General features: G+C 44.9%; 1 protein-coding gene across 1 annotated transcript; it reads left to right on the top strand.

Moving 5' to 3' along the window:
* The first annotated feature begins 23409 nt into the window (after nucleotides 1–23409).
* On the top strand, nucleotides 23410–45164 carry GNA11 (G protein subunit alpha 11). The gene is made up of 7 exons (XM_063290898.1): nucleotides 23410–23912; nucleotides 32583–32767; nucleotides 33249–33403; nucleotides 35361–35489; nucleotides 38645–38774; nucleotides 40571–40724; nucleotides 41256–45164. The coding sequence occupies exons 1-7, from the start codon at nucleotides 23777–23779 to the stop codon at nucleotides 41444–41446; spliced, it is 1080 nt and encodes a 359-aa protein (XP_063146968.1). The 5' UTR covers nucleotides 23410–23776; the 3' UTR covers nucleotides 41447–45164.
* Nucleotides 45165–60948: the final 15784 nt, after the last annotated feature.

Consider the following 60948-nt stretch of genomic DNA (forward strand, 5'->3'; position numbering starts at 1 on the left):
GAACAATGTATATATTATAAATACTGTGTATCTCTAACTACCTTAGATCCTTGGGAAAGCTCCAACAGTCAAAAGTAGCCAATCCAGGCAGACAGAACTACAGTATCTGGTAGACCAGGGTTTCTCAGCGTTGGCCATTTTAAGTTGTGTGGTCTTCAACTCCCAGAATGCCCCAGCCAGCCATGCATTGTGCATTGGTGGAAATACCCCAAAGGAGACTTTTTCTCAAGGACAAGGTATTTGTCTCCTCTGCAGCTTTTGTTGCCAATGAAATGATTGGCAAGATGCTCACATGCCTGGTGGATCACCAAGATGTCTTTGGTTGGCTGAGGTCATCAGGCTGATGAAAGGCACACTGCTGCACCTCACCCCCCAAAAATCACCAAATCCTGTTACTGTCTTTTATATTTTATTTTATTATTTTATTTTAATATGCCCTTCCTGCTTATTTAAAGCAGTATAGTACAGGTGGTCCTCGTTTAACCACCACTCATTCAGCAACAATTCAAACTTACGACGGCATCGAAGGAGTGGTAGTTACAACCAGTCCTCATACTTAAGCCTGTCACAGCATCCCGTGGTCATGTGATCGCCATTTGCGACCTTCCCTGCCAGCTTCTTACAAACAAAGTCAATGGGGAAGCTGGCAGGAAGTTGCAAGTCGCAGTTACATGTGGTCCTCACTTAACAACGGCAACCAGGACTTCTGGAAGTGCCATTGCTAAGCGGTGCAGTCCCATGGTTTTTCAACTTACGATCGCGTTGCTTAATTATGGAGTTTCTGGTCGCAATTAGCATTGTTAAGCAAGGACTTCCTGCAAATCCTTGGTTTATTTGACCTCAGTTCAGTGGATTTCACATGCAATGGACATGTTTTTTGTTCAAACCATATTCCCATTTAACGAGCTAATGTTCATTAAATTGAGAGCTTACTGCAGATGATGCTATGTATGTCAACTGGGTAATTACGCAAATGGCATAAATAGATGCAAATCAGGTAAATTGATGCAAATTACAGACATTTGGATTTAACAGACATTTGGATTTAATGGACATCCTCTCTCCCTGAATGATCTATTAATGGAAGTTTTGCTGTATTTCCAGTCCAGAGATGCTTTTGGAAAAGTCATAAGAGGGCCCCCACCTTCCCCACTTGTCTGTCCTCCAGCCCCTGGTGTTCACAGGTAGACTGCTTTGAAACATGGAGGCTGCCTTTAACTACTGGCTTATGGTCCATGAATACATCTTTTAACCCCCTTTGCAGCTCGACCTATGAACAACTTTCCTGTTGGGATGGTGGCTTGACGCTTAATTGTTAGAAAACTGTGAGAAGGGATGTGTGAAAAGAAACTTAAGCTTAAGCTGAGGATGCAGAATTCTGCATTTGGCCCCCAAGCCCACCTGCTGTAAGAAAAACTAACCTCAAAATACTTTGTGCCACACAGCAAACTCAAATGCTTTTTTTAAACAATGGACTGAAAATTTATTCTACGTTTGTTTCAAACTCATTCAATTTGCTGGGAAAAAAAAAGTTTCTTCCTTTTTATCCAGCAGAATGATGGAAATAAATTATGTACTGTAAAGGGGCTTGGGACTCGTCTGTCCATGTGTCCGTCAGCAGGGCATCTCTCTGAAAAATGAAGGGGAGAAAATTTGAAGTTGGGGGAGAAGACGGAGCTTGGGAACGGTCAGGATCCATCCAGGGGCTGCAGGGAAAGGGAGAAAATCCAGAAAATATTCCGGGTGGGAGGGGCAGTGGCTCAGAGTGTTGGCGACTGCTCCGTTCTAAGCCCCCTCCCTCCTGCCTCCTGGTCATGTGACCCAGAGTGGTGCATATGAAGCCCGTCCCATGCTTCCCAGTGCATACTTGTGCACAACCACACCCACAGATGCAAGTCAAAGGGACTGCAGAAACTCAGAGGTATCACACAACCTTCCTAAGGCCACTGCTGGTAAAGGGGCTGGAAAGACCTTGAGAAGGCGTTCCCTGCCTCGCTCTTCACCCAGAGACTTGGTTACCCAGAGACGTGTTAAGGCTGTGGCTGTGTGGGTCAGTGCCCGTGTGGGTGTGAATGCCCTGCTGTCATTTCTGCATCTTCTCTCCAGCAGCTTCCAGTCCCACGTTCCCAGAGGAAGATGGCAGGGAGGAGGTCCTCCTGTGGGGCAGGAAGGGGCTGTAGCCAAGGAGAGATGCGTGGCAACCAGGCAGAGCCCTTGCCACTTCTTTGCATGGGGAAAGCACACGCCCAAACGGAAGTGCAGGGAACAGGGGAAAAAAAACTCCTGCAGGAAGTTGGGCGATGTGCTGGAACACTGTGGAGGAGATTTCCCTTTGCAGCAGAGCAAAGCCAGACTAGATTTAGGTTCAAATCTAGATCAGGTCGAAATGGGTTTGGCTGGTCTGAAGTTCCATGGGCTGTGTGAATCTGGCCATTGTCTGAACAGGTGGACCAAACCCAGGCTGCCTCGCAAAGCTGAGTGTGGCTTAATGCACCGGGCATCGCCACAGATTCCCGCAGCGATTATGTTTCATTAACCCAGATTCAGTGGATTGTATGAACCTGACCTGGTAATCATTAGCATGCTTAATAATCCTAGAGAGACACACAAATGCACAGAGAGTCTGTGCGTGTGACAGGCTCACCACTCCCCTGTGCAACAAAAACAGGAGGGTGTGGTTTCCTTGGAAGGTGGCCACTGCAGGCTTAGAGCAGGCCACTTGTTATAAACCCGGTTTATAAAGAGGTTGAAGGCCTAAAATGAATGCGTGGTTTTAGCAGCCCAGCAGACTTTTAAATGCCTCTGCTATCTAATTTTCTGCCCAGCTCAGATGGGCAGAAGCTGTTTGCTTTGCAGCCAGGAAGCACATTCCCGAGAGAAGGGCCGGGCCCAGAAAATGAGGAAGGGGACATCGTTTTAGGAACAAGCTGCTTGGGCAAACACAAGAGGTATCTGTCTGGCTAAACCTGTTGAACCAGTTTGGGCCTCTTACAGAGTTCAAACCTTCCATTGGTTTGGCTTCCTTTTAACGCTCAGCAAACGGCAAGAGAAGAGGCAGAATGTCTTCCCCTATTGGGACTCTGGTATACTGCCCTGGTGCATGGAGGTTTCCCTGGGCACGCCATTCCTTTTGGCCAATGAGCCCTGGGATGGTATATCCGATCCATATATCCAGAAACAAATGCTGTTGCTGCACTAATATTAATTAGTTAATTAATTATATTAATAATTTGCCCAGAGCTTTGTGGAGTTTAAGAGGATGGTGCTCAGCTCAACATTTATGATCTGAAAATTTGAGGGAGGAAAGAACTGGAGAAAGAATGAGTTGACAACAACGACAACAACGACAACTTCCCTTTCAATCTTGTGTGTCAAAAAGGGGCAAACAAGAATTTTATTTATTTATTTATTTATATTAAATTTATACACCGCCCATCTCACTATAAAAGTGATAGTGGCTTAGAAACAAATGTGATAAAACCATTATAAAAAGAGAAGAAGATAAAGGAGAATAACATCAAAGTTAAAAAGGGGTAAATGGGATGTTCATTATCTGTTCAGCGGATATAATTTACTCTGAGTTTGTAGCTGAACAATGGTGGGTTAAAATTCCTTCCTCACCAGGCCACATTGAAAGGAATTCTCCTAGCAGATCCACTTTTTTGCTTGGAATTAATTCATTTCTCTTGGTGCTGCTCCAATCCAGAGCCTTAAAACTTCAGTGATTTTGCATGCAATTAAAGTTACAGCTCACATTTAACCCTGATGGCCTTGAATCTTTCTTCCATCCTCTGCCTCATGAATAAGAATAACTGCAGTATCCCAGTCATAAGCAAAAAAAAAAACCCCACTCTGTAGTGGCTCAGAAGTCCTCTTGTCTCCTCATAACAACAAATAAATAAAATAGTCTCCTCATATTTTGTGGGAAGCAGGAATGAAAAACAGTCTCTCCAACTATTATTGGTTGTTGCTGTTTTACACAGCAATGTGTCTGACCTCAATTCTAGGGTTTTTCAAGAAAAGGAGGAAGAAGAGGAAGGAGATGATCAAGGTCTTTTGGCCCGAGTCCCTGGATTCTGCCTCCGGTGGTCAAAGGCTGCAATTTTTAAGACGAGGAGGGGGGAATTTTAAATACATGGGGACAATGTAGAAGGAGAGCCATCTATGGTAGTAAAAAGTGAGGAGGAGTCTGGTAGTGCCTTTTCTGGCTAACAAATTTCATTCACTTAATAAAATTTGGTAATTGAAAAAGGTGCCACCATTCAGCAGCCATGAAGGCCTTGAAAAAGGTATTCAAATGCCGTGATGTGTCTGTTCCTATAAAGATCAGAATCATGCAAGCCATGGTCTTCCCAGTGACCCTCTATGGAAGCGAAAGTTGGACTCTGAAGAAGCAGAATAGGAAGAGTATTGATGCTCTTGAACTTCAATGATGGAGAAGACTCCTGAGGATACCATGGATGGCCAAGAAGACAACCAATGGATCATTGAACAAATCAGCCCGGAGTTCTCACTCGAGGCACAAATGACCAGGCTCAAATTATCCTACTTCGGACATATGATGTGAAGACTCAGCTGCCTTGAGAAGCCCATAATGCTGGGAAAGGGGGAAGGAAAGAGAAGACCAGCAGCGAGGGGGAGGGACTCAGTTACAGCAGTGATGGGTGCGCCATTGAAAGACTTGAAAGAACAGGTTAGGGAGAGATTGTCATGGAGAAAATCTATCTAGATGGTCGCTGAGAGTCGACGGCAACTTGATGGCACGTAATCAATCAATCAACCAATCAACCAATCAATCAGTGGGATCCAGTGCATTTCATTAATGTAACTGGGCTGCAAAAATCTGAGAAGGTCTAGACCAGTGTGGCTCAACCCTGGGAACTTGAAGAGGTGTGGACTTCAACTCCCAGAATTCCCCTCTTCAAGTTCCCAAGGTTGAGAAACACAATCTAGGTGGTGACAGCAAATTAGTGTATTCTATATCCCTGTTGCCATTTTATGATCATGAGGATATTTCCAGCCTGGATTTGATTTCCCAAAATGCAATCAACTCTCACTTTATCCTACCCACTATGGGAAGCCCTGTGCCTCTCTCTTCAGCACCCTAAAGGCCCTTTCTGGGTTAATGAGGGCAAGGCGGGTGAACCAGAGCAGAGAACCCCCCTCCTGTCCTTGAATTTAAGAGATTGAAGCCCATCCGGGAAAAGGGTTTAATGCCCAGGCACTCCTAATGAAGCCCCTTTAGAGGGCTCGGCTCTTTCTCGCTACAGGAAAAATCCGAGGAAGCTGCCAGAAATATAGCCATTTTAATGAAGAGCCTTAGTAAATTATTCAGAGTTTTCTCCCTCTCCTTTAATACCGACTGCTGGTTGGGGAGGCAGGCTGGGGGCGTGGGGGGGAAAGAGCTTGGCTTTGCATAAAAGTGGAAAATCATTCTTTCTGGGCCCACAGGGGAAGATAATAAAGCTTGTTGGGGGGGTCTCCTGTCTTTGCCCTTTAGAGATTCCCTGCCATGGGGTCTGGGAAGAAAAATGGCCTGTAAATTGAATGCTGCAGCAGGAAAACTTTGCCTCTAGGAAATTCCAGGGTGCTGTCCAGGCTGGGAATTGAAAAGAAAAAAAAAATTCCACAGTGAAACACGTTAGTGCTGCATAAAACAGCGTCCACATATCCAGGGTCAGAGTGAATTAGATAGAGACCTGGTGGTGTCCTCGGAGAGGGCAGGGTGGAGATTTTTACCCTAATTTCCACCCTTCCTCAGATTTCCATTCCTCCTCCACCTTTCGAGGTGCACTAAGTATACTACACAACAGCGGTGTGCAGAGAAAAACAACCAAAGCTTCAATCACAATGTCATAGATGCCATCTTGACTTTTTTGACCACACCCTGCCCAGAGGATTTCCAGATAATTTCTGGTTAGCCCAAGCCAAGCAGACTGGGCCTGCAGAATGGATCCAGAATGCAACAGGGGGCATGTTTGGGAAATGCACTTGAATACTTTGCAAAATGGTGTGGGATGCTTCAACGTTTAGTTGCGGGTCTCAAATGCCCCATTCTGTATTTTATTTTAAGAATGGATAAATCATAACAAAGATGGATGACAGACAAGTTTGCATGCGTGTTGTGTGTATGTACACAGGTAGGTACAGAGACACATAGATACAGGCAGTCCTTGTTTAGTGACTGCCTCCTTTAGCAACCATTCGCAATTACAACAGTGATGAAAAAGTAACTTTACAACCAATCCTCACATTATGACCTTCACAGGTCTGTAAAGCAAAGGAAAGCTGAAGCAAGATTGTAAGCATGGTGCAGTTTCACTTAGCGACTGCTTTGCTTAATGGCCGAGTTGCCAGTCCCAATTGTGGTCAATAAACGAGGACTACTGTACCTGTGTGTAGACATACACGCACACATATACATCTTTTCCCTTCCATCATCAAAATGGCATCCTTGGTACAGAAGAGTTTGAGAAAATTGTAGGGTTTGGTTTGCATAATTTTGAAAAATCTTTAGGAAGAACAGAAAAAACCCATGGGGGAAGCATAATTAGGAGAATAAGGATATTCAATATATGGGATATTCATTTTATATGTACAAAAAATACATTGTTTTAAATGTCTGCTGCCCCCTGGTGGATGGTGACCACAAAAATCCCAGAAATAGCCAATACAGTACAGTAACAACCATCTATAAACAGTAACAGCCAAAAACAACCCCCCCACAAGGATAGCCATATTGACTATGAAAAAAAATCCAAAATACAGATTCCCGTAGATTTATACCAGTTCTGAATAATCATAATGCTACTAAAAGTTCCCATTTTTAAAGAGAGAGCAGCAAAGGCCAGAAGTATTTTTGATCACTTCTCTCCATCTTTAATTAATTACTAATTGCTGGGAATATATTCTGGGATAGCCTTCATTCTAATAAAACCAGGTAGCATTTATTATTGCAGATGACTAAAGGAATAAGACCCTTATTTAGCTGCCTTTATTCAGAAGGGGTTTATTTAAGATTTTTTTTTTTAATGGAAAGAATCCATCTGGATCCTTATCTTAACATTGCCTATTTGGGGCCTTTTTCCCACTGTTGAGCTGAAGCACCCTCCCATCATCCTCAGCTTAGCCATACACAATACCTACAAACACCTCCATCAGGTTCTTTCCCTTTTCCAAAGCATTGAAAAAGAGTAAGAAGTACTAGGGCAAAGAAATTAAAGGAATGAGACAAGGGAAAGAACAAGAATTGTACAGGTAGTCCTCAGTTAACAACCATTTGTTTAGTGGCAGTTCAGTCTTACAAAGGTGCTGAAAAAAACAACAACTTGTGACCGGTCCTCACACTTATGGCTGTTGCAGTGTTCCTGTGGTCACGTGATTGCGATTGGGGCGCTTGGCAAGCAGTTCGCATTTATGTCCATTGCAGTGTCCCATGGTCATGTGATCGCCATTTTTGAACTTCCCGGCTGGCTTCTGGCAAGCAAAATCAATGGGGAACCGTGTGATTCACTTAACGACCATGTGGTTCGCTTAACGACCACAGTGATTCACTTAATGACCACCACAAAAAGGTCGTAAAATCGGGTTTGTTTTGCTTAATGACTGCTTTGCTTAGCAACTGAAATTCCGGTCTCAGTTGTGGTTGTTAAGCAAGGACTACCCTGTAGCTAAATCTGGTTCATGTCAGCACCATTTACAACAGCTCTCCGTACACTGCTTCCTAAATTACTCCCCCCGGCCTTATATTTCTCACCTCTCTTTTTCAAGATCTCAGCAATTCCATCCAATCCCAAGTTTCTTGGTCTTCCTTTCTTCCCCACCCGTTTGCTCTTCTTTTATATACATCTACATTTTACAATTGTCTCTCTGTGTGATCCAACCACACCCACAGATCGCTTCCTGCTGCCCGTTCCCACGGCATTCAATCTACCTCTATGCATCTTCTGAAGGATCTAATTCTCACTCCTGTGTAACAAAGTGGGCAGAATTGTGCTCTTGTGCAGGGCCAGTTGGCTTCCTCCGAAAGTCATTCCTCTCAACAGACCACATCCCACCCTCCCACTTTTCTGCCAGAATTTGCATATCTTGAAATTTGTTCATCATCTCCCCGCCTTTAGCAATCTTTGTGCCTGGGTACCCAGTTCATCAACTTACTCTAATTTTTCTCCATGCTTGCATAACTTGCATTCATTCCGTTTCACCTCCTGTTTTGTCCACAACAACAACCCTGTGAGGAGGGCTGGGCTGGGCTGGGCTGGGCTGAGACAGAGTGATTGGCTCAGGTGACCCAGCTGGTTTCCATGCTTAAGAGAGGACTAGAACTCACAGTCTTCTGTGTTGCTAGTCCAGAACTCCAACCCACCACAGCAAAATCTCTCATTTACTAATCTAACCTTCCAAGCCACAACGTCCACATGCCATGGTCGTCATGGGCTGGGCCTCCCCCACCCATCAAAGCTTTCGTCAGACGAGGATTTCATATGATGCTTTTTAATGATTTTTTAAAAAAAAGTAGACTAGGTCACCAGCCTTAATTTCATCTGCACCACACCTTGTTTTATCTGCTAAGGATCAGGAAAGTACTAGTTAGTTTGGGCACAGTTTTTCCCCACACATACTCCCACTCTTCTATGAAAGCCAGGAGGCTGCTTTGCAAGCCAACATCCTGCTGTCTACACCCCCCTCAAACCCAGAACTGCATATCAGGCACACATAAAAAGCAGGGAGAGCTTTGATCATGCCTGGGGGGGGCATCATCTTGACTTTTTTGACCATACTCTGCCAACATGCCTGTTCTGTGGTTAGGTGCAAAAGAAGATGCATGCTGGTCTTGGCCTACAGGTAGTCCTCGCTTAATAACCATTCATTTAGTGATGGTTCAGACTTATGGCGGTACTGAAAAAACTGACTTACAACCGGTCCTCACACTTGTGACCATCACAGCATCCCCGCAGTCATGTGATCACAATTTGGGCACTTGGCAACCGGTTCGCATTTATGACTGTCACAGCATCCCATGGTCACATGATCTCCATTTTTGACCTTCCTGGCCAGCTTTTGGCAAGCAAAATCAGTGGGGAACCCCAGGCTTCGCTTAACTACCACGTGGTTTGCTTAACGGTCATTCACTTAACAACCACCACAGAAAAGGTTGTAAGATCGGGTCGGATTCACTTAATGACTGCTTCATTTAGCACTGAAACGCTGGTCCCAATTGTGGTCGTTAAGCGAGGACTTCCTGTATTTGGTTTCAGAACATGAACCTGGGCAAAAAAAGAAAGAAAGAGAAAGAGGAAAAAAAAAAGATATTTTGGTTAAGAGGCTAAGAGAGGAGTTGGGAGAGAGAAGCAGAGCACCGAGGATGGAACATCACCACAAATCATTTCTGCCAAACCCCCCCCCCGCCCCGTTTCCGGCTTTATCAGTGACTCAAACTAATTAAACCCCATAAGTCTTGCGTGGCGGGAATTGCCCCCCCGCCCCTTCCATTTTTCTCGGCTGTTTCACCTCCTCCACAGTATTTGCATTACAGGCTGATTAAGCTGTAATTATCACCGTTTACCGCCTGAGATGCGAGAAACATCTCTCATTCCTCTCAGCAAGGACTGGGAGGCCTCCATCTCCCCTGGTGGTTCCCACTATTTCCTCTCTTACGGACAAGAGTTAATCCGGATCCTGAGACGGGATTTTTTTCGCCACCGTGGCGAAAAGCTGGAAAAAGGCCAGAAGCTCACCGCCTAGGGAGCGGATCCCAGTTCCTGAAGGCCCCTGAGCGGGGTGCGCATTGCATGTGCATTTGATTCATACGGCAGCCCAATGCCACTTGGGGTGGCTAACTTCAGGTTAAAAGCAACAAGCAAAAAAACCATGTTGCGCCCCAGGCAATTCTCTAAGGAAGAAACCCCATAAAGATGGGTCCTGGACAGCGACCAGGCAGAAAAACAGGTCCTTAGCATCTTGTGAAAGGCTGGCAGGATTGCGGCCATCCATAACTCGGGAAGGGAGATGTTGCTCCACCAGGCAGGTGCCAGGAGAGACAAGGCAGGTCTCCTGTGTCCTATCAGATGGCACGGTTTAAGGGAAGGGACGTGGAGCAGGACCACCTGGTTGGATTTCAGGGGCTGGGTGGAAGTAAGCAGAGACAGGCGGTCCCACACAGAATCAGGAAGGGGCATTGTGGGGGACAGCCAGCACTTTATTTATTTATTTATTTATTATTCAGATTTCTATTACTGCCCCCCATCTCCCCCCAAAAAGGGGGACTCTCGCCCAGAGCACTTTGAACTGGATCCAGAAGCCTCCTGGGTCCCAGCACAGGTTGCAAAGCAGGGGTGTTACGTGGCTCCTGCTTGAAGAACAGGTGACCCCTGACACACACATCCCAGCTTGAAGGGCCTTGGCACAGCTCCACCTTGGGTGCAATGGCATCTGTCCTGGACTGGGAAGACCTTCTATTGCTTCTTGGTCACCTCCCTGGCTTCTGAAACCTGTAGCAAAAGAGAACTGAACGGTGCTGAAACTTCTCCTTCAAGTTTTGTTTAATCATGGGGTGTGTGTGTGTGTTTATACTTACTTTGGCAGCAAGGAGGCCCCAGGATGGGTCTGGTCTTTGATTTCACCCTCGCCAGCTTCCTGCAGTCTCCCCCCGCCCCCGCTTCCATTCAATCCCAAATGGAGATCTGTGTTGCCTGGCAAAGGGGCAGTTTCCCTAGTGGTGCATCCATCACCCCAAAGAAGGAAAGGAATTGATAATTGATAAATTATTGGAAGTCCCTTTCTCCTCAAGACATTTGGAGAAAACTCCCACCTGTCTTCTCTGCCTGCAGACTGAGTGGGGGGGGAGGTTTTGAAAGGGCACTGGTGGGCAGCTCTCACCTGGGGCACCACGTTGAAGAAGAAGATATATCCAGGGGGAGGAGATAAAACCCATCAGAGGGTTTTAAAACCCATTGCCTAGAAAGCAAGAACATTTCCAGGCGGAGGTTTGGCACCGCTCCCAGGTTGGAGCCGCGTCCCTGTGATTATACATCTCCTGATTCCTGGGGTCTTCTCTCCCCTGCCTGCCGGCATTTTGAAAGCTTTGGATGGATGGAGCCGGAGGGGAGCTATAGTGCTGTGAGATGGGTGGCCGTATCAATCCCTTAAATAAAATAAAATAAAATAAAAATAAGTGGTGGCTTGTCAGCCTGCCAAGAGCAACCAGGAGGATTTTGTACACCTCATCCAAGAAAGAAAAACGGCATGAAATAGGTCACGGAGCCGGCTAGGTGCCGTGGTTTGCTCCTGCCAATCAGCCCTCTGTGGGCTGTGAAGATAAATGCCGGATTGGCTCCATGCCACTTTCTGGGACTTGAGAACTGAAAAGTGGGGGAGTCGAAGCGCCCTGAGTTCTAGGAGAAAAGGGTGAAAAAAGGAGCGTGACTGCCCTGGAGGTCAAAGGAGGGCCATCTTCAAATACGCGAACGGCGGTTGGATGATCGAGCAGCCGGACGGGAACTCACAGGTTGGAATGGCGATAAAGGGGGTTTTAGGAAGCATTTCCTAACAATGCAAATTGGAGGAGAGCCGGGTTGGTCCACGGTGCCAAGAAATCAGAAGAACCCTGCTGATTCATGGAAAGGACCATGCGTGGAATTTACAATCAGCTGCAGTTCAGGCCTGGATCCCAACCACCTCACTGCCTCCCTTGCAGGGCTGTTGTGATCAGGGTTAATTCCCAGTTAGGAGGCACCCTTGTGCTGCCGTGAATGTCTCACGGTCTTACAGATTGCGAGTAAGATGGCAAAGGTCTTACTTACAGGCTGCGCATCTGATGAAGTGAGCTGCCGCCACCCCCTGCCCACCGCCCACCACCCCAGAGCTTCTGCCTTCAAATAAAATGGGTTAATCGGAAACGGTGCCACCAGGCTCCTTCAGATCATACCACCGGACCAACTGCGGGGAAGTCTGTCATGGAAGATGTGGGGGGAAAAGCCCTCGTTAAAAGTTAATGAGGAGTTGGGAAGTGGTAGCAGCTGATTTTTGGCCGCTGTGCAGGTTTGGACAAAAAATTTAACTCCAGCTTCCACTCCTGCCAAGACAACTCAGGCGCAGAGCAAGGAAATGATTGCAATGCCACTTACCATTAATGTGCCCCCCCCCCTCACTCGTTTCTCCCAGCAATGGGAATCAGTCTCACCAGTCCCAGATTTCCTACAGTGCCTCAGAGCAACCCAGTACCAGGGCATTATGGGAATATCTCAATGGCTGTCCCAGACCTCCCAGAGCACTGTCACTGCCTCCCTCTTCAGCCACAGATGGAATAAGGCGTTCATGGCTGCTCAAGGGTGCCTTCTAACTGAGAATTAACCCTGATCACAACAGCCCTGCAAGGGAGGCTGTGAAGCAGTTGGGATCCATGCATGGTCATCTCCACGAAGCGTTCAAGAACAGCTGCTTGTCTTTTGCCTTTTTCCTCCTCAAGCAGAGCAGAAATACAAACAAGGGGGCCTCTGTTGGCTGCAGATCACTGGGACCCCCCTTGAAACCAGCTTCTTTTTTTCTCTGGGTTGCCAGCAAGGCTCGATCGTGGACCAGAAGGAAGAAAAAAATGGCCCCCCTTTGAAATATTCCTCGCGCCACGTGCTTCCCTTCTGCCACCAAAGAGAAGAAACCCCGCAGCGGCACTCCAAAGAGACTGGCGTGCGTTCAACCCCTTCCCTGCTTCATCCTCGGCTTTTTAAAGATGCAAATCCGGCAGCAGCATGAGAATTGTATCTTATCAAAAAAGAACCTTTCCTCTGCTTCTTGGCCCCAAAGCTCGGCAGTGGAGAGGACAAGAGAGTGGCACTTCCCCAAGGGATTCACTTGAACGCTTTTCTGTGCTTGTTCATCCCCAGGAGGTGGGCTGGCTACACTGTGATGGAACAACTGTGACTACCAGCATGTCTGAATGGGGCGTCTCTTGCTCCTGCATGCTCACTCTGTGTGTTTTTGCACCTCCTTGGCGTCCAGTCGGTCCCAAGCAAAGATCTCAGGAGGAAGCGTCTGGCAGGGAGCATTTCTGGCTTTGAAACGGGGGCAGCGAAGGAGGCTCTGGAGCAGCCTTTCTCCACCTTTTGACCCTGGAGGGACCCTTGAAATATTTTCCAGGCCTCGGGGAACCCCTGCACATTCAGGCTCAAATACAGGCCAGGAGTTACAAAATTATTCTATTCGTTTCATGGGTAGGCCTGTACATATGCATGAACAGCGTTCTGAAACTGAAAATAAAGAATGGAACTTACCTCTTTAATGTGAAGTTGCCCGGATTGGAAATAATTTTTAAAATAAATCCTGATCTCCCAGGGAACCCCTAGTGACCTCTTGCAGAACCCGAGGGTGCCACAGAACCCTGGTTGAGAAACCCTCATCTTGAGGGAATGGGAAGAGGTGCCATACAAGCTAACATGGGCAGCCTTTTGCCACCCACAGTCATCATGTCAGCTCAAAAACCCTGCCACGCTCTTTATTTATTTATTGTGGTTACATGCTGCTGGACTTAAAAAAACATTCTGGGCAATTTTCTGTATAACACATAAAAACAGAGTAAAAACACCGAAACCAGTACAAAACCAAACTACCATAACACAATAAGGTAAAATAATCACCTTTCACTCCCCAAATACAAGTAGTCATTGACTTACAACCATTCATTTAGTGACCGTTCAAAGTTATGGCGGTGCTAAAAAACATGCGACCGGTCCTTGCACTTACGACCGTCACAGCATCCCTGTGGTCACATGATCAAAATTCAGGCTCTTGGCAACCAGCTCACACATACAACAGTTGCAGAGTTCCAGTCACCTGATTGCTATTTGCAACCTTCCCAGCCGGCTTCTGACAAGCAAAGTCAATGGTTAAGTGGTTCACTTAATGACAGTGGCAAAAAAGATCATAAAATCAGGTGTGACTCACTTAACAACTGCCTTGCTTAGCAACAGAAGTTCCAGTCCCACTTGTGGTCGTAAGTCGAGGACTACTGAATAAATTCTCAAGCACCCAGAGAATGAGTTAAACAAGCAATGTGCGAAAGTGGAAGAAGACAATAGAATAGGAAGGACAAGAGACCTCTTCCAGAAAATTAGAAACATCGGAGGTAAATTCCAGGCCAAAATGGGTATGATCAAAAACAAAGATGGCAAGGGCCTAACAGAAGAAGAGATCAAGAAAAGGTGGCAAGAATATACAGAAGACCTGTATAGGAAGGATAACAATATCGGGGATAGCTTTGACAGTGTGGTCAGTGAGCTAGAGCCAGACATCCTGAAGAGTGAGGTTGAATGGGCCTTAAGAAGCATCGCTAATAACAAGGCAGCAGGAGACGATGGCATCTCAGCTGAACTGTTCAAAATCTTGCAAGATGATGCGGTCAAGGTAATGCATGCTATATGCCAGCAAATTTGGATAACACAAGAATGGCCATCAGATTGGAAAAAATCAACTTATATCCCCATACCAAAAAAGGGGAACACTAAAGAATGTTCAAACTATCGAACAGTGGCACTCATTCCACACGCCAGTAAGGTAATGCTCAAGATCCTGCAAGGTAGACTTCAGCAACTCATGGAGCGAGAATTGCCAGATGTACAAGCTGGGCTTAGAAAAGGCAGAGGAACTAGGGACCAAATTGCCAATATCCGCTGGATAATGGAAAAAGCCAGGGAGTTTCAGAAAAACATCTATTTCTGTTTTCTTGACTATTCTAAAGCCTTTGACTGTGTGGACCATAACGAATTGTGGCAAGTTCTTAGCGGTATGGGGATACCAAGTCATCTTGTATGCCTCCTGAAGAATCTGTATAACAACCAAGTAGCAACAGTAAGAACAGACCACGGAACAACGGACTGGTTTAAGATTGGGAAAGGAGTACGGCAGGGCTGTATACTCTCACCCTACCTATTCAACTTGTATGCAGAACACATCATGCGACAAGCTGGGCTTGAGGAATCCAAGGCTGGAGTTAAAATCTCTGGAAGAAACATTAACAATCTCAGATATGCAGATGATACCACTTTGATGGCTGAAAGCGAAGAGGAACTGAGGAGCCTTATGATGGTGAAAGAAGAAAGTGCAAAAGCTGGCTTGCAGCTAAACCTCAAAAAAAACAAGATTATGGCAACCAGCTTGATTGATAACTGGCAAATAGAGGGAGAAAATGTAGAGGCAGTGAAAGACTTTGTATTTTTAGGTGCGAAGATTACTGCAGATGCTGACTGCAGTCAGGAAATCAGAAGACGCTTAATCCTTGGGAGAAGAGCAATGACAAATCTTGATAAAATAGTTAAGAGCAGAGACATCACACTGACAACAAAGGCCCGCATAGTTAAAGCAATGGTGTTCCCCGTAGTAACATATGGCTGCGAGAGCTGGACCATAAGGAAGGCTGAGCGAAGGAAGATCGATGCTTTGGAACTGTGGTGCTGGAGGAAAATTCTGAGAGTGCCCCGGACTGCCAGAAGATCAAACCAGTCCATCCTCCAGGAAATTAAGCCAGACTGCTCCCTTGAGGGAATTATACTAAAGGCAAAACTGAAATACTTTGGCCACCTAATGAGAAGACAGGACACCCTGAGAAGATGCTGATGCTGGGGAGAGTGGAGGGCAAGGAAGAGGGGCCGACCAAGGGCAAGGTGGATGGGTGATATTCTAGAGGTGACGGACTTGTCCCTGGAGGAGCTGGGGGTGGTGACGACCGACAGGAAGCTCTGGCGTGGGCTGGTCCATGAGGTCACGAAGAGTTGGAAGCGACTGAACAAATAAACAACAAACTGCGGTTTTAACTGCTGGTTCAGTTAAGAATTTCTCTTTTTCTCCTCCTTCTGAGAATGGGATTGTATTTTCCTGTGTGGTTCAGTAGGGAAGGGGCTGGACTAGGAGGGGGGAGACCCAGCTTCCAGTTCCTCCCCTCCAGCCATGGCAGCTCCCTGTGGGGACTTTGACCCAGTCCCTCCCTCTCAGCCCAAGAACCAGCCTTGTTGTGGGGATAAAACTGGAGGCTGGCGTGGTACATAGGCTGCCTTTTCCTCCTGGGGGAAAAATACTTTAGGATATATACAGCAAATGACAAAATAAATTAAAATTAAAAATGCTTTCCTGCCACAGGTATTTTAAATAAATTTATTTTATTTATTAAACAAATTTATCTGGCCACCCAACTCACACACGGTGACTAAATAAATAAATAACATAGGCCTAGGTTCTGAAGGGTCATGACTGGATTCTGAAAGCTGCCATGGGGTGGGGGAAATTAGAAGATGGGGGGAAGTGTTGGGTGGATACTTTGATGGAGCTAAATTGCAGGAGGGGGGCAGTCTTCCCCAGGTATCTGTGGGGGACTTTGGGCCATTGCCTTTCTCTTAGCCTAACCTACCTTACAGGACTGTTGTGGTGGTGGGGAAAAAGAAGAGGATGGAGCATCAGGTGTGCTCAACACCTTGAGTTCCTGAATGAAAAGTGGGAGGCAATTGGACAAATCAATCCATCCATCCCACTAAGCCTGCTTGGCTGGGAATTATGGGGGTGAAGTCCAACATACCTAATCCTTCGGTCCCCAGTGAACACAGAAAGCTGTGTGATAAAAATGACTGAAAATTGTAGAGCAGTCTTTTTCCAACTTGGCAACTTTAAGACGCGTGGACTTTACCTCCCAGAATTCCCCAGCCAGTCGTGCTGGCTGGGGAATTCTAGGAGGTGAAGTCCACGCGTCTTAAAGTTGCCAAGTTGGAAAAACACTGTTGTGGAGTTTCAGCTGAAGAGGATAAAGTCTGCAGCCGCTACTCTTTTTAAACCATGGTTTCTTTGAACCAACCACTAACCTGGTCTTCACATAATACTGGGCCATTAACCACATTAATGTATTATGCATGTTTCACAACAATATAATAAAACGCATTATTAAAAAAAACAACCCACCGTTTATAAATTACAATGCCTGTGCTCACCTTCCTAAGCCAAAGCCAGACAAATTAAATTAGGGCTTAGCCCTTCTCCCCCATGGAATCACAGGGTTGGAAGGGACCTTGGAGGTCTTCTAGTCCAACCCCCAATAATTTTCACGATCCCTGCGATTTGGTCCTGCCAACGTTTGGCACCAAACAGACAACATTGGGTGGCGCAAGTTTCTGGCTTGGGCCTGAGAAACATCGCCATTAGAATCAGCGCATCAGACCTCCAGTAGATTTATGGTACCTATTTTACTCCCACAGGTGCAAAAAAACAGGGAAGAAAAGTCAAGTTCATGCACCTTCTTGAGACAGGGTGGCACAAATGCCCCACACCTTGGGCCTGTGGAAAAAGGGCACCAGGAAAACGTGCAGAGCCTGGCTTCTGGAATCCTTTCCCATTCCTTCTCAGCAGCTTTGCGTTGCGTCTCTTGATTGGGAGGGAAGCCACTGAGAATGGAGCAGTCACCAATGCCCTGTGCCGCTGCCCCATGGCCTCTCCCATCAGGAAGCCTTGGGAAGTGGTTTTCTCTGCAGCCCCTGGCAGGATTTGGCCCATCTGCAAATTCCATCTTTTTTTCAACCTCTTTCTCCTCCCACACCAGATGTGTCCTCTTCAGAACAGACAGACGGATTTAAAACCAATACCAAACGTTACTAGTGTGTACTTAACAGTACGTGCACAACCATTTCTATTTATTTTATTTTTATTTATTTTTATTATATTCATTTTTATTATGTATTACATGATTTTATAGTTTTATATTCCTCTTATTTACGTTTCATTGTAAACTGCCCAAAGGCCCTTTTGTGGGAGATGGGCAGGGATAAATCTGATTGATAAATAAATAAAATAAATAATAAATCACTTGTCCGGGCAGTCTCCGAGAATCTGACACAACTGAGTGAACGGATTAAAAAAAAACAACATGCACATAAGCCCTGTTGAAAAACTTCTAAAATGGTGTTGAGGGGAGGGATGCGGTACCGATGAGAAGCAATTGGGAGAGAGATAAAGTGGGAGGATCCACACGCATGGAGCAGAGTCATCCCAAATTTCTCCCAACTCTCTGATTGGGAAGAAGAATGAAGGGGTAGCTCCAGACTTATTTCCATCTCCCACCCCTCAGCTTGGAGACCATCTATGAACCAAGCAATAGCCATTTGGATCCGTGACATGAGTTAATCTGAACCCATGTCTCAACCAGCCAACTTTGGCAACTGTTGAGCTGGCTGGGGCCAGACAAGAAACAAACCTATTGACTTCTATTAAATCAAGAACTTTTTACTAGTCACCTTTTTGGAATTCATTACTTATTAAGAAGACTGGTTTTTTTGTACCATTTTACTGTTTTATTGTATTTTAATTGATGTTTTACTCCTGTTTTATGTAACCTGCCCAGAGTCGCTGAGTGAGATGGGTGGGGAATAAATATGATAGATAGATAGATAGATAGATAGATTGATAGATAGATAGATAGATAGATAACCCCCCAAATCAGATTAATCCAGTGTTTCTCAACCTTGGCAACTTTTAAGATGGGTGGACTTCAACTTCCAGAATTCTCCAGCCAGCCTTGCTGGCTGGGGAATTCTGAGAGTTGAAGTCCACCCATCTTAAAAGTTGCCAAGGTTGAGAAACACTGGATTAATTAAATGATTGCTGTGCTCACATCACATGCTGTGCCCCAACAAAAACAACAAACCATGGATGGCTTAACATGAGGGCCCCAGTTCACCCAACATGCAAAGACATGCTGAACACATCAATCCTACCTTAGCTTGTTTGGGGTGTTCGCCTGTGACAATCAATAGCTTTGGCTTAGAGAATGGTGCAAGTACATCCAATTGTGGCTTGTTCAAGCCATCATGGTTGAGAACAGCATGTTTTAGTGCAGCATGTGAACTGGGAGGACATCTTATGGTAGCAAGTTCTCAGTGTTACCATTCGTGGACAGCAGAGTCAGGTTGAAGATTGGGAAATCTTCTAACACAGCGTTTCTCAAGCTTGGCCCCTTTAAGATGTGTGGACTTCAACTTCCAGAATTCCCCAGCCAGCAGTCCACACATCTTAAAGAGTGAGGATGGTCTCCCTTCTTCTGGTGTGTTCAAGCAGAGGCTGGACAACCACTTGAATTTGAATTCTTGCAGGAAAACTCTGCCCCAGAACAGAACACAAGGGAAATGCAAGGACCAAATGAGATCACAGCCATCTGGACTTTATTTATATTTAGTAGCTATGTGTAATTGTTTTCTATTGCACTTTTATACTGGAATTATATATTTATTGTTTATTTTGTTGTAAACCACCCAGAGTCCCTCCGGTGGGAGGAGATGGGTGGTGACAAACCTGATAAATAAATAAATAAAATAAATAAAATGGTCCAATGGGCAACTCTGTTCCTTGACCTTCTGTGGAAAAGCTTAAACAGACCCTGGTCTGTTGCTTTGCAGAAGAGCCACAGCGACCTCTGCTGAGCAGGAAAGACCGTCCTGGAAAAGGTGAGGAGATGGGAGGCTGCTGATGGTGGGTGGGATGGTTGAAGAAATGGATCCCTCCAAGGTGGGGGGGTTGTTGGAAAGGCTACCCCTTGGCCTTACTCCACTTGTGTTATGCAAACTACAGGGGGCTGTTTGCAACCTCATGAGAACCTGATGGCAACAGGAAGGGGAAAAAAAGCAATGTGGTCTTAAGGGAAAAAAAATGTTTTTGGAGCCAATTGACGCCAACCATGTTGATCTGTTAAGGCATAAATGCCCAGAATGCCAGGAGTAGCATCACTTCTCTTGCCAGGCCGTAGTCCTGGAATGATAGAATAGCAGCTGTACGACTGCTGGGCCTGGAATCGCTTTACCGGTGCTGAGACACCCAGCTTGCCGAGAGCTCGGACATTGTATGTTGGGATGGGCGCCCCCCGGGCCATTTAATTCCATGTTTGGGGCACACAGAACTCCCTAAGACTGTTCTGCTGAAGTTGGGCCGCAAAATGATTTCTTTACTCCCTGCACATCCATTGGATTTTGGGTTTTGTCCAGTGGCCTTAAACCAAGATTATGGCAACCAGCTTGATTGATAACTGGCAAATAGAGGGAGAAAACGTAGAGGCAGTGAAAGACTTTGTATTTCTAGGTGCGAAGATTACTGCAGATACTGACTGCAGTCAGGAAATCAGAAGACGCTTAATCCTTGGGAGAAGAGCAATGACAAATCTCGATAAAATAGTCAAGAGCAGAGACATCATGCTGACAACAAAGGTCTGCATAGTTAAAGCAATGGTATTCCCAGTAGTAACATATGGCTGCGAGAGCTGGACCATAAGGAAGGCTGGGAGAAGAAAGATAGATGCTTTGGAACTGTGGTGTTGGAGGAAAATTCTGAGAGTGCCTTGGACTGCCAGAAGATCAAACCAGCCCATCCTCCAGGAAATTAAGCCAGACTGCTCCCTTGAGGGAATGATATTAAAGGCCAAACTGAAATACTTTGGCCACATAATGAGAAGACAGGACACCCTGGAGAAGATGCTGATGCTAGGGAGAGCGGAGGGCAAAAGGAAGAGGGGCCGACCAAGGGCAAGGTGGACGGATGACATTCTAGAGGGGACGGACTCGTCCCTGGGGGAGCTGGGGGTGTTGACGACCGACAGGAAGCTCTGGCATGGGCTGGTCCATGAAGTCACGAAGAGTCGGAAGTGACTGGACGAATAAACAACAACAACCAGTGGCCTTGGGTGCTGAAAAAGTTTTTAGCAGCCTTCAGTGTCTTCAGTAAATTGGTCTTCCATTCTGAGAATTTGGGGTGCATTAGAAGTATGAAGAAAATGATAAATAAAAACCATTGTTTTTTTTTCTTTAAAGAGACAGCCAACTTAAGTCCCAAAGTGGGTGCATTACATTTCAGGGAGATTTGCACAAATTTGAGATAAGAAATTTGACACATCCAAGATAAGAAAATGCTAAAAGTAAATTGCAGCCTTTCACTGTATATAATGCCATATACAGTATCAACGGTCAGTCTGTTTTACCAAATAATGATTGCATTGGAGGTACATTGGCCAGAAACCTTATTTGAAGGGTATAAAATTATACTAAGCAAAACAAAGGTTGGGTTTACACATCACACTAAGCCATGGTTAGCTCTGTGTGAATCCAACAATTTGGATCTCATTCATTAAAGAATGGTTAAGCAAACCATAGCAAGTGTGATGTGCAAAGCCAGTTTAAGCTATAAATGGTGGCTCATGAATCATATGATAGTTTAGCACAATGCTTGAACACAGGATTGATTGACTGTTGGTGGTGATTCTTAGTGACAGAGACTCCTCCATGATGATCTGTTCCCATCCTGGTCTTCCAAAGATTCAACCATTGCTGTTATAACTCACTCCATCCCCCTTGCTGCTGGTCCTCCTCTTCTTCTCTTTCCTTCCACCTTTCCCAGCATCAGAGCCTTCTCCAGAGAGCTGGGTCTTCGCAACATGTGTCTGAAGTAGGATAATTTGAGCCTGGTCATTTGTGCCTCGAGTGAGAACTCTGGGCTGATTTGTTCAATGAGCCACCAATTTGTTTTCTTGGCTGTCCATGGTATTCTCAGGAATATTCTCCAAAACCACAATCCAAAAGCATATTCCTTGCAAATGCTATAATGCTTTCTTGGCAAAGTTGATGGACCTATTATTCTTAATGGTTAATTAGTCAATGCTTATTAACCTATTGATAGGTTATTATTATTAACCTATTAATGATTATATGCCACCAAATCGGTGTCAACAATTAAGGACCACGTAGATGGATTTTCTCCAGGATGACCTGGCTCCAGCCCGGTCCTTCAGGTCTTCCCATCACCACTGTAACTGAGTCCATCCCCCTTGATGCTGGTCATCCTTTTCTTCTCCTTCCTTCCATCTTTCCAATCATTATGGACTTCTTCAGAGAGCTAGATTTTCATGTTGATTGACTGATTGTGTACCATCACGTCAGTGTCAACTATTAGCAACCACATAGGTTGATTTTCTGCAGGATAATCTGTCTCCAGCCTGATCCTTTAGGTCTTCCAATGGTGCACCCATCGCAGCTGTAAATGAGTCCATCCACCTTGCTGCTGGTTGTCCTCTTCTTGTGTTTTCTTCCACCTTTCCCACAATCAGAGCCTCCTCCAGAGAGCTGGGCCTTTGTGTAATGTGTCCAAAGTAGGATAATATGAGCCTGGTCATCGGTGCCTTGAGTGAGAATTCTGGGCTGATTTGTTTGATGATCATCAGTTTGTTTCTTGGCTGTCCATCGGATCCTCAGGAGTCCTCTCCAACCCAAAGTTCATTTAAAATATCTTCCCTTGTGTTGCACAAATCCAGCCCATGGGGGTGGTTTATTCTTCAGGGTGTTGGGCAGACCCTGAGCTGAGTAACCAGGACTCAACACAAATACCTCTGTGGTGCGAACCCGGCTTTGCTACTTCTGCCTCCACTTTGGCAGGGAAATGAGGATGAATTCATTGGGGGGTTCATGCAATGCAGCTATGGGATTTACAGAACATCCTCACACAGGTCCAGCCCAGTCCTTGAAGTTGCATTCACACAACATGTAAGGTTTCTCAGAGGCAACCCGGGTTAGCTTTGTAGCCTGTTGTTTCCAGTTCAATGTCTTCTGAAACCCCAGAAAATGGCTTAAATCAAGGAGCCAGCCAAGGATGTGCCCTTGAATGGTACACTCACCAACTAGGCTGGGTTTGCACAACACCCTTAGGCACAAAAAAAGCAACCCAAGGTTAACTGCGATCCAAGTCAGGCCCTTGTGCAAAGGTGTCTGCTAAGTCTTGTGGTGATTCTATTTAAATCTAGAGTTATTTTTTTTTCCATTTGCATCTGCGTACATAAACACGCTGGCAAATAGGACCGTGAAGAGTCAAAGAAGAGAGGGAACGTCACTCCGCACATGCACAGAGGCACTATTAAAAAAAAAAGTAGTAACAAAATGCTCGGGCCCCTCTAGCCCTTTCCCCTCGTTCCTCCAAGTCCTCCACCGGCCCATAATGCTGCGCGGCCACACTCGCCCCGCGCATGCGCACTCGTGCTCTAGCCAATTGCCCAGACCGTATATTCCCCTCCATCTCTTATCTAACAACCAACCTTGCTTTAAAAAAAAAGGGCGGGTCTCACATAATAATTAAAAAACCCTCTCTCCCTCCTCACACGCCAGCAAAACCTCTCGGAGTTCTTCCCACCCCTCCTCCCCTCCCGGATTGGTCGGCGTGCGTCCGGCGGGACCAATCCATCTCCGGCTCAGCGGCGGCGCCCCGCTGCCCCCGCCTCCCGCCTGAGGGGATTCGCTTGCCCATTGGCCAGGCCCCGTCGCGTGGCTCTCCCGCGCGGCCAATCCGGCCTGCCCGGTGTTTTCTGTCAGTCACTGTGTGGTGGTTGGAGAGAGAGGTGGGGGAGCCGTTACGCACCCGCCCGCGCGCGCGCCCGCCTTCCTATTGGGCGCGGCCGCCGTCCGTCCCGCTGGAGCTCGCAGGGAGGTTCGGTTGAGCGCGTGTTGTGAGGCGAGCTGGGAAGTTGGGTTGGCGTCGCGGGGCTGGGTCGCCGTCGCTGAGGGGCGGCGGAGCAGCAGCAGCAGCCGGAGCCGCCGCCGCGGCCGGGCGGCCGGGAGCGCGAAGCCCGCCGCCGCCCGAGCAGGCCGAGCCGCGGGAGGCCGCCTTCCCTTCCCGTCCCGTCCCGTCCCTTCCTCGTCCGCCTCCACCTCGTCCGCCGCCGCCTTCTGTGGCGGCGGCTGCGGCGGCTCCGCCCGTGCCGGTGGCAGCAGCGGCGGCGGCAGCAGCCATGACGCTGGAGTCCATGATGGCCTGTTGCCTCAGCGACGAGGTGAAGGAGTCGAAGCGCATCAACGCCGAGATCGAGAAGCAGCTGCGGAGGGACAAGCGCGACGCCCGCCGGGAGCTCAAACTGCTGCTGCTCGGTCAGTCCGGCGGGAAGCGGGCGGGCGGGCGGGCGGGCCGGCGCTCCCGGGGAGGAAGCGCGGAGGCGACGCTGCCTCGCCGCCTCGGCTGGGGCGGGAAGGCCCCATCCCTGCCACCCCCCCGCTCGCTCGCTCGCTCGCTCGCGGCGCCCGGAAAGGCCGGCTCCCCCCGCGGATCCTCGGCCGGGCTTATTTCTGCTGCGCATTTCCCCGCCTCGAGCGACGCCTGGCCGGAGGGTCCTCCTTCCCGCTTGCCTCCGGAGGGCCTGCAGTCCCCGCTCCCCCTCCTCCGTGGCATCGGGCGGCTTTCCGCTTTCCTGGGGGGAGGAGGACACCCCTCGGGTGGGTCCCTCGAGGGGTACGCGTCTGTACCTCCGCGTTCATAGACACGTGTGTCTGTATACACGTCTGGGTGATTTAAATGCATCTCTATGTGAGATGTGTGTGTGTATGTAATCATATCTGTATCTGTGATATACCGATATACACACGCACACAATTATGTGTATATGTTAGATATGTATGCAGTTGTGTGTGTGTGTGTGTGTATATACGTGTGTGTCTGAGAGAGAGGTGTGTGCAATTATATGTATATATGAGATACATGCAGCTATTTATATCTGTGTGTACGTGTGTGGTACATATGCAATATTATATATGTATATTTATATATAGTGTGTGTGTGTGTGTATAATGTTGATACACACACACACACCTGCTGTTGTGCGTATGCATCCCTGGGCACCCGCTTTCTTTCTTTATTCCATTACCTGCTACTTCCTTTCCGGTAGGTGTTTGTCTTCCTCACTTTCTCTGGGTCCGGCTTGCTTCAGGTGCCCTTTCCGCTGTTCTTCCTTAGCAGTGTTTATGAGACGCTTTTCTCTCCAGGGTGGATGCCCTGCCTGCCTGCCTGCCGCTCTGCTTCCATCTCCCCCGCCCGGCCACCTCCCTGCTCAGGCTGAGCATCTCAAGGGAGCACCAGGGCCTCTTCCGCTCTCCTCCTCTCTCCGTTTTTCATCCTCAGGAGGAGGAGGAGAGGTAGGACAGGCCCCAGATGGGGTTCAGGGCTTCTTTGCTGTCCAGGAGGACAATTCAGGTGGTCCTTTCCTTAAAGGGAACTTTTACTCTCCCATATAGGGAATGTTCCTTTCGGCAACATCCTCCGTTCTCTCCGTGTGTCTTAAATCCTCACAGCAGCCCTGTGAGGTAGGCCAAGGAAGACAGGGAGAGTGTTGTTTGCTCCCCAGAAATTTCTTGAAATGGAAATCTGCGCAAGGGCCATTTTCTCTTCTTCCTGCATTTGTCGTTCCTCCGTCCCCTGAATCCCAGGCGAAGTTAGGGTGGGTTTCATTTGGCTTCCATTTCCACCTCGCCCTCATTTCCTGACGGATCAACTCAACACTCCGAGCACATCATTGCTGGCCCTGTTCGATCATTGATTGAGTGACACGCAGCGCCTGATGTTTTACTGAAGTAGTCATAATTAGCATTAGGAACAGTTTTCTAGGATTTGTGTGCACTTCCTGGTTGGTTTTTCCATCCTCATTTCTGGCTTTACTTTCTATCTTGACTCTGTAACTTTCATTCACTGCCATCCAGTTTCTTTTGACATTATTTGTAGGACTTTGCATCCTATTCCAACCACTCATTGTTTATTTAAAAGCTAAACAAGATCCTTATTTCTGTCACTTTCCCAAATGCTTTCCCTGCTCCAATTCTGTAATGTTCAGCTTTTTTTAAAAATAATGTTCATTGTGGTCAGTTCGTTTCTATGTTTTGCATGTTGCTTTACCTGGTCCCTGTTGGGTATAGATACATAGCAGTATCTCAAATGCTGGAATCTTGAGTTTGTTTAGAAAAGAAGAATGAGTAGGGGAGAATAGGTTACACTGATTTCCATCAGACCCCTTACAGCTCTGATATATGTAGAGGAAGCTCTGCTTGGTTCATTTGCACTCTGAGCAGGAGTTTTATCTTGGAGAGTGAGGAACTGCAATCAGATTTGTCAAATATTCTGCTGGAGTTTGGTCATGACACATGTATTTCTGGGATTAATATTCCACTATCCGTGCACATCTTAGGAACACTACTTCATGTCTGAGCTTAAAATTTTCTGCCCTTGTGGGTTATTCTATCTCTTCTTCCTTGAGAAGGAACGGTAAGAAGTGCAAAGTGCATGGTTTGAGAAGGCACGGAGGTGCATGGTTGATGGGCTTCATGCAGGTTGAGGATGGCATTTCTCAAGCAGAACCAGTCTGATTAAGAAACGAGAAGAGCTGTGGTAGCAACCACTATTGGATGTGTGGTTTAAAGTGATTGGCTAACCCTGGTGGGAGAGGGCCAAGGATCAGGACGAGCAGGCACAGTTGGAATCTTGCTGGAGTGGGCTGTGATGCCACGGAGCCACCTTGTACAGCGTAGCGGCTCTGGGATCTACCTTCCCTCGCCGGTGAGCCTCTGGTTAGGGACTCTTCCTGACTACCAGCCATCTCTTTTTATATATTTCTTGCATTCTTGGAAAAAAACAACAACCCTCTCCTTCCGCAGACATAGGATATAAGATACCAGTCCTGCCCATCCTCCGTTGCAGTTTTGCTTGCAGCCCTTTAGATTCCTTCCGTGTTGTTTTTCTATAATGTATATCCTGCTTCCTAGCTAAACGGATCTTACAGCGTTTTTTCCTCTCCCCCTCCCCCCGTTCCAAAGTCACCCCCTTCATAATTGCCTCCATCTGCCTGTGTGGAATGTTTGCCTTCCTCTCAAAAGCGTGAAGTACGGAGCATCTCCTCCCCACCCTTTCTGGTGACTTTTCCTTTTGATATCTGCCAGTGTGGTTTAGATACAGGACTTCCTCATACCTAGCAACCTTACTTTCAGTCTTCCATGCTTTCGGAGGAATTTGCTCTCCTTTCTTCTGGTGAGCTATTCCTTCTCCTGTCTGTCATTTTTGACAGCTTCATCACTGATACTTGCAGTGATGTGAGTCCTCCTATACAGCTTTGGTGAAGTCTTTCTTTTGCTTCTCTTCTGCCTGCCTGCCTTGTGTTTCAAATGAAACATACTCAGGTGAGGAAAAACATTTATGAACCTTAAGCCTTAGCAACATTTTTTAAGGAGGTGGTTTTAAACTTTAGCTGTCAGTCCTGAATAAGGCTGAAAATAGGTCTGACCGGAATTATGTTCTTGTATGTAGGTGCTTCTGCCTCGGATGTTTGGTTTTTAAGTAAGCCTTTTAAGCTCTGTGTTGGATGAAAAGTGACTTGCTTAATTTGTAGTCATCTAGCCTTGCATTCTAGGTTCATGGAATGGAGAACTTCTTGAAATTATTTTCTTTGGGGAAAATAAACCTCTGTCACTCCTGATCTTATAGGACCAGCTGAGAGGGGTTGGTGTTAGTAGATCATCTAAAAAAAAGTGCAGAACTGATTTGTAAATCTCAGTTGCAGCTAAGTGTCTTGGATTCAAGTTTAATTCAGACTAATTTCCTCTTTTGAATTAGGGATGCAGTCCATCAGTCCTGGAATTCCAGGAATTAATTTTCAATTAAATTAGTGTTCTCTTTATGTAGCCCAGAGCTAAGGGGAAAAAAACCTATCACTGGATATACATTTAAGTATTTTATACTTTTTCAAAATCTCATGAACAATTTTCCATTGTAATTTTTTTTATGAAAAGAGAGATTTTGAAATGTGGGTCTTGATTGCATTATGAATGCTTATTATAGTTGTAGAACAGGAAATCTCCAGATATAGTTCACATCTTTTATATCATTATCAATCAGTCTTCCCCACCAACTAAACTCTTGACTTATTTCTTTGGTTCCACACTGTGTTTCTTGCCGGACTTCAGCCCTCATCCAAATGGTTGTCGTGTTTCTTCTACCTCTAGCAATAATCATTAAAGAAAATCTTTTGCAATTAGTTACTGCTGTGTAGTATGATGTAGCATTCCTATTACTGTGTATTTTATATGGACAGATTGAGACGAAATGTTCAGTTAAAAAAAAGGAATACCAATAATGACATTACTTTTGAAATATACTTACTTGGATAAGTATCTGATTCTGTGTATGTACTATAAGTTGTAGACATAGTTATTGGTATGCTGACTTCAGCCCTGGGTTTTATGGCAAACAGTACAGTGGAGTATGAAATACCAGGCAGTGAATACTCTCCGTCACCTGGGAGATATAAGAATTTCTTACAGCCTCCATGGCAAGGACACTTTATTAAAAAATTGGTCCCATATAATCAAGGCAGCCAGCTACAAAACAATTTTGCAGAGCAGTATTTTTTGGAGTAGCTTGTTAGATTATGGAGGAAGGCTAATAGGAAACAAGCTGGCAAAAGGTTAATTGAATACACTGTTGTCTTAAATACTCCATAACGTAGATTTTTTTGTGTGTTTGTTTGCATTTCTTAAGATTACATAAACACACTGATAGGTGGATACTGTTAGGTATTTCCCTAAAACCTTGAAAGTAAGCCTAAATCCCTGTACTACTACTACTTTGTTGCTATTGCTAGCCAGAATGATCCATGGAATCCCCTTGTCTTCTGATTGTACACAATTTCTTGCTCCTGTATTATGTTAGATTATTCTGTGGTTTCTGAGACTCTTCCCCCCCCCCCGCCCTTATCCCTATGATTGCATTTAGTTGATAGTTTCTTTTCCACCTAAGGGTTTCTATCTTTGCTCAGTTGGGATAGAAAACATGGTTCTGTTTTGTCAGGAAATAATGTGCATTTTTTACAAATGCATTCTTTTTTTCATAAAGCTAATAATATTCTGATCTGGCAGTTGGAATGGATATATGATTCAATCCTTGTAAATAAGTCCACAACGATTGCTGGCCTTAAGAACTGTTTACCTGAATGCTCAGAGATAGTGACATGGAAAGGCTGCTGGATTCTTAGCAAGTGAGCTAAAAAAGGCTTCCAACTATCCAGATGGGAGATAGAATGCTGTGGTCCCCATTTGTTAGGCTGCTATACATGGAATTTCTGGGTTGGCTGAGTGAAGCGTTTCTTGTAGGATGGTGTTTCTTGTCAAGTTTAATTAAAAAAAAACTTTTATTTAGATGACCTTCAGAAAAAATGTATTATCCTGGACAAGTTCTTAAGATATGCAAAATCTGTTTTCAAACATTTTCAGTGTTTTAAGTTCTAAATAAAAGATGATTAGGCAATGTAACACTTGCAACACCCCCAGGAGACATCCGCAAATTACTCTTAAAAGTGGCTGAAGAGTTGCACAGTTTTGGTTTTCTTGTCTGAAATCTCAAACTTCAGGCAAGAACTCTGAAATGTTGTGAAATCTTGGGAGTGAAATTGCTAAAATCTTGGCAAGATTTGGGCAATTTTCTTTTTTAATTTTTGGGCATCTTTGTATTGATGATTGAGTTGGTAGATATTCCACTAGAAATAATTTCCAATTTTTTAAAAAAATGATTTGTTGTATATAGCACTTAAGCCATATTTATAAAACCTGCTTTATTTCTAATGATTTAAAACATAATTACATTTAACTATTGATAATTGTTAATAAACTATACTATACTATCTTGCTTTTGTTTACTGAACGTAAGAAGTCAGATATTAGCCTCATCATGGTTATGAAGAATATTCAAAACTCCACATTGTTGGTCACATTTTTATGCTTATGAGTAAAGCTCTCAGTGATGCCACTCTGTCACTGTCGGAGCAGGAGCAGCATCTGGAGGAAGTAATGATGTGCATGGATTCCCTCCCAGCTACAGTCTTCTGGGGAATCCTTAAAATGTCATCATTTTTTAAAAGAAGTCTTTCCCCCAAGTCCTGACTTGTCAGTGTTGAATGTGTGTGCGTGAGAAGGAAATGAATAGGCCTTTCTAATTGGGCTGTCTTCAGTTTGCCAAAGCAAAAATTTGCTCATTATTCTGTGAGCAATTTTTTTTAATGAAGTGTATGCTTCTAATTCTTACCGCTCACTCTTGCCCTGCCAAAAAAACTCTTGAGTACTCCTATAAAGTAGTGTTGGTATGTTTCCTTTAGAAGCGTTATCTTCTATTTGCATAGGAAGAAAATTGGTGAAGTCATGTAAACATATCCCAAAGTTGTTGGCTCTATTTTCTAAAGAGGAAACAGGTTGGCAGAGGCAACCTGGTTGTGGATCTTGTCCAGTCCAGGATCCCTGCAATCAGTTGCTGGCTGGTGTTGGGTGAGGCAGGAAGAATTGCTCTATTAATCACACTGGGATTACAAGCTAGGTTCCTAGAATTTATACCAGATCTAGATAGTCCAGAAACCTCATATTTCCTGCCAGTCAGAGGCCAATGCAGCTCAGAGATTATTCACTGCCTGCTATTTCATGTTCCACTGTTGTGGCTCCTCTTGTACCTGAGAAAAACTCAAAAGACTGTGCATCCACAGGGCTTGTTTGGTACCCTTTACTTTGGCCATATTTGTCCTGTCACAGTGTAATGACTGAAATTAGTGGCAGGAGTTCTAGGTATCTTGCCAATTTAATACTGCCCTGGAGAGAACAGCCTTCATAAGGTTTGGTGCTGGCATCTAGTGGTTATTCAAAATTACTCAATCTTATACAAGAATGTATAGTTGTGAGGAAAGAGATGGAAAAGAAGATACTGCCTCCTAAAATTTTAATACTGGATCATGGGATTTGAAAATATTTTCCAGCCCCGTGTGTGTGTGTGTGTAGATATAGATATAGATAGAGAATTTACTGGCCCATTCAAGGCCTTGCCATTCTAGTAAAGTTTGTGAACGTATTTATTAGTCAACCCAGGAGCTTCTGCCTGAGATGGAATAGAAATATCTTTATACAAGAAAGGACACAGCTGTTTTCAAAGGGTTTCAGTTCAAGTAACACAGAAACACAGAACCTTTCTATCATTCTCTCAGTCTGCCTCACTGTTAAAAAAGAGGTGCGTTTTGAGTAAGCCATGATAATTAACTCATGTTTGCTGCCAAACCTTCCTTTTTTGAGCATGGGATTGGAGGCTATCCAGACCTTGTGTAGCATAGTAAAGTTGGAAGAGTAGAAGTTTTGATCAGGAAAGAAGAAGAAAATTCTGAAAGACAGGCCAGCAATGCCGAGCTTAATTTATAACGTCAGGGAGTGTAAGCTGGATGTGCAAGAAATGCTTTAAGTATTCAGAGTATTATCAAGAGGCAAAATATAAATACCTAAAATAAAACGAGGGCATACCAGCTTCATTTAAACTACTTACATTAGCACCTGAGAAATAAGTGTGCACGTTCCTCACACAGTTCTTGTAATGCTAAACTATGGCTTAGAGTTTCATCCAAAACACCCACTTTCCGAATGCGAAGAAAAATCACAGCGTTGAAAGTGCTTGAGTAAATAATTAGATACATGAATCAGTAGAATGTTGCAGCCCCTCCTTTCTTACCACAAGCACAATACGAAGGCTGGCCCAAGGGAGGCTGATTTTCAGGCCCTTATAGGGAGGCATGTCACCTGACTGAATCTGGGAGTAAGGTGTGGCCAGGAGGAAGCCAAAACATGCCAGAGTGAAAAGAAGGTACCAGGTGATGCTGGGTCTTTTGTAAAGAGTTAGAGAAAAATAAAATATTCCGAAGGAGGGGATTCTAGGTAGGAGCTGCTTGTTTTTCTAGATGACTAATCTCTGAGGTGTACAATGGCTATGCCTTTCTGGATAAAACTTTGAGATGAAATTAAAATTGAGGATTGCACTGTTAGCCAGTATGTCAAAACAGCTTCTGCACACTTATTTAAGCTGGCCTTTCTTTTTAACAGCAATTAACAACCTTGGATCATGCCAGAAGTTACAAAAAGCGTGCTTCTTAAAAGCTTCCATTTCGAAGAAAAAAAAAGTCACATAGCATGTTTCAGATGTTCCACAGTGCTGTTATCTCAATTAAAACATGGTTTCCATCTTTGAGAGGTGTTAGCCAGGAAGAGCTGATTTTTGAGAGGTAATCAGTCAGGTGATTTGGAAGGAAGTTGTTTTAAGTATATTTTGAACTGAGCAACTGGGAAGAGTGATCAAATGATTCAATTACTTATCATTTATCATATTAATTATGTGTGAGAGCCTGTAATTTGCCCAAGTTTTATAATGCATCCAGGAACCAAGCCAGTTAAACATCAGTTCTAGGCCCCAGAACTAGTTTCAGTGGCAGCACGCAATCCCAGGATTCCATTGTGCCTCGGTGCATGTGCAAAAGGCCTCTCTTCTATCACAGAAGTAATATAAAAACGGATCATGTCTCTGTGATAGCTTAGGTATGTTGTTTTGCTTCTTCATTCTCACTCCCTTCTCTCAGTGAAAGCAGTGCATAACAGCAGCTTTTCACTACAGGGTGGGGCAATTTGAAGGGTGGCTGAAGCTTTCAGTCCTTCCACTGAAGGGCTGACGTGAGGGTCTTTTACTGTTAGAAATGTAGAATTAACCTTTCTCCTGTTTGGAAAAGAAGTGCCAGCTTCCATTATAAGCGTATCATTTTATTTACAAGGTTTTTGTAGGCTGCTTTACAACTGTGTTCTCTAGCTGGCTCTTAAAACAAATTGCAACATAAGAATTCATGCCAGAAAATAAAGGAAGAGAAAATAAAACATCCAGTTAAATATTTTTTTAAAAGAAAAACCTATTTTGTCCTGTCCTGTCCCACATTTCTTTTTCAGGCACAGGAGAGAGTGGGAAAAGCACGTTCATTAAACAGATGCGGATAATCCATGGCTCGGGCTACTCTGAAGAGGATAAGAAGGGTTTCACCAAACTGGTGTACCAGAATATCTTCACTGCCATGCAGTCAATGATCAGGGCTATGGAGACCTTAAAGATCCTGTACAAGTATGAGCAGAATAAGGTGAGGCCTCTCCCTACAGGGCATTCTGCATTTCCCTTTCCTGTTTGCAGAGGTGTGCTGCTCAGGTTCCACAGTTCAGAGACCTAAGGGGCAGAGTTGTATCGTGCAGCCTGGATTCAGAAGGTGGCTTTTGTTTTGTGGGAACCAAAATGTATCTGTCCCTAGATAGTGAGGCAGAAACTTTATTTCATCTCTCTTATCCCAGCCTGTTGGGTGCCAGTATAGTACATTGTGTACAGTGGAGAGTGCCCGATGGGTCTAGGGGAAAGGGTGTTTTTTGGGGGCAGAAATGCCCTGTGAAGCACTTGCTGATTGACAGCCAGTTGAATTTTGCTCTGGTTCCTCCTCTTCCTCTTCCTCTGTTGCTGTTGTTCGAATGTAGCTCCAGCTGTAGGACGGGAAAAGGCAATTCCTGCTGAGGGGGCAGGGAGTAAGATCTTGGTAAGCCCTTGACACCAAATTTCTTTTACCCTGAATGAAGGCCAATGCACTACTGATCCGGGAAGTGGATGTAGAAAAGGTTTCATCCTTTGAACAACCCTACATAAGTGCAATTAAAACATTGTGGAATGACCCAGGAATCCAAGAATGTTATGACCGGCGGCGAGAATACCAGCTCTCCGACTCCGCTAAATAGTAAGACAATCTACCTTCGCTTTTTTATATCCTTTTTGCTTGGTAGGCTTCCCTTTCTGAAAACTTAAAGGGAAGGAGGGCTTCTGGGAAAAGAGTGTGGCTTGGATTGTCACTCAGGTGTTGATTCTTGCCATTTTAATTGAGTCAGTCGATATGGTCTGAGTGAAGTTAATACTTTCATATTTGTCTTCCCTGAACTTACAGAATGGCTGTACTATAGGATGAAATTTTAAGTTCACAGAGTAACAAGTGCAGTGTCTGGTTTTTCCCCTCAGGAATACTAACACGGCAAAGAAAGATCAGGGTTAGAGAACCTGATCGCAACTCCTCTTGTTCCTGAATGTGGGCTGTGTGCTCTGGAGTTCATGGGAGTTGAAATTCAGAAGCAACGGAAGGGTCTTAGTGTCATACAATCAAAGTTGGAACGGGTGTTAGAGGCCACCTAGTCCAACCCATGCTCAGTGCAGGATCATCCTGACTCCATTTGAAGATTTCTCGTGAAGGAGAACTCAGTACTTCATGAAGCATCCTGTTCCACTGGCTGGCAGCTTATACAGTCAGGAAGTTCCTCTCGCTGTCTAGCCTGAACCCACTTTTATGTAGTTTTAATACATTGGTTTTGGTTCTGCCCTCTGGGACTACAGAGACCATTCCTCCTATGTTACAAGCCCTAGTTACCTGCAGATTGCTGTTGTATCTGCCCTCAGTTGTGCCTTCTGCAGGCTAAGCATATGTGGATGCCTTACTCGTTCTGTAGAGGGCTTGTTTCCAGTCCCCTCACTATCTTGATAGCCCTCCTCTGAATTTGCTCCAGTTTGTCCCTGCCCTTTTTGAACGGTGGTGCTCAGAACTGGACACAGGACTCCAAATGGGTCGGAATAGAGTGGACTGTTACTTCCCATGGTCTGGACATAGTCCTAAGAATGTACTCCAAGATAATACTTGCCTTTTGAGCCCCTTGGTCTTACGTTGGAGAAAAGTGGTGAGGAAAAGTTGGTGATGAGGCAGCTTGAGTAGTGTTGGTGGGATGGGAGAACGTATTTGGGAAATGTTGCCGTCTTAATCTGCCTGATACCGATAGTCCTGTTGAGGGAGCTATGAAGTAGCCCATACACCTCTGCTGTCCTGGTCTTCCCTCTTGATCTCATGTTGTGGTCCAGGTGAGGCCACAGTTTGGCTGTCTGTATCAACCAGGATTTCTTCTGAAGTCTGACGAGCCTCAGGATCTCATTTCATGTTTCCCTTTGGTGTTTTCATGTTGTGCCTCTGAGTAGTATCCATGTGAGATTCCTTGGTCCGTGCGTTAAGTGGTGTTAGGTGGGGTGCCCAGCTGTGTGCAGTTCCTTTTAGCCCTGGAGCAGAGACATTTGGCTGGTGAAAAAGATGAAAACTACTACCCTCCCTTTCCTGCACACCAACAGAATAGGCCACTGGAAGAGGAAAGCCTTCTCACTCACACGCTGTGTAGAATTGAACTCTGTCCTTTTCTTCGAGCCCCACCAATTCAGTGAACAGTTGTCCAGATTAATAATAGGGATAGGGGTGTTAAATCTCTTCTGTGTCTCTTCCGAAGGAAGTGGCTGATGCTGTAATTCACAGCTACATCCTTTGCCTCGTGTCTTCTCTTTGGTGAATTGTAACTGTGAACTGTGTGTCTTTGCAGGCAATAGGAAGCTGGATAAAAGGGGTAGGGGGACAAAATAGGGATGAAGACGACAAACAGCTCTCTTGGAGGATGGGAGCATTTGTGCCTTGCTGCAAGCAGAGAATATAAATTCCATATTCGTGGATCTGTGCTACTGATGAAAACCAGTCTTGAAAGTCTGAGCACTGTGCAGTATTTCTGCGACAGAGCACTTTATCTTTCCCCATCATAAAGGTTCTCTCTTCAAAGGCATTTAATGTGGCAGGCAAGCGCAAGCCACTTTAATCTTTCCCTCACACGTACTTTTTGCAGCTACCTTACTGATGTGGATCGTATTGCCACCCCAGGGTACCTTCCAACCCAACAAGACGTCCTGCGGGTCAGAGTTCCAACAACTGGGATCATAGAATACCCCTTTGACCTCGAGAACATTATATTCAGGTAATATTCACAGATTTCTTTTATGGACATCTGATATTTACGGGATGCTTTTAAAAACCAACTTATATAAAAGTATAATAATATAACAGTCTGTGGAGTTTGGGCTTTGGCCGGTGGGCAAACAAATGCCTTTTCCTAGCATGTTTCTCTGTGCTTTGTTGATAAATGGAGGCTTCCCAAGAGACTACCACTTTAATGTGGTGGAAGAGCTTGCTAGTTTTCATGACCCTGACCACAGTGTCAGCAGGAGCCCCTGATAACATCATCTCTGTCAGTTAAGGTCAAAAGGAGAGAGATGAAGCAAAGAATAACCCCCAAAATGCTGGCAGGTTGGGCTCTGGAGGTGCAAGGGAAGCCAACCCACCTAAGAAAAGTAACCCAAAATGAGATCCAGAAGAAGGCAAGGGCCCGTGCTTCTGTCTTGTTGCTAGGAAGGTGGAATGCAGGCTGTAACTTTTAGATGAATCTGGTGCCAGATGATGAGAGCTCCCATCCCACCTCCATCCCTTCAGAAGGCACTCCTCTAGTTATTTTCTGCTGGGGAGCTCCGAAGGTGGTGACGCGCAGACCCGTAGAATGAAGGAGTCTGGTCCCTGTTAGGGTCTGTAGTGAAAGAGGAATTCCTCCATTTGCAAGGAGGTAGGAGTTGATACTTGGCACGTGAGAACTTAAAATTGTGAAATCAGAAATGATACATCCTGATTTGGGTGTTCTAGGAGTAGGTGAATGTAGGTGGTCTTGAATGGCCAGTGTTGATTCAGATAATGACACGATAGGCTGTTCAGGCTGTGTGACAGTATGAAGGAATGGAGTGGCAATGATACTCAAAAAGGACATTACTAAGTATGAGTTTGGGTGTAACTCAATAGATAGTAGCATCATATCTATTACAATTACTGGTTATCCAGTGAACGCCTGTTATACAAGCGCATGTCTTCGTCACAGGCTCAGTGGTGGAAAGCCTTGAGGAATTTTGTGGCAAAGAACAAGTGGTGCTCAATGCAACATTTAAAAAGCATATAGTTTTGTTCCATATATAGACTAAAACATCTAAAATGCACATGTTTTGATTTGCGCATATGCCTTCTGAAATCAGCTGTTTCGTATACAAGACGTTGTGCACATCTCCACAGAGGATGTAGGCCCTGAGCAGCTAGAATTGTATATGGCTGACCACTGACTTTAAATGTGAAAAGGACAAGAAAAGCAATATAAAATAAGAGAAATCAGGTAAATGTGCAGCTAAGATAAAAAGCCTCAAGAATAATCAGGGAGGGGATCTAATGCAAGCAAATTAGGTTAAAGGAAAATGGAGAAACTATACAGAAACCTTTAATGGGAAACAGGATTATAGAATAAAAGAAATGTTTGCAGAGAAACTAAATTTGACCTCACTAGAAAGTGAGGTATGACAGGCAATAGAATAAGAAAATACAGGTGCAGCCGTAACGCCCATTTAAATGCTAGGAGAAGAGTTCAAGTGGGAACAAAAAATATGTTGTCAAGTGCTGTCCAACAAATATGGAACAAGATGGTGCGGCCAGAGAGTTTGGAAAGGTTCGATATGTGTATATCTGTATTGAAGAAGGGAGAGGAAAGAGAAAGTGCATATTTCTGAACCACTGCTTGTGTGAGGAATTAGTCTTAAGATCTTACAAGAAGAATAGAGTCATACAAGGAGGGAGAAATGTCAGATTAACAGCCAAGATGAGCTAGTTAACAAAAGATAGACAATATAGGATGGTTTACTTTCGTTTATTGATTATACGATGGCATAGTTTATGCCAGAATGTGGAACGTGTGAAGACTGCTTGTGAATCAGAACACTTGGTTATTGAAGAACCCATTAGGGCAAGTAGAAGCTGCTGGATTTGGAGCAATAGAGTAGCTCAGAACAGGAGAGGGAGTGAGGCAGAGATTCGTATGATTGCCATATCTGTTTATCTTACGCAGTGAATATATTATAAGAATAGCAGGATTGGAAGAGAGAGTTGGAATCAAAATGGATCGTTGCAAGTGTTGTTTAAGATGTGCAAGTTACACTTGTAGAAAGTAAAGCAGAGCTAGAAAACCTAATTATAAACAACAATATGGAGTGACTAATTTGAGTTCCTATTAAATATTAAAAAGATAAAACTAATGTAAATTTGCTGTTGACAATGAAGAAAGGAAGGTGTTTGATGTATTTGTTTTCTTGGGCTCAGGAACAGATAAAAATGGTAGAGTGTGCTGGAGAAATAAAGAGAAGATCAATCTTAGGAAGGAAAGCAATGACAAACTTAGATAAGATTATGAAGGATTTCTATGACAACAAAAATCATAACCATAAAGCAGCCGTTTTCCCAATGGTGATACACGGCTATTAAAGCTGGAGCTTTAAAAAGAGCGAGAGAAAGCAAAAAGATGCCTTTGAATTACAGATTTTGAGACGGTTACTGGCTGTGTAGGAGTGCTCCATTTTGAATAGCAAGAACTGGTCAGTCTGTCTCTCTCTCTTGTGTTTCTTAACCACCTCAGTCATAAAATCCTGGGCAGTGTACTACAGGGTAACCACAAACCAAAGATTTGCAACTAATAAAACAATAAACACACAAACTGAACATCCTCAGTTCCTTCAGCCTCTCTTCATAGAGCAGGTCCTCAGTCCCCCATATCACCTTCGTTGCTCTCCTGTGGACCTGTTCCAGCTTGTTAATAGCTTCTGGAAATGTACTCAGAGTCATATACAGTACTTCAGGCATGGTCTCACTAATGCAGAGTAGAGTGGAAGAAGAACTTAATGACTCTTTCATACAGTGGTATTTGAAAGGTGCTTTTATGTAAAGTGTCTCGCCATAGTGCTCAAAACGCAATCAGTTGCATGTTCTTTCGCCTGGTGACAATGAAATATCATGCTAGAGCAGTGGTCTGAAGGCTTTCCAAAAAAGATTGGTTGTAGCAGGGAATCTAAAGGAAACAATGAAGAATTTCATTTCAGCTTCATGGAAAACCACTGTACAGATTACCTTTCTCATACCAGCCTTGTTGTTCCCCAACAGTTCTGCTGTTGCAAACATACTGGATACCCCCTTTTTTTTTTTTACTTGGGGATTGGGGATGTTGACTGATCAGTGAACAACCAAGGCCTGCTTTTTTTTTTCTTTTTGCCCCTTCAGAATGGTGGATGTTGGTGGCCAGAGGTCAGAAAGGAGGAAGTGGATACACTGCTTTGAAAATGTAACTTCCATCATGTTCTTAGTAGCTCTTAGTGAATATGACCAAGTACTGGTGGAGTCTGATAACGAGGTAAGCAGGATTGCTAGCAGCTGGCATTGGCCTGTGGGTATTGCTGTCCCATTGATGGCGAAGTGGCTGAAAAGCTACCCTATCAAATCTTTTTAAGGAGATGAATCAGGAGATACCAGCAGATGTGCCTTCTTCGCTCCTCTATCCTCCCATCTTTTCAGCATTTGTAATCTTTCACCCTGGCTGCCTGGAAGACCAGGGTGAGCAAAAAGACACAAGCAGAATATAGTTTAGTTGCTCGGTTGTTGAAAAGCTCCCCTGCAGCCACCTTCACCACGGGCTGGCAGATTTGCCTGAAGTCATCTTCATGGGGGAATAGTTGGGCAGAGAAGCTTTTTATAGATGGCGCTGTCCCCGAGCCGCTTTGTCCACGAGGTCCAGTTCCCCAGCTTGCAGAGGATAACAGCTTTATCTCAGCAGCAACAATACCCTTCTGTAGAAAGTGAAGCATCTGTCCTTTCCAAGAAGTATTTCTAGGCCCAGGATCAAGGAAAAAAATGGAGGACGTAGAAGGCGTGCCTTGGAGCAAGAACTGAGATGCGCCTTCAGTTCTCAGTTAGGCGGAATAGCAGCTTGCTGCCTCTCTTTGCAGAGAGTGACCCGTAAAATACGGGCGGGGATCGAAGATTGCTACTTGGCTTTCAAACTGATCATTTGTGCCCCGCAGGGTTCTTCTCTGGGTGTTGGGCGATGCGGGCACAGAGTATTCCGAGGTTCTCTTCTTCCTGAATATATAGAAAATCAACAAACGCTTGGCTTGCTTGTTTTTTTCTGAGCCTTGCGGTCCATGCTCCCTTCACATGAAAGAACAGGGAGCCAGCCCTGTGTACACATTTATAACACAGTTCTGGCAAGCAGGCAGACTTGGAGTTGTTGCTCTCCTTTTTTTCTCCCTGACGTCAGTTGTTTGCGTATTTTAACCTTTTTCAGGTTTTCTAGATATCTTGTTGAAAAGCGTGCAGTAAAATCAGGAGGAAACAAGACCTCGACAAACAGGGGAAAAAGAGAATACAGGGTGTATGCAGCTACGTTTAAGAAGTAATACAGCTTAGTGCCAATAAACATATAGTGATTTCTAGGGCATCCAATTGGCTTTTTAGTTTTTGGTGGACATCCTGCTATAGGTAAAACCATAGGAATGAAGGAAGGCTGGCTGCTGATAGAACAAAATATATTTTTGTGTTTTCCCTCTGCTTGAACAGAATGGCAGACTAGAGACAGCTACTTAAACTCTGTTCAGTGGGAACAGCTAGATCCTAGAACGGCAATCCTATATGCAGCTTCTGCTAAAGTAGTTTTATCACAATTCATTATGAAAAGGGATATTACATAATTGCCTGTTTCGCCTATATTCAGGGGTTTTCTCCAGCTGCCATTTCCCTTCCTCTAGTAGCAGCCTAGGATGAGCTTTTGCAGTCTTAGAAACAGCACCCTTCAAGAGTTAGGTGGCACCTGGGTTGAGGGAAACGGCGTCTCTTCCAAATGAAGCACGCTTACGGAAATTCACGTTTAACCGCTTTAGGGATTGTTGCTGCTTTCCAACAGGGACAGCATCTAGGTCTGAAATGAATGGAGTGTTTCCTATGTGAACTAGGAGGGGGGGGGGGGGGCTTGCTTTATCCGAACTGATAGCCACTGGCAAGAGATTAAGGTATGTTTGAAAAGGGATATGGCAGACACTTCTGGGATCCTGTTAACCTGTACACAAGGTTTGTCAAAAACTATGAAATCCTTGTTTACATGTTTGTTTATTATTTCATCCATGGATCTAAAAGCTTTTTTTTTTCCCCTTACAGAACCGCATGGAGGAGAGCAAAGCCCTTTTCCGGACCATAATCACCTATCCCTGGTTCCAGAATTCTTCTGTCATCCTCTTTCTCAATAAGAAAGACCTGTTGGAGGACAAGATAATGTACTCTCACCTTGTGGATTATTTTCCAGAGTTTGATGGTAAGAAATTACTTTTCAAGAATTAAATTAGGGGATCCATCCAGCAGTAGCACCCCCTTTTATTCTTGTGGCCAGAAGCAGTGCTTCTCAACCTTGGCCACTTGAAGATGTGTGGACTTCAACTCCCAGAATTCCCCAGCCAGCATGGGTGGCCCCCAGGATTCTGGGAGTTGAAGTCCACACGTCTTCAAGTAGCTGAGGTTGAAAAACACTGGGCCAAAGCTGCCAGGAAGGGCTGCAGTGCACAGGTGGAGCGTTTTCCCTTTAGAAGGGCCAGGCTTTCTTTAGGGCAGCTTCAGCACGGTGTGGGAAAGACCTCCCACCCTTTTTTAGTAAAGGAGAGTGATTTGCCCCTCTTCCTAGAGGCTGCAAAATGACTGGAAATTGATGAGATCCATCCTCTCGAGGACAAGAATTGAACGATAGCTGCTCCCAATCAGAGCGGCTTCTCCTTTCGGTCAAGAGCCAGATAGCCTTCTGCTGCTGAGAATATCCTCATTATAATCGTGGTTCTCTCCGTTCTGTCTCCAGGCCCCCAGAGAGATGCCCAGGCAGCCCGGGAATTTATCCTCAAAATGTTTGTGGATCTAAACCCCGACAGCGATAAAATTATCTACTCTCACTTCACTTGTGCCACAGATACGGAAAATATCCGGTTTGTCTTTGCTGCCGTCAAGGACACCATCCTGCAACTCAACTTGAAGGAATATAATCTAGTCTGACCTTGAATTATCTGCCCTCTTCTCCCACCCTCCCACCTGCCCCTCCCTTAATCTCCTTGGGAGACCTTTTGTCGTGAAGAAAAGTAAGACAAACGAATCTCATGAATTGAAACAAACGAAAAATGTACAGGAAAACAATCTTGATTTTTAATGATGTAATGATTGCAAATTGTCTGATCTGTGGAGTGGCAAAGTTTTTTTTTTTTTTTTAAGCTCACCATTACCTTCAGTCTCATGTCTGCCCCACAGAATAGCTTATTTTTTTTTAATTGCTTTTATTCCACAGTTTAAAAACAATGGGGGACATGTTTCACTCTTTCTCTCTGGCACCTTGTTAATTTCCTGCTTTGTTGCCAGCAGTCAAGGCAGTTTCCTCTTGGACTCTGTATGTTGCATTAGTAAATTCTTTTCCTGTCTGATCTGGCGATAATTGAATCCCAGACTATCAAGCCAAAATAATGAGCTTATTCGGCGGTGGGAGTATGAAATGCAGCTAGGACCTTCAGCTTGTGCCATGTGATGCCTCTGGTGTATCTCCCCCTTCCCCCCCGCACGTCCTGACCAAAAGGATATGCGTGGAAACGGTATACCGAAATGACATCCTAAGGGGAAAAGCCCACTTTATTTTGCAGTAGCGCAAAACCAGCCATCCTTTGGTTCCTGCGTTTCTTTGTTCCTTTACTCTAGCTTTTTTCTCTACCAATTATGGAAGTTATACTGAGACTGTGATTTTTTTTTTTAAGTTATTGTTCTATACATAGTTTGCTACATGTGCTAGACTTTTGTTCGTTGACTACCAACCAAGCAATAGCTATCAAGCCTGGGGGAAGTGCCTGATTGCGGGTTTTGGGTTTTTGTTTTTTTTTTTTTGGTTTTGTTTTGTTTTCTGTTTTAGCGTTTAAGGAAAAAAAACTTGCTTCTCACCCGAAGCGAGAGGCGAAGGTATTCCAAGAGGGCGACATCCCTCTGGTGAAGCCTGAAATCTGCACCAGATTTTGGCTCAGAAGGAAGATTTGAGGTTCTGACTCTTACTGTTGGACCCTTTTTGTGTATGTGTTCTGCCAACGACCCTTTGGGTTAGTCAGAATCCTGACCCAACGTGGTAAGTTTGGAGGAAGAACCTTGGTGGGGGGCGGGCTGGAGACGGTGTCTGCGTTCTGAGTCAAGCTGGGGCGCCTTGTGCCTCTTGTCCTAAACGTTTGGGAAGGGCTTGCAAGTCCTTTTGAGTTGTGCAGCCTCACAGGGGGCCATGATGAATGACATTGCCAAGGCCGGTGTGATTGGCAGCTGCTGCCCCCCCGTCTTCCCATCTCTTGACCCCGGATGGCTTTGTTCTGTCGGAAGCAGACCCGCTCTGGGGGTGCCTGTGTGCATGCATGAAAGAACCCCAGGCCAGAACCAGCCAAAGGGCCTGTGGAACGGAGATGGTAGAGGTCAAGATTTGAAGCGGGCAAAGGGAGAGGTTTCCATTTCTGGATTCTCGGTGCCAAACGTGTTCCCGCAAAACCTGCTCGAAGCCAGTGCCAAACCCCCAACTTTGCTGCTCTTTCTGGGGGGCAGATTGCCACAGCACCCGACAAGCGACACTAGAGAATAGGTGGGATTTCTGAATGTGCTCCCGGATGTGATGTGTAGCAGCCACGGTATAAGTGACTTGGAACTGCTAACCGCCAAATTTACAGATGCTGCAAGAATCGGCCTTTCTCTTGGAAGGGACCACAGGCCAACCCCCATAACGGGGACGGAAAAGGACGGGAGTGTCAAATATGCTTTTACGTTGGAGCGGGCAACACTAGTTGAACTTCCTTGCACGAGATGTAATGAAGGGTCTGGGGGGGGCTGTTTTGGTTTGACACGAAAACACTAATTTCATGTGGACGTTTGCAGCATTCTGGGTGGGGTGGGGGTGGTGGAAGAGGGTGCTGCCTTCAGCTTTCTGGAACACTACAGAAGAAAGCCGGGGGAGCCGTGCTTCGGAGAGGCTCCCGCTTGCCGTTGTGCAATTTCCGACAACACGCCGTGAGTGAGAAGTTGTTAAAATTGGGAGACAGATCAAGAGTAACTACACGAAAGGGCTTGTTGGGTTGATACGAGGGGAGAATGGAGCAGTTGCTATTTTCCAACGTCACCGACATTCCTGACTTACTGTTTTGCTCTAAATGTACAGGGGATCGTGTTGAGGGGGGCGAATGGATCCCCTGATAGGCAGAGGAATAGCCATGTGTTGGATTTGTGTTCTCGCCCAAAGACCCAGATTTTCTTCTGCGAGAGGGGTTCTGTTCTTGCAAAGGTGCCGTGACTTACTTTCGGAGCCCCTTGCCGGAAGCCCTTTCTTGTGTGGAGCGGGCCCCTGCCTCCCTGGCCTGGTTCACCGCAGCTCTGGGACTGGGAGCTCTGAGACCGGGCACTGGGAAAGGGGCTGCTTGGCCACCTCTCCTGCATCGTCTTTCCAGGGATGGGCATCCCTGCCTGAGTCGGGGCTGGGGTCCTCCTCGCCAGATGCCATGTGTGCCAAGCGGGCTCTTAGTCTGCCCACTGTTGGGCAAATGGGGTGGGAGGGGCAGCTGGGGCCGAGAGGAGATTTGCGGGCAACCTCTTCTGTTCCTGTGAAGCTGCATTACGTGGACCAGCCGTTGGGATGGATATCCCGCCCCGGTTTCTGCTCCTGAATGTGCCAACCCCCCTCGGCCATCGTTTTGTTCCTCCCCCACTTCAGTTGGGCTGGAGGGAGCGGATCAGGGTTCCAGATGACCCCGAAAGGAAGACGCAGAGTTTGTGAAATCAGGCCTGCGCGTGGTGGAGGGAGCCAAAGTTAAGACGGAGCGGTCTGACCAAGTTCTGTTCACAGTGCACTTTATATGAAAAGAGTCCTGCTGAAGACGCACTCACCTGCTCACACACTTCATCCGACTGTATCTGGGAACAGGATTGCAAAATGCATCATTCCGTTTCCTTCTGGGACTTTGCAACGATCGGCCACCTGACTAGCAGCTGCCCCCCCCGCCCCCGCAGCTCCGTTTTCCCTTCCCTTCCCTTCGGATGGAATTACCAGCTTTTGCCTTTTACTGCGTGTCCCCACCCCCGCCACATGTTCTATTGCTACTTTGGGGAGGGCGTGTGTGCTGGCCATTGCACTTCACCAGAAAGGGAGGTTGAGTCCACCATCTGAGGTTCCAGGTCTGTAATTCAGTACTCTGTGTGTGCGTGTGCGTATGTTGTATACTTTATTTTTAAAAAGCATTACATGGTTTTGTGCCAATGCCCCATTCTTTCTTCAGTACCAGAGACTCTTTTACAAGTACCAGTGTGGTGAAAAATTATTTGGTTATACTAGTATATTATAATAAGAGAACCTGATTTAAAAGAATAACATTTAAACATCCTATTTAAAAGAAAAACTACTATATAAAAATGCTGTTTTTAAAACCTTTTTTGTCATTTTGAACTTGCATGTGGTGTTAACACGTGGGGGCGGGGGCGGGCAAAGGAGGGGGTTTGGAATTACGTGGCCCGGGATTGGTTTTTTTTACCCGTGTTCCTGCCTCGCTCCCCAACTGCGAGGAGGCAGAAACTGGGTTTCTCGGAACACTTGAATTCTTTCATCTGCTGGGTGCTGACCCTCCTTATTTTAGAAGTTCCTGATGGAAATTGATTTTCATAGCTTTCTCCTGAATAAATTGTTTGAAATTGGAATAAAATTCATTCCTTACAAAAATCATTCTCTGTGTTCCTTGTTCCCTGTGTGTGCTTTTTTAAATTAAGCAGTTAAATTGGATGCAAACGTAAGTTGGCAAGTAGCTTATTTGCCCCAATATGTCTAGTTGAGAGGCACTTTGATGTACAATTGGCTGAAGAAGAGGCATTCTTTTGATGGGGCGGGGTAGAGGCTTGTTCCAAGAGCGTGCTTTACAGGATATTCAGTTGGCTTCTGCTGCAGTAGGCCATGTCATGCCGAAAGCGTTCCCATTGCTGGTTTTGAACTTTTGGACTTACGTTCCCAATATTTATGGAGCACGCAAAGTTGAAGAAAGGTGGGCTCAAGCTGTAAGGCAGGATTGCTTCACTACTCGGTGCAAATCCCTTGGAAGTAACGTGTGGCTTGTCACTGGCAGTGTTAAACGTGATCATGTGACCAGTTGCAGCAGAACAAGTTTTGCTTTTGTGAAACGATGCAGGGTCCTGGGGATTTCCAAGACTCGGCTTAGGAAATTCGTGTCAACCAGTGTTTCTCAACCTTGGCCACTTGAAGATGTGTGGACTTCAATGCCCAATTCTGGGAGTTGAAGTCCACATCTTCAAGCGGCCAATGTTGAGAAACACTGGTGTAGACCGATCTGGTCTCAACCCACGTGGGTAGCAATGACCCTCTGCTGTCTCCTGGCGTATTGATTTGGGCAGGAATTTGAAGTAAAATCCCTCATCAATAAGACGTCATTCTGAGCAAGCATGGGTAGGAAGGAGGCGGAATGGCTGAGCTGCTGACAGGGCGTTCGGTAGCAAACTTCAAGCATGTCTTAAAACCCGTCACAGAGTTGAAACGTGCAGTGAAGTCCTGTCCAGGGCCAGAATCCGAGTTAGAGCACTCAGAAGGTTCACCAGCCTCTGGGGAGCCCACTTCTGGGATACTGGTTCCACTGTTGAACTGGTTTTTCTGTTAGGAGGCTCTCCCCCCCCCAACCCATAACAGCCTATTGGAGTTTGCCTTCCTGAAAATTCCCCTCATCCTGCTCTGTGATACCGTTCCAGGCATTTGAAGAGAGCTGTCATTTCCCCCCCCCCCCCAGGCCTAAAGCTCCAGCTTCCGTCTTCACAGAACGTGGCTTTTCGTCCCCTGATAATCCTGGTTGCCCTTCCCTAAACCCGTTCCAATTCCTCTGGATCCTTCAAATGCGATGCCTAGAAATGGACTCGGTGCTCTTAAGTGGGGTCTGACCAAGCCAGACTGAAGGGGAGCAATTAACTTGCCGTGATGCTCAAAATTGCATTTGTGCCTTTTGCGGTTTTCCTTTCAGCACGTTCTGTCAAGTTAATTCTGAATTTTAGTGGGGCCTCTTAAGGTATTAGCTATCTCCCCTCCCCCCCTTTTTTTTGCCTGCCAATTTGATAAGCTTTCCCTCCAGCACTTTAAGTCATTAATTTTTTTTTAAATGAAAAGTAGAAACCCAGCTCTGATCCTTGACGCCTCTCTCCAGTTTGAGGAGGAACTACCGATAAACCCCTTTTGACCACGATTCTTGAGCCAGCTGTGCATCCCTGGGACGGTCCTGTGCAGCCCACAATTAAACAGCTTCCTAAAAATGTCCCTCTGTATTTCATACGATGCTTTGCTGTACAGAAGTCAGGATGCATCGTACAGGCGTTTGTGCCTACCTACCCACCCACCACACCTTTCCCCTTCGAGACAACCAGTAACGATAACAAAAGTGGGGAGGTAAGAGGAAAGGAAATTAACTGGAATTAATTAAGTTATACCGACACCATTCACTCTACCTTTCTTGTTTCCATCGCGTCCATACATGGCTTTATGCGCACTGTTTTTCAACTTCCACCCTTCCTCTCTCTGAAGATCTCGTCAACCTCACCGAACCTTGACTTTCTCAGCTGTCCCCTCTTATCTCGGCCCATTCTCTCTTCCCGCATACAGTAGAATACCTTTGGTTGTGGTACAGTCCTCATTCCTTCCACCTCTACGCGTTTCCCCAGCCGCTGCTTTTTCCGTTCCATCCGCATGCGCTAAGTCTCATCTGGATTTCTTCTTCTTTCCCTGCATTCACACACACGCTTCCGAAGTACTGTATCCCATTCCAACTGTGTTCAACATGTTAAGTTTCTCTTGACATGCCAATTCTCGCTTCTCACTTCTCAAGTGGCCAGAAGTACAATCTTACACACAGCTATCTTTGTTTCTTTTGGCAAACACTGATTGCTTACAACAGACCACATTCTGTTGTTTACCTTTGTAGCCGCCTTTGTACGTCTTAACATTTTCTTCATTTCCCTGTCCTTCAGTAAACATCCCACTAAGGTGCACAAGTTCATCCCTTTCGTTTGTTCTCGTTTTTCCCCATTTATATTTACCAGTTGCATTCACTCCATTTTTCCTTGGCCTTCAATGCATTCGTTTTCAAGACTTTATTCATTGCATTGTATAATACAGCTAACGTTTACTGCAAATAGTTCAGGTTCTCCTCAAACAATATGGCATCATTTGAAAAATAAAATGTGAAGACCCGGCTCAACAGTAGTCATCTGTTAAAAGAGTTGGAAGCTACGTTTGAGGGAGCAAACCCCTCCTGTTGCCCACGTCTTGCACCCATAAGCCAGTTTTGGGGAGAACAGCAGTGGCAGCTTCGGATGCTCTGTCAGGTGTGGGACGGCCTGCAGCTTACCTCAGCCCAGGATTACCAGGTTTGGGTTACAGGTAGTCCTCGCTTAATGACCAATTGTTTAGTGATGGTTCAGACTTAGAACGGTGCTGAAAAAACTGACAACCAGTCCTCACACTTACGACCATCGCAGTGTCCATGCAGTCACATGACTGCGATTTGAGCACTTGGCAACTGGTTCACATTTATGACTATCGCAGCATTTTATGGTCAAGTGATCACCGTTTTTGACCTTCCCAGCCAGCTTCCGGCAAGCAAAATCAATGGGGAACCACGTGATTCACTTAATGACCACGTGGTTCACTTAATGTGATTCACTTAATGGCCACTGCAAGGAAAGTTATGAAATCAGGTCAGATTTGTTTAACGACTGCATTGCTTAGTGACTGGAATTCTGGTCCCAATTGTGGTCGTTAAGCGACGACTACCTGTACAAAAAAATCCAAAAGACTTTTTGTCTGTGTCCGGCTGCCTAAGTAAGCTCAGTTTGGCTGGTGTATTTCCTGCACCTCTCTCCCACCTGACTGCCCATCCAGTCATCCTTAGCAAATGCGGACATGACCAGTTACTTTTTTTGTTTTGTTTTCGAGAACTGAAGGCCTCGGCACAGCCTGTTGTGTGTATGGGCCCTACGAAGGCTACCATCTCTGCTTGGGCTGCGTCCTTGCCTAAAGCCACAAATATACAATAAATAAACATTCTGACATTCAAACTTTTCTGCAGAGCAAAAATGGGGTCTACACACCCCTTGCCCAGCATAAAGCTGCACTGCCCTTACCCATGCGGGCTGGGGAATTCTGGGAGTTGAAGTCCACACATCTTAAAGTTGCCAAATTTGAGAAACACTGGTCTGTGGTATGCGAGTGGGCAGCTATAATAAATTTTAACAAACGAACAACAGAACTCATGGTCTCCTGGTTTCTAGCCTGGTACCTTTAAGCACTACAGCAAACCGGCTTGCTTTTTCTATCAGCCACACCCATGTTTTAACATTCCTTCACTCCTACCACCTATACTTGTGGCCTTATCGTTTTTCAAAATGCCCACAGCATTAATGACCTTTTTTATCAATCTTTTCTTTGAAACTGACATGTACTGTATAATATTCATGGTCATAAGTTCCTTTCTGAAACCCCTGGGTAACACTAATTTGGGGTCTTTTAAATTACTATTTTTTCTTTTTCTAGTTTTACTCCGCATTTTGGGGTTGTTTCAAGAAGTAATTTTTAATTTTCTTATTTAATCTTGAATGGGGGGGGCAGCTTTTATTTGCATTTCCCCCCCTTTGAAAAAGGTATCTCAGTTAAACAGATTTTTTCCTGCTATTTTTCCGAGATCCCAAGAAATATTAGTTTCCTTACTCAGTTTTTTTAAAATGTCATCTTCAGTGATTTTAAAGAACTTGAACATCATTCTAAGAAGAGAGATACTTACAAAATTTGCTGGTTTAAAGCCTGAAGTTTGAAACCTTGCAGATGTCGTTGTTTATTCGTCCAGTCGCTTCCGACTCTTCGTGACTTCACGGACCAGCCCACGCCAGAGCTTCCTGTCGGTCGTCAACACCCCCAGCTCCCCCAGGGACGAGTCCGTCCCCTCTAGAATGTCATCCGTCCACCTTGCCCTTGGTCGGCCCCTCTTCCTTTTGCCCTCCACTCTCCACAGCATCAGCATCTTCTCCAGGGTGCCCTGTCTTCTCATTAGGTGGCCAAAGTATTTCAGTTTTGCCTTTAATATCATTCCCTCAAGTGAGCAGTCTGGCTTTATTTCCTGGAGGATGGACTGGTTGGATCTTCTTGCAGTCCAAGGCACTCTCAGAATTTTCCTCCAACACCACAGTTCAAAAGCATCGATCTTCCTTCGCTCAGCCTTCCTTATGGTCCAGCTCTCGCAGCCATATGTTACTACGGGGAACACCATTGCTTTAACTATGCGGGCCTTTGTCGTCAGTGTGATGTCTCTGCTCTTAACTATTTTATCGAGATTTGTCATTGCTCTTCTCCCAAGGATTAAGCGTCTTCTGATTTCCTGACTGCAGTCAGCATCTGCAGTAATCTTCGCACCTAGAAATACAAAGTCTTTCACTGCCTCTACATTTTCTCCCTCTATTTGCCAGTTATCAATCAAGCTGGTTGCCATAATCTTGGTTTTTTTTGAGGTTTAGCTGCAAGCCAGCTTTTGCACTTTCTTCTTTCACCTTCATCATAAGGCTACTCAGTTCCTCTTCGCTTTCAGCCATCAAAGTGGTATCATCTGCATATCTGAGATTGTTAATGTTTCTTCCAGAGATTTTAACTCCAGCCTTGGATTCCTCAAGCCCAGCTTGTCGCATGATGTGTTCTGCATACAAGTTGAATAGGTAGGGTGAGAGTATACAGCCCTGCCGTACTCCTTTCCCAATCTTAAACCAGTCCGTTGTTCCGTGGTCTGTTCTTACTGTTGCGACTTGGTCGTTATACAGATTCTTCAGGAGGCAGACAAGATGACTTGGTATCCCCATACCACTAAGAACTTGCCACAATTTGTTATGGTCCACACAGTCAAAGGCTTTAGAATAGTCAATAAAACAGAAATAGATGTTTTTCTGAAACTCCCTGGCTTTTTCCATTATCCAGCGGATATTGGCAATTTGGTCCCTAGTTCCTCTGCCTTTTCTAAACCCAGCTTGTACATCTGGCAATTCTCGCTCCATGAGTTGCTGAAGTCTACCTTGCAGGATCTTGAGCATTACCTTACTGGCATGTGGAATGAGTGCCACTGTTCGATAGTTTGAACATTCTTTAGTGTTTCCCTTTTTTGGTATGGGGATATAAGTTGATTTTTTCCAATCCGATGGCCATTCTTGTGTTTTCCAAATTTGCTGGCATATAGCATGCATTACCTTGACCGCATCATCTCGCAAGCTTTTGAACAGTTCAGCTGGGATGCCGTCGTCTCCTGCTGCCTTGTTATTAGCAATGCTTCTTAAGGCCCATTCAACCTCACTCTTCAGGATGTCTGGCTCTAGCTCACTGACCACACCGTCAAAGCTATCCCCGATATTGTTATCCTTCCTATACAGGTCTTCTGTATATTCTTGCCACCTTTTCTTGATCTCTTCTTCTTCTGTTAGGTCCTTGCCATCTTTGTTTTTGATCATACCCATTTTTGCCTGGAATTTACCTCTGATGTTTCTAATTTTCTGGAAGAGGTCTCTTGTCCTTCCTATTCTATTGTCTTCTTCCACTTCCGTGCATTGCTTGTTTAAAAATAATTCCTTATCTCTTCTGGCTAACCTCTGGAATTTTGCATTTAATTGGGCATATCTCCCCCTATCACTGTTGCCTTTTGCTTTCCTTCTTTCTTGGGCTACTTCTAGTGTCTCAGCAGACAGCCATTTTGCCTTCTTGGTTTTCTCTTTCTTTGGGATGTATTTTGTTGCCGTCTCCTGAATGATGTTGCAAACTTCTGTCCAGAGTTCTTCCGGGACCCTATCTACTAAGTCCAGTCCTTTAAATCTACTCTTCAGCTCCACTACATATTCCTTAGGAATATTAGTGAGCTCATATCTAGCTGATCTGTGGGTCTTCCCTAATCTCTTTAGTCTGATCCTCAATTGTGCAAGAAGAAGTTCGTGATCTGAACTACAGTCAGCTCCAGGTCTTGTTTTTACCGACTGTATAGATGTCCGCCACCTTTGGCTGCAAAGGATGTAGTCAATCTGGTTTCGGTGTTGTCCATCTGGAGAAGTCCATGTATAAAGCCGTCTCTTAGGTTGTTGGAAGAGAGTGTTTGTTATGCAGAGTGAGTTGTCTTGGCAAAATCCTATCAGCCTATGTCCTCCTTCATTTTGTTCTCCCAGGCCATGCTTACCTGTAATTCCAGGTATCTTTTGACTGCCCACCTTAGCATTCCAGTCTCCCGTGATGAAAATAACATCTCTTTTAGGCGTGTTGTCCAGTAGGTGCTGCAGATCCTCATAGAACTGCTCTACTTCAGCTTCTTCAGCATCTGTGGTTGGGGTGTATATTTGGATCACTGTGATGTTAGATGGCTTGCTCTGAATTCAAATTGAGATCATTCTATCATTTTTTGGATTGTATCCAAGCACTGCTTTAGCCACTTTACTATTAATTATGAAGGCTACTCCATTTCTTCTGTGGTCCTCTTGTCCACAGTAGTAGATCTGGTGGTCATTTGATGTGAAGTGGCCCATTCCAGTCCATTTCAGTTCACTGATGCCCAAAATGTCTATCTTTAATCTTGACATCTCACCAATAACCACATCCAATTTGCCCTGGCTCATAGATCTTACATTCCAGGTTCCGATGGTGTGTTGATCCTTAGAACATCGGATTTGCCGTTCACCACCAGCACCGTTGGCCGCTAGCCGTCCTTTTGGCTTTGAGCTAGCTGCGTCATCACGTCTGGGGCTAGTTGAGCTCATCCTCTGTTCCTCCCCAGTAGCATTTTGACCATCTTCTGACCTGGGGGGGGTCTCATCTTCCGATGGTATACTGACATATCTCTGGTTGTACTGATCCATTGAGTTTTCACGGCAAGAATACTGGGGTGGGTTGCCATTATCTTCCCCAGGGATCGCGTTTAGTCTGACCTCTCTGTCACAACCTTCCTGTCTTGGGTGGCCCTTCACGGTTTAGCTCATGGCATCATTGAGGTGCTCAAGCTCCAGCACCACGGCAAGGTAATGATCCTTTGCTGAAGGATTATTGCAGACATGGCAAAAACATAATGGGATGCTTTTAAGGCATATAGCCATGATTCAATTACTGCATATGGTACATGGAAAAAGAAACCTAAGTAAGGAAAGTTAGAAAATTAAAAACATTTAAGTACAAATGTGAGAAAACATACCTTGGAATTAGATAACATTCATTTAAATTCCATCCTTTGAAATATTACTCTCATCCCCCTCTCATCTCATCTAAAATGGTCCTCCTAGCATTCTCTCCAGTTTCATTCCAAATCATGTCATCTATTTTTAATGCTATTCATTCTGCTGGATGTTCCTTGTTACCCCTCTTCACCCATTTTCAGAACAATTTATTTCCATTAATGATGCTTTGCTCCCCCCCGCCCCTGCTTCTTTTAATCTTCTGAACACTTCCATGCTCAATTTGGCTACATTCTTGGCAATTTTTTTTTTCTGCCTATGCAATATTTTTCCTCCATCCTCATTTCCTGTAGCAATCATTCTGTTAAGTGTTTTCTTCCAGCCTCTTTCACCTGCTCATTTCACTGAGCATCCTGTTTCATATTTCCCATTAGCATCACGCCACAAACATTTGTAAACAAAATCCTTTTCACAACATCTCTTCTAGTATTATTTTCTTAGTTTCACAGACACACCACACGTATTTTTTTTTCTTTTTTAATTGGCTATTTCATACCATTTATTTATTTATTTATTTGTCAGATTTTGCCACCGCCCATCTCCCCCCAAAGGGGGGACTCTGGGCAGTTTACAACCAGAATAAAACATTAAAATACCATAAAAATATAAATACAAATATAATATGCAAATAAATGCAATATGAAACCCAGATGACAAGGCTAGTTGGAAAATCGCTCCCATAGATCTAAGAGGCCATTTAGGGTGCTAACCATCTCCAGGAGTGATTTTTTTAATTTTAATTTTTACTAATTATTCCTTCTGCATTCCAAATCACAATTTTCAAGATGCCATAGTCCGTAAGCCATGGTACAGACTGACCTCCGTGACTCGTGACTATGATCCATGAAGGCTTGTCCATACTGTTTTGTAGTAAGACACGGGAAGGGTAGATGAGGTTTATTTATTTATTTATTTATTTATGTACTGTATTTTATTATAACTGTTTTATGAGATTTTAATGTTTATATTTTGCACTTGATTTTATTGTAAACCGCCCAGAGGCCCTCTTTTGGGGGAGATGGGCGGTGGCTAAATTTGATCAATCAATCAAATAAATAAATAAATAAAATAATCACCTTGGATCTACCCATATGCCACAAGCAGCCTAGTAATAGCACTAATTTGGTTAGTTTTGTTTTGTGAGTCAGCCAGGAGCACAACCACAATTTAACCTCAAACGTGCTTGTGCTATTTTATGCAGGCTGGGATCTCTATCTAGAGATTACCTCACAAGCCAACATACTGTTGTCCATACAAGGAGGTGCATGCTGTCTGCTGAGAGATGATAGATTGGTCAGCTTTTGGTCTGTAAAGATTTGTGTCTTCAGGAAGCACCACAAACTTGAGTGTCAAGAGCATGTGGTCAGCAGCTATACATGTCCTGAGTATGGATGGTGAGCAGGAGGGGGCCCCTATCCAGGGGGGGAAATGCATGCGTAGTAGAGAGAATCTGAGCTGTCATTCAAAGAGACACAGAACAGACCCGCCTTGACTTTTGGGGTTTATCTGTCTGGGTTTTCTCACGCTTCTTCAGTTTGGTAGGATTTTCTGTCTACTGTAGCAGTAATAAAACACTCATCTCAGCGTGGTTCCTGCTTGTCAGGACAATAGGTAAAGGTAAAGGTTTCCCTTGACATTAAGTCCAGCTGTGTCCGACTCTAGGGGGCGGTGCTCATCTCCGTTTCAAAGCCGAAGAGCTGGCGTTTGTCTGTAGACACTTCCTCCATGGTCATGTGGCCGGCATGACTGAACGGAACGCCGTTACCTGCCCGCCGAAGCGGTACCTATTAATCTACTCACATTTGCATGTTTTCGAACTGCTAGGTTGTCAGGACAATACACAGTAGTAATTCCAATGCGCAATACACCTTGCATGCTTTTGTGCACTCCTCCGTTCCAGCACAGACCCGCCCATGGATACCGCCTACAGGTGATCATGCTGCTTTCTCAATAGGGTAAGCTGAGAGGGGTGATATCCTAATTAGAGAAAGTTTCTAGGGAATTGTCAGCCTTAACAGGTAGACCAGACAGGAAACACGACCAGATGAGCTAATTCTACTTGATGTAGCCTTACAATAAACAGAATCATGTGAGTCTGAAAGCACAAATCTCCCATCCTCTCATTTTACAGCCCGAGAAACTTGGGAGGGTCCCTTCTGAGCCTCTTTCTCCACCCATTATGCAGCTGAGGGCTCTGCCCTTCCTTATCTGACTGTTCCTTAGGCAGCATCTCTTTGCCCCGTCTCCCAAGGTCTTTCCCACATACCATTACAGTACCCTCTGTGAATTTTTCCAAGAGGAATATAAATTTGCCCCTAGCTCTCCTGTAAAGGAGATGGGGGAGGGGAGGACTATACTTTCAGACTTGCAAAATTCTGTCAATGTAGCTTTACAATAAAGTAGAATTAGCTTAACTGGCCGTGCTTCCTGTCTGGTCCACCTGGGAAGGCTGACATCAGTCTTGCAAGTCTGAAAGCGCAATTCTGACCCCATCTCCTTTACAGCCTGAGAAACGAGGGAGGGTCCCTTCTGAGCCTCTTGCCCCATCCACTATCCAGCTGTGGGCTATGCCCTCTCTTGTCTGACTGCTCCCTTGGCAGCATCTCTTTGCCCTGTCTCCCGAGGTCATTCCCACATAGCATTACAGGAATGGGTCCAATTGGCCTCCTGTTTTAAGAGGGCTGCCTTTCCATGTTAGATGAGATGAGCCTGGAAGAAAAATCTCAAGCAACTCACTCAAAGCAACAGCATTTTTCAATTCATTCATTCATTCATTCATTCATTCATTCATTCATTCATTAACTCATTAACTCATTCTCTCCCCATACATGCTGCTCCTTCTCCTGCGGTGCTGGAGTGAACATAACTTGCCATTAGGGGGAACAGCTTACATGCTTATTTTTGGCACATTCTTTGTATTTTTCACAGCATCCAACAACTGTTGCATTTGGGAAAGAAGTTATTACATGCATTAAGTCAACTCTGAGATTTGGTATTTTCAGATGTTCACACTGTATTCGTCTGAAGTTTGTTCCTGTGACGTGGGAGTTGACATCTGGACACAAAGTGGATTTTCGGTACCTTCCTTCCGGCTAACAGATGTATGGTTCAGCACTGGAAAGCCCAACATGCAGCTCCAACTATTCAGGGGTCTGCAGAATTGATGTCACCAGCACTTTATGAATCAATAACTTATCAGTAGAGATTAGCTATGGATGATTATAATGAGTTATGATTTCTGTTCATTGAAATGTTTCCAGTACAACTTTATATACGTTTATGTATGCATGTGAATATATGCTTTGAGGGTTTTGGTTTCCTTTTTAGCTTGCCTTTTTTCTTTTCTTTTATAATTTTGTGTGCTCTTTTTCTTTGTTTTTTGCATTTAGGTAATAAAAGAATGAGAGGGAAAAAAGATTTTTCTTGGCACTCTGGGCTGTGGTTCCCTTCCTTTGTTCCAATTCTCATGCACTGCAGTAACAATTCTTAAATAATGCCCTTTCCTTTCCTGGCCTTCACAGGTCACACATACAGACATATGCTCACCCTGACAAGTGTAAAGCCTCTGTCCAATTGACCTTACTTCTGAATGGTCAAATGAACAAGGATCACCCCCAATGTAGGTTTAAGAATTGCTGGGGGCCAGACAGCTCTCCAACCATCAAGGTGAGAATTAATTAGAACACGTTTTTTTAAATCAGGTTCCATAATGACTTAATGGGATGCTGTGAGAGACTAAAGCAGAAAAAGGCTTTAATGTATTTATTTATTTAATTTTATTTTCTATCTCGCCTTTATTATTTTTATAAAAACTCAAGGCGGCGAACATACCTTCCTCCTCCTCTTTTCCCCACAACAACAACCCTGTGAGGTAGGTTGGGCTGAAGGAGAGGGACTGGCCCAAGGTCACCCAGCTGGCTTTCGTGCCTAAGGTGGGACTAGAACTCTCCTACCATGCCTGATTGGCTCTTGGGCTGAAAAAAAGAGGGACCGGCCCAAGGCCACCCAGCCGGCTTTCATGCCTCAGGCAGGACTAGAACTCACAGCCTCCTGGTATAAACGTGCATTTAAAAAAGGGCTGTCTGCAAGGAGGGTGGGGGTCAAAGAAGTCAAGATGCCAGCCACAATCATGTGGCAGTCACGACATGACTGGGGAATTCTGGAAGTTGAAGTCCACACTTCTTAAGTTGCTGAGTTTGAGTAACACTGGTGTAGACCCTTTCTTTACTCCCTTGGCAGGTTTGTCCACATCTTTTTATTCCCTCAAAAATCCAGGTGAGTTTCCAATGAGCCCAATTTCCCAAGCTTTGATTGGTTTCTCTGCTCTGAGCCCTCTTTCAGGATTTGACCACCAACTTTTGAATTACTAGGATTAATTCAAGAGTCCCACTTAGACAGGGATGTGTGGCAAGAGCAGGAACACTTTGCACCTACCACCTCTTCTTAAGTAGGATTTGTTGACTTTCCCCATGTTCCCAGAGTTATCTCTTCCTCCCACAGCATCAAGATTTCTGGCACAAGCAGTTAAATGTTCAGAAAGAAAGAATGAACAATTGTTCTGACTCTTTCTGTAAATGCAATGATGTAACTTCTTGCAAAGTGTGAGTTCAGAACACATGCTCAGGAAGGGAAGCAGAATAGTCACTTTAAGTCCGTGACCATTGCTACAAATGAATGCATTCCAAAATTGTTTCAAGATTAAGTTTTAACTAAAAATCTGTTCTTAATAATGGAAAAACAATCCTGAACATCCAATCTAAAAATGGAGACCTCTGATTTGGACTGGCCTTCAAGGGCCTTTATGTATGCTGTTCCAACAACAGATTCTAAGATATATGATGTCTATAGCATTCCCCCAATCTATTAAAGAAGTTACCCAGTCAGAAAATAAGTTTTGCTCTTGGCAAATGCATGCTGCCTTCTGGGAATTTCTGCATTGTTTTCAAGGTGCCTATAGTTTAAACTCTCTATGGTCTGTTCTAAAATCTTCCCAAGTATTGATAATATTTATCAATATTATCTTTTTGTTGTTATTGTTGGCATTTTTGCTATGAGAAGCTGGAATACTGATTCCTTTTCTTGTTATTTTGAACATAGTGAAAAAAGCCCTTTTAAAATGGCCATTTGCATCCTTTGCTAACCTCACCTTTCTGATATCAGGTCTTAAAGTTCTGGGCTCCCTTTCTTTGTATCAACACACAGGTGCCCTCTGCTGTTCTCTCTCCTCATTAGAATTGTTTGCAGTTGTGTATTTTTTGTGTTTGTGTGCAGTTGTGTATTTCCTCCTTTAGGAACTCCCACCCAACCCACCTTTGCTGCTTTTCTGAACAGCTGCTCCTGCGACAGGTTCCTACTTACCTCTGCCCTATGCTTAGTAAAATTCCCTTTTTCTGAAGCCAAGATCCTGTTCGGTTTCGGTTTCCCTTTACAGCAACCAGTCAGTGGACCTGGCTAACAGTCAAGGAAGTCAAAGCTGACACCTGCTGGACAGCAAATATTGTCACACCATACAGCTTGCCATTGGTTTCACTTTGGAATGGTGGCTTTGAATGAGCCACTAGATGTCACTAAAGATCTGTAATTGTAAAAAGTTGCAAAAAAGTTTGCGAAGTCGCCTTACGGGGTTTGTGCTGCATTTTGATCTAAAGCTACACCCTGGATCGGCTGGAATGCAATAAATGATGTTCCTGGGGAACAGCAGTGAAAACAATACTTCTGAAACAAAATAGAATTACGGCTCCAGCCCTGTTCTGCTTCCCTGTCCTTGCTTCCTTGACTTGCATGAAGAAAGTGGGGGGCAGCCAGGGGTGTCCACAGGGTGTGTTCAAAAAAGACAAGATGTGGCTGTGATGGTGTGTAATGGGCAGTGGGAATCATCTGGAGGAACAGGAAGAGCCGCAACCAAGACAACAGTCAGATAAAGGAAATCTCTGTCTGGGGCAGAACTGTAACCTGAGACAGCATCTCAGATGAGATCCTCCCTAGTTGTCATGAAGATAAGGGCAGGGGGGGGGGAGGCACATTCAGGCTTCCAAGAATGATGTCAGCCCTTCAGTGCAGACCAGTTATGGATGCTAAAACTACTTTTATTATAAGGTTACAGCAACAGAATCTTGGAAGTCTGGATGATGATGATAGAACTGGAAAAAATCATGAAATAGAAAGACCTGCAAATAGAAGTAGAACGACTGTGGCAAAAGAAAGCAAAGATGGCATCAATAGTAACAGGCGCCTTGGGTGCAATTCCAAAACATCTGGAGCACCCCTTGAACACCACCGGCACTGACAAAACCACCGTCCGCCAATTGCAAAAGGCAGCTTTGCTTGGAACAGCTTATCTCCTGCGACGATGCCTTAAATATCATTAAGCGACAACATCTGCCTATCCCAGGTCCTTGGGAAGGACTCAATAGGTGGACAAAAATGCCAGGTCCAGTCTAAACATCTGGCTGGCTGTGTGACCAACCATATAGGCAACTAATCAACTATATAGACAGAAGTATGGATTATCGTATTATTAATCCATACTTCTGCCTATTTACCACTTAGTTGTTGGAGGTCAAGAAAAGGGGAAATTAGTATTTGACTTAGCTTTATAGCAAACATATTTTTATACCTCTCTAGATTTTGCTAACCAACTTTTGGCTTAGAGAGGATCTATGTATGGGTGTATGTGTCCGTATACAGACACACCCACGCGCGCACACAGACGCAGTAATGGAAATATGGATTTAAATTCTTTATTTAAAAAGATGAACAGGCATAAATGAAGGCATCTGAAACTGACTTGGTCTTGCATCAAGCCCTAATGTGATTGAGTTGTTTTATAAGCTAAGTGCAAGATGCATGCTTAGTGACTGTGGCTAGGATCAGGTGTGAACCAGGCCAACGACCATGGCTTAGTCAACTAACCAAGGTTTTAAAAACTCCTAGCTTTGCAAGGAGTGAATTCAGCCATTTGATGGCTGGATCCAATGCCGTGTTTTGTATTCCTTGTTGGGGCTGCGGGCTGCAAATGAAGTAATATAAACAGAAAAGGGAAGGTTGTGCCACGATGTCCCATCAAAACATCATCTCTGATGTTTTGCTGCCTGAAGTATGGAAATTATGATCACTGTAAACCCTCAGTAGCTATAAACTGTCGGTGCAAACAAATGTCACAGCCTCATCCTTTGCAGCGGTAATGGAATAATTGCCGCAACGGAGAAATTTCTCAGAATTGTGCTCTACAAAATGGACTGGGAATGGGGCAAAGACAGGAATGATCAGAATATTTTGGCCAGGGGTGTAGAGACCCCCGGAGGTGGCTCAGGGGATGCTAATAAGGCAGAGGCAAACCTTGTCTTAAATGTTGTGTAAATTGCATCGTGGTGTTCTGCAAATACGTTATTTGTAACTCGTGGGTGTTGCGATCATGCAGCAGCAAGAGAGTGGTGTGCCCTGTGGGTTGGATCCCAACTCTTGCATCCAAGATAAGGTTCTTGACCTCTCTCAATGGAGAAAAAGAGGCTTTCAGCCCTTCGAGGTAGGCCAGGTCAGGAAAAACACCCCACAAAGGATGCTGGAACTCTATTTTATTGAGACAGGCTTCAGTAACGGAATCTTGTTAACTCTGCCTGTGTTTTTCCTTCCCTCCCTCTTATTCCCTAGTGCAGTGTTTCTCCACCTCAGCCTCTTTGAGATGAGTGGACTTCAACTCCCAGAATTCCCTAGGTGGCCATGCTGGCTGCGGAATTCTGGGAGTTGAAGTCCACACATCTCAAAGAGGCCGAGGGGAAGACACACTGTGCTGGTGAATTAGGGAAGAGTCAGTCTGAACTTCTTTCTCTGCTTTTGCTGTTGCCCAAGCTTAAAGCATGCTTTAATTAATCAATTAATTAAGTTTGTATGGCCGCCCATCTCAAACTCACGCCTCTGGGTGTCTAGCGACAGTTGAAAACATCATCAAGGATATAACTATATAAATAACACACAAGGGTGGGCACCATGAGAGAAAAATCTCTCTTCCTGGCCCCACCAGGTGACAGGTGGGACATGGAGCATATGATCTTCTGTTGGACCTGATGGGATGAGCAGACATAATGGGGCAGAGGTGGTCCCTCAGATAATCCAGAACCATACCTGCTTCCCCAAGGTCATCTCCATGACTCTCTACAATGGGGCTGTGGGGTGTTGTTCTTTCTCCAGCCCTGTGAAGTCTGCTTGTGCCATTCGCACAAGGGTCT

Source organism: Candoia aspera, chromosome 1, assembly GCF_035149785.1.
Source record: "Candoia aspera isolate rCanAsp1 chromosome 1, rCanAsp1.hap2, whole genome shotgun sequence".
Classification (NCBI taxonomy): domain Eukaryota; kingdom Metazoa; phylum Chordata; class Lepidosauria; order Squamata; family Boidae; genus Candoia; species Candoia aspera.

What these genes read in the sequence shown, in the direction of transcription:
- GNA11 (XM_063290898.1), top strand. Translation starts at nt 23,777, where the DNA reads ATGACGCTGGAGTCCATGATGGCCTGTTGCCTCAGCGACGAGGTGAAG. An exon ending in CTCTCCGACTCCGCTAAATA is followed by an intron (nt 33,404 to 35,360) that starts GTAAGACAATCT and finishes TACTTTTTGCAG; the next exon opens with CTACCTTACTGATGTGGATC. An exon ending in TTATTTTCCAGAGTTTGATG is followed by an intron (nt 40,725 to 41,255) that starts GTAAGAAATTAC and finishes TTCTGTCTCCAG; the next exon opens with GCCCCCAGAGAGATGCCCAG.